At 36.9% G+C, this 67,984-nt stretch overlaps 2 protein-coding genes across 3 annotated transcripts in view; one reads left to right on the top strand and one right to left on the bottom strand.

Annotated features, from left to right (window-relative positions):
- The window catches only part of LOC131167385 (protoporphyrinogen oxidase 2), a 15,992-nt gene extending 11,700 nt beyond the window's left edge, over positions 1-4,292 (bottom strand). Inside the window, exons 1-6 of one of the 2 annotated variants that reach the window (XM_058126189.1) lie at positions 4,019-4,292; positions 3,528-3,567; positions 2,660-2,795; positions 1,470-1,535; positions 768-818; positions 562-618 (exon numbers count right to left, since the gene is read on the bottom strand). In XM_058126189.1, coding sequence (XP_057982172.1) covers positions 562-618; positions 768-818; positions 1,470-1,535; positions 2,660-2,795; positions 3,528-3,567; positions 4,019-4,049 — 381 coding nt within the window. In that variant the 5' untranslated portion in view covers positions 4,050-4,292. The remainder of the gene's footprint in view (positions 1-561; positions 619-767; positions 819-1,469; positions 1,536-2,659; positions 2,796-3,527; positions 3,568-4,018) is intronic. The other variant, XM_058126190.1, reaches the window with a different exon arrangement.
- A 46,891-nt stretch (positions 4,293-51,183) lies between these two features.
- Positions 51,184-57,705, top strand: LOC131167386 (uncharacterized). The gene is made up of 4 exons (XM_058126191.1): positions 51,184-51,678; positions 54,652-54,927; positions 55,460-55,597; positions 55,950-57,705. Exons 1-4 carry the CDS (start codon positions 51,355-51,357, stop codon positions 57,507-57,509), a joined length of 2,298 nt encoding a protein of 765 aa, XP_057982174.1. The 5' UTR covers positions 51,184-51,354; the 3' UTR covers positions 57,510-57,705.
- Positions 57,706-67,984: the final 10,279 nt, after the last annotated feature.

Consider the following 67,984-nt stretch of genomic DNA (forward strand, 5'->3'; position numbering starts at 1 on the left):
ATTGTGGAAAGGAAGGACATATGAAAATTTTCAAGCATGAGTTTGAGTTCCACTCAAAAGTGACAAACAAAATATCAGAAACCAAGTTTTTTTTTTTCCCATACATAAATCAACACGAGATTGAATTCATGGCCACTGATATTGTTATAAAGCTACGAAATATGAAGTTCATATAAGTGCAAAGTGGCCCCTCATTGTGTCCTACTCAATTCTGTTAATCAAGCCGCATCTTTGTGAGGCCTTAATATATTTGTCAGCACAGTAATTGATTTGATTTGTGGTATCTGTGTGCATGTGAAAGATATAATATTGAAGGGTAAACAATAAAGATCTACGCCTAGACAATTTATTACTGTTTTACAACAGTCCCAATAGCATTTTGATGAACATCATTAAAATAGCAGGCATACCCATCTATTACGCTCAAAATGCCAAAATGATTTTATACAAGGAAAGCACAGTATCCATTGTATAGTGATTGATGGGCACAAATACAATGCAAGATAATATACAATTTTTTTTTTTATTCGATATGCCTCAACAAGGACTAAGGAAACAAACCTTTGATTGTAAGGACAGAATGTTGCTTTTGATTAATGCAATGGGATTTGTGGGTACCTGACAATAATATTTGAGCAAACATACACAACCTTCTTCATTTGTGAAAAGGAAAGAGAAAATATACAGTAAAAAAAAAAAAAGAGTCCTTAATCCCTATTTTCTGACTAAGACGAAAAGGAAAATTAAGAATCAAAGATTGAACATACCAGCTCTGGAATTCCATTTCTAACAATATATCGTTTGTTCTGTGAAACAGGCTGTAACAAGAAATTAATAGATTTCATCATGAAAATTCATCCATTACATCAGCTTTACAGCAACAAAAAAGTAAGTTCATACTTGAAAAAGTTACTGGTCAAGAATCAGAACCGCGAATCAGGCAGAACTTCTAAAGTATTGGAATTTCCATATGCATGTTATGTTTCTTTTATGAAGTATGCTACACTCATATCTATCAAAAACTGAGGACTGCAGAGTATGCACGTGCACGATGCACACACTGAGCACCATTTCAGGCATCCATGTCCATTGCTCTTTCAAGAATGACAAACACACCCAAACTAAGGAAAGAGGAATGGACAAACGAGCTACACAGAACTTTCATTCGAAATCGTCTACTTACTATACATCAACTAATCCACAGATAGGTCCATCTCTTTACCAATCCAAACAAAGAAAGCAGCCTTAGAAGGACAAATGGACCAAATGTTCCCCAAATAATTAGTAAAATCTTTAAACCTGCCACAAGGAACTATGTGAAAGAACCACACTTGAGTCATGGAAAAAAGGCATGGTTTAACTAATGAAATCAAAAGAGTCAAATAGCTCCTCACTAGTTCACCTCCCATGAAAGACACAACAAACAGTCATATGCTTCATGGTAGAAAAGCAAATATAACACTCCTTACAATTTGTTGCTTTCCTCGAAGTTCGAGATCATCAAGCAAACTTCTGACCTCCATCTCACCCTCTGTCTGAACAAAGTCAACAAAGACCAATTTCATCAACACAAGTATCATCATTATAGTTGATTCAACTTCAAGTAAAAATATGAATTGTGCAAAACATCTAAATAGATTTTCTAGATAATTTTATAATAAATTTAGGAGTGGCACCATACTATTTCACGGCAGCATGTTCACATCTACCAGAGTTCAGGAAGATGGGGAGCCATAATGACAATCTTTCATTCCTAAAATTCATCACCAAGTCAGCTAAAATCTGACTACTTCCAACCCTCCCCCCCCCCCCCCCAAACACCAACCACGAAAAATAAAAATAAAAATAGAAGTTCAGTATGTTAACAGAATCACACATAAACAAAAAACGTCAAAAAGACAATCTTAATATATACAATTTTGAAAATTGACATCCAAGTGAATTACAATAGAGGAAGTTGAAAGGAAGTAGAATTGATCGTAGAGAGAAAGAGAGGGGAGTTCACATTGGTGGCCAAATTTGAGCCAAGAGTCCAATTAGGTGTTACTGTTCAGGTTCTAGAGAATCACACGACCAAAGCTGAAACACCAATCCACAATTTAAACCTGAGAACTAAGATCCATTTTTTGGGACAATCAGTTGATGGTTTGGGATAGACTGAGAGTAAGAGTGTGAGCGATAAACACTTGTATTGAAAGAGTCATTTCGTTGTCACCTGTTTGGTGGGGTAGACTAAGGCTGGAACAATTGAAATGACAAGCTAGAAAGTTTACATTTAGACCGAAGGAACAAAGAAGACTGAAGGAAAAAAGAAGTGCCTGTAGAGTGGTCCCATTCTGTATCTTGTGAAGTCTTTGGGAAAGAACAAAATAGGACAATTTTTGCAAATTCTTGAACATGTTGCATGTTTTTATATTTTGCCACATCTACTTTGCTCGGATGGAATTCTTCTATGTCGCCCCACCTTTTCTCACTTGTTGATTTTTTTGGAGCATCTTGGCTTTAGCTCCTGACTTGTTTCTCCTTTGCATACCTCGCCTGTACACGGGTTGAGCCCCCATTGGCTCCTCTTTTTGTATTTATATATATTTCACTTTTGAAAAAAAAAATTACATCAAAAAAAAAAAAAAGAATAAGTTATCAGGTTGAAAAAACTTGCCATTGTATTTGCTCCCTCATCCCAAATTAGTCCATCTTGGGAAACACTTTTTAACTTCCCTCCAGCTCTTGCTTCAGCTTCAAATACCATTACATTCAAACCATGTAATTTCAACTTATATGCCGCTGAGAGTCCACTTGAAGATCATTTTTAAAAATTAAAAAGAAAAACAAATTTAAGTTAAGTTTTGCATAGGAAAGTAATCAGTAAGTACACTGGATTTTAAAATAAATACATAAATAAATACCCACTACTCAAATTTCACTGGGGAAAGGAATTTAAAACGCATTCAAAGTGGGAAGATAAGATATTAGATCCAACAGCTAATCGAAATTGGTTCACTTTGGCCAGCTACCAGGTATCAAGAATCAGTCACCTACGCTGGGAATCTCGGCAATCCCCATAATGACCCATAAAGCTCCATGAACACTTTCCTTCAATGAAAAAACTAATTCTCCTCACAAAGAAAGTAAATTTTATAATGAAAACTTCATTGTGAGAAAGATACAAATTTCCACCCGAAAAAAGGGTAAATTTTATGGAAGAAACTTTGTAATTTTATTTTTAAAAAATGATAAAAATTCATAATTAAAGTACTTTCTGATAACGCCTAAATATTATAATCCTAATTTCTGAGTTTCAAAACCTAACCTGAACAATATTCAAACAATGCCTCATGGGATTTCACCCTCAATATAAGAATTACAAGATTAACTACGAAAGACTATCAAGTGAGTCTCTAAATTAAGCTCTGACAATGCAATTCCTACATCATTGAACCCCAATAACAGCTATTCGATAATATTTATCAGAGGCAAATATCAACAGCTATGGTTTTGAAAACAAAAAGCTATATCAACCAACATACCTAACACCAGCACCAACAACAGCAACCTTTTTAGCAGCACCTGAAAACCCACAAAGCCAACTTCGTTTAGCTAACCCAACAACCTGTTTAATTGTGAAAAGAGTTTTTCATTCCCAAATTATTTTCCAGTTCTTCAACATTTACATAGAGAAATTGAAAAATAATAAACAGATGTTTCCAAATTTCTTTTACAAATGGTGAGTAACTGGAAAATAAAGTGGCATTCTATAATTCGTTAAAAAATGAAAATCAAAATTTTAAAATTATTCTGTACAACTAAATAGACCGTGAGTAATTTCAAAGATTGAACTTCATTCTTCTTGGTTTACTAAGGACCAGTATAAATTTAGTAATTCAAATTTGGCTCCAAAACAAAAAAAGCACTAGACATTCCTAGCCAATCGACTCTTTATGTGTCATTTCTGTACATAATTCAACCCTAACCCATTCATTTTCTGCTCATTTTAGCAAGAGAGAGAGAGAGAGAATACGTTGCTTATCTTTCCCTACGGCTGAGCCCATTTTCAGTCACTTGTGCTCTGAAGAAAAGAAACAGAATTCAAGTTCGATGCTTTTCAGTGTTCTCAAGTTTCTCGAATGGCGTCGTTGCGAGCAGAAGGCGAAGAAGACTCAAACAGGACGACATGCTATTTGTGTGCCACGCGGGAATATATCTTTCAGTTAAACCGGTGATCTACACCGTCGATTCTGTTGCTGATGAATTATCGCCCCTTGGATCGCCTGATGCAAGAAGATCAGCGTCTCAGGTGCATTGACGCGCGTTTCCTGTCCGAAAGGAGACAAGCTCATGGTCCTTCCACATGATAAGGACACGCGTCACGCAGATGATTTTTCTCTTTTAAAGCTTTTTTGAATAAAAAATTAAAAATCGTAGAAATTGTTTTCCTTTTCTCAATTTTTAATTTTTTAAATATTATAAATTTTGACATTTTTGAATTTTTTAAGATTCATATTAAAAGTATAAAAATAAAATTTTAATTTTTAAAATTTTTAATAATCACATAAAAGATGACGTATTCTCTTTTTTTTTTTTTATGTACGAATTGCAATAATTTTGAGGGTATGCTAATTATATTTTTGAAAAAAATTATAATAAATAGGATAAATAATTTTCAAAATTTCATGGCTAAGGATTTATTTAGTTAAAAAAATGAATGGCACTGGTAATTTTTACATGCGAATTTTCTAAGAACAAAAATAATTACTAGAAAGAAAGAAAAATGTGCAGAAATTAAAAATTCAAAGTAGATAAAAAAATAAATGAACGCAAGTGAACTAATGCAAAAAATTGTTTTAAAATTTTTTATTATAAAATAAAGATTGAAAGTTATATACAATTTTAATATAATTTTATAATACATCTTATTCAAATCCAATACAACTTCAAATTTAAAATCTTTCCAAATAAAGTATAGATTTTCACTAAATTTTAAAAGGAGTTAGTATCTTTTACACTTTTACCCTTCCTAAAATCAAGAAAAAAAATTCAAAACTTGGAAATGATGCGTGAATAATATACAAAATTCCTATTAATATTTTCTTATGAAGAGAGCAATATAAATTAGTCTAACACCACTTTTTTAAAAGCGAGAGATGATACGATTCTCTAGTCTTAAATTTTTTTTGTTTCTTTTGCTTGTAAATTATATTTTGACTTGAGCATTGAAAAAACTTCCAAGTCCACTAGATTATTTCAATTTAAATCTTCTTTCTTTCTTCTTTATTGCATGTGATCACTGTAAATATGTCATCTTACCTTAATTTCATCGAAAAAATATAGAAGATTAGTTATGGCTTACAATCAAATATTAATTATTTTATTTTCTAATTTCATAATTTTTGCAAGGTTTATATCCTTAACGCTTGCTCGAGATTGATCACAAGACACTTGGTGGGTCCCTTCTGATTAGGAGTGTACAAAAATTATTGGAAAATAAAAAACTAAACTGAAATCACAATAGGTACATTTTTTCTGTTTTCGGTTTCAACTTTAGTTTTAGAAAATAAAAATTTTCAAATTCGATTTCCAAAGTATAACCGAACTGAACAGCTGATTTTAATTTAAATTAGATATATAAATTAATATAATTACTTAATTACGATTGAAACTTTTTGTGGTTAATTGATATGTAATTTGCATTATAATGGTTTGTAGGAGTTACAAAGCTAGCAGGAATTAGGAACAAAAAGAAAAGGTCCAACAAGACCATTCTCAACTGTCTAAACTATTTAACAAGTTTAAGTTTGTTAAAATTATGAAATATTATTAAAAAATCAAAATGGCCAATAAATTCTAAACAACCCTTGTGAAAAATAAGTATTAAATATTTAGAAAATCAGTTAAAAATTGAAAAAATCATAACCGAACCTTCGAATGTTCGGTTCTCCATGGAATTATAAATTTGATTTGGTTTCGATTTCGATTTCGGGAATTCAAAAAATCACAAGATTCAGTTCAATTTTCAATTTGGCCCATAACCGAACCAAGTCAAATCAATCGCACCCTATTCTGATCAATGTTAGATTTTGGAATGTTGTAAAGAGATTTGACTTGATGGACTCAATTTGAATGTTCGGTTCTCCATGGAATAATAAATTTTGTTTGGTTTCGATTTCGTTTTCGGGAATTCAAAAAATCATAAGATTTTGTTCGATTTTCAATTTGGCCCATAACCGAACCAAGTCAAATCGATTGCATCCTACTCTGATCAATGTTAGATTCTGGAATGTTGTAAAGAGATTTGACTTGATGGGCTTAATTGGGGTCCATTAAAAGCAGCCCACTCTCCTTAACCCTTCCATTAGGGGCGTTCACATGGCATTCCCTTATTTTTCTTCTAACACAAGTTCAATTCCCTTTGAGTCATTACGCTGGTGAACTATCAGAGGTGCGTCAATGGGTGGGCAACTTTCACCTCGCCCTACTCTTGAGTTTGGTGCCACACCATAGTGTCTAAAATGGTACGATGGTGGTTGGAGTCTCCGGATTATCAAAATAAAATACAAAATTCAAGAAAAACATTAATTATATGTTTGGTTGAACTTGTACGATTTTTGATAAAACGTGACATAAAATTGTATTGAAATGTGTTCAAACTTACCGAAATTTGAATTCAATTATCCTTATACCATTGAATGAGTCAAAATCCCTTTTCTTTTCATTTTTACACTTAGCCAAAACCATAGACAACTATAATTCTCCCTCATTCGATAATTACGTCACTCTTGGCTAGCACTACAAATATCACTTTTAACAAGTTTTTTGGGAGGACCCATTTGGGCTTTAGGATGTATGGGGCTTGGTCGAGTTCACTATTTTATAGAGACAGATGGAGTGGACTGTGGAGTGACCTGAGCCCGGCCCAGCCCACATTCTGTATTGGTTTTGGAGTAATTTGCAGGATGATGGGCAGCCCAGCCCATGAGGAAAATGAATGGAACCCATTTTTGCTTCTTTCTCCCCACATCGAGGGTAGAAGCCCAAAAACCAACTTAATTAGAAGCCTATAGTGAAGCATATTCATAAATTTTTCATAATGGTTTTATTTTTTTTTAATAGGAATTATGCAAGGTTGGAGGGTCAATTCGGACTCGATTCATTTATTAAACGGGTTAAATAGATTTGGACTGTTGGGTGACTCGTTTATGACCCGTTTAAAAATAAAATGAAGGAGTGTTATATATATATATATATATTATATGAAATATTTAAAAAAAATTAAAATAAATAAATTATATTTTTTTAATGGGTGATCCATTTATTAAATGGGCGGATTTAGGTTTACATAATAGTAACTTGTTAATAAACGGGTCAATCAGAAACTAAATCTGTTTAATTTCGATCTATTTATGACCCGTTCGAACCTAACCCGTTAACCCATTTTGCCGCCCCTATTGATAACCTTCAAGTTATAACATATAAATTTGTCGCATCAATACAAAATGTTATTCATACCAATAACTTACGTTGTTATTAAAAAAGTGTTTCAACATTACTTTAGTCTCATCACAAAGTTCATGGTTAGTATTTTGACCATAAGAGGATTCCAGAATACTTTACTGCATTTCTATTCGAATAAAATAGCTATATATTTATACATTACCCTGCTTGTGCCAATAGAATCAGATCCAAATATCAAAAGAGGAGACAGAATGTAAAATTATATATTTGTTTTATATTAAATTATACATAACTCTAAATCCAAAGATTGAACTTGAATTGATGAGAAATCGTGTCTTTACCTATATGAAATATTTGTTAAAAGGATAAAAATTAAACATTTAATTTAAACAGTTTCTAAAATTATTTAAAATCATTTAAGTTCCGTTTGAAACTTGGAAAATAAGAGGGAACTGAAAGGAAAACATAAAGAAACCCAATTCTCATATTTGGTTATCAAGGAAAACGATAAAAGAATTATATATATGTATATATCAAATCAATAAACAAAATTTTGGTTTTATATAGTTTATATTTAATTTTTAAAATTTTTATTCATATTAGGATAAACTTGTATTTTTAGTAATATTTGATATGGAGAGAAAAATATAATGAAAAAATAGTTTTCTTTTTATTTTCCTTTCATTTCCCCATCAAATTTCTTGATCCAAACGGGCCATAAAATTCAAGAATATAATTAATTGTCTAAAATATGACTTAATTAGACTGTGTAATCTAATAATTTTTCTTAATCACACCATTAACATGATAGCTTAGAAACATCAATATTGTATGGACATTTTTAGTCTTAAACCTCAGTTCATCATATCGAAAATATCTGAAAGGTATTTTTCAGATGGATAGGTGAGATCTCGTTTCTGTTCGTTGTTAGTTCAATTTTAGAGTTTCATTTGATGTATTTCATTTTGATTTTGGTTGTTTTTATGTTTTTATCTCATTTGTTAGTTATGTTTAGTTTTGTTGTCTTAATTTGATGGGTTTGTTTTAACTTGTAACCACGGTATTCTTTCGCAAAAAGTGATAGTATATTAATAAATAAATGGAGGTGTCGTCCTCTTTTTAAAAATAAAATAAAATAAAATAACTGATCACTCGTTCTTGGCTTTTAAACAATCAATTAATCATACTTTGGAGAAGTTTTTTATTCAAAATAAATTGAGTAAAAAAGAAACCCTTCTACATGAGAAGTTGCCCATCTAAGCATGTAATTCTTCTTCTTCATCATCTCATCACTCTTACACCCTTTTCTCCCTAAAAAAAAAAATTAACACTTGGAGACAAAACCCCATTGTCCTACTTGGGGACAGAAGGCAGAATTTAATAGGGAAAGAGGGTAAGAATTAGGTATCCTTCAAAGAAATTGTACACTTTAAGTCTCCTTGAAGTTTGAAATGCATGGAGGGTCAATTATATATGATGGAAAACCCATTCACTCTCATATTCTTTGAGGACCCACCAAGAAATCATTTTCATTTCCATGCATAAGTTTCCCACGGGAGGAATCCTTTTCCCATGATTTTCTTTTTCCCTCCCTCCCCATGTTTGGCCAAATCTTGGTCCATTCAATTCACTCATCATCTCCGGGAATATAAATATATAATCTTTGGTGCGGTCACCACTAGACCAAAAAGAAGGAAGCATGCATATTGCTTTTAAGGTGGGCTACAATATTGAATCCTAACAAGAAGAGAAGATGCCATCCGGTGAGGTTTTGCATGAAAGAAAATCATATTTGCTTGAGTTTGAGATGTTTGAAAAACAAGCAACTCCTTTGAATGGGGTTTGTTAGAGACAACTCTCTCTCTCTCTCTCTCTCTCTCTCTCTCGTGTTTTTTTTTTATTTTTTATTAGAAGCTCATATTCGACCTAACACTATACAGCAAGAGGTAGCCCATCTTTCATCCTTTACTATTTCCTATATCTCGTAAAATTTAGACTTGAAACTCCAAATATGAAAGCCCAACTTTAACTACAGAGATGCTCGTAAGGAGGACTAACACTATTGTTGATGAGAATATAGATTTTCAAAGTCAAGTTTAAATGTAGGTTTGCTACATCTTGCATGTAAATTCTTTGATGCGAAATTTTTTAAGTTTTCAATGAGACAATTCGTGCAAAAAGTCCGAGAAGGGACAAACAATTACCTAATTTATTGTCCCCGAAACAACGCCATGCCCCTTTAATATGAAAACTAAACCCTAGCTTCCTATTTGGGAGTCAAACATTGAACCATTTCATTATGGATGAGTTAAAATAATGGTACTATATTATGTTTGTATATATATTTTTACTTGAAAACAATGCTAATCAAAGAAAATTAATTCATTTTCCAAATTCAAATGAGGCAAATGGATGCCATGGTCTACATGTTATTAAAGAAATTTAATTTTTAGAACTTTTGTTTATTTGGACCTTTCATTATTCTCACCAAAACCCATATTATATATATATATGGCGCCAACCCTACTTAAAACTCTTGTGTACGTATGTTCTTTTTTCCTTTTTGGAGGGAATTTGAATTCCTAGGATTGCCTCATGAGATTCCCGTGGGCATGAAATTTGAATTGAATTCCCTTTCCTGCGCACTTAGCTTGATCCTGATTTGCTCATGTCCTCTTCCACTGTCTCAATTCATGGCTGTTTGGTTGCTGAGAAAGCTACACATGCATGTAGCTTGTGGCAAAGGCAGTCCATTGTCTCGATCATGGAGGACAACTGGGATTAGGTTCACCTAGGGCATTGAGGCAAATTCAATTTGTCAATACCAAGGTTCAAAAAGTCCATTTGGATGACCCATAGAAGAAAATTTTCTCTTTTGTTTTCCACTTTTTTCTCCTTGATTTGTTGTTGAGCAAGATTTTTGCAATTAAAATAGAGCATCATAGCAAAAGCCTTACAAAGTTTTCTTATATTATAATATTTCAAAGTTCACTTTCGATTGTAATTTGAACCACATTTCGAAGATGATTGATGTTCTTAAGTTCAGGTTGTGATTTTATGAGTTTGATTTACAGTATCGATAAATAATTTGTTGGAAAATATTATAGTTTCAAAGAAAAAAATTAAATACATCAGATTTTCTTATTCAATGAAAACACATTAAATAGTGTGTGTTACATCATAGGGACCACATATACTCTAGTCGGACCTACTGTTTGGTATGTTTTCATTAGATGAGAAGGATTGATGGAAGAACCTTTTTTTTTTCATTTTTTTTTTCATGTTTTTTATCGTAGCTTCAAGATTGACGTTGATCTTGGTCAATGATCACGGTCTCCTCCATCAATTGACTATTGACAAATTTGGTGCTATAAATCAAACTCATAAGAACTTTGATGTCATTTGTAAGAATAAGTGTTGCCTATGATACCAAAAACCATAATTAATAGTAATAGCCGATAATAATCAGAACACTATCTAAATTCTTCAGTCGACGATTTGGTTAAGGAATCTTTTAAAAGATTATTGAAAATGTGAATAGTCGACAGTTTAATTCATTACAAAATCTTTTTCCATTTGGAACTTGAGTAATATTATAGAAATAAGAGGAAAAAATGCAAAGGAATTTGCTTATTTTACGATTGATTGTCAAAGAAAATTTTTAAGAATAAAAGTCATGATAAGTTAACAATTTTTTTTTATTTTTAATATTTAATATTTACTTTTTCTTAATTTTATTGATTATAGAAAAAAAAACTCAAAGTTAATTTGTCATGCCCCAAACCTGTAGGGTCTAAGGTATGACTTTCTATAATAATTGCACAAGTGACGTAAGAAATAGAAACAACGGAAATAAATAAAACCTAATAAACTTTTATCCTTGAGTACTAAATAACTGCATTGAGGAGCATCTCCAAGATCAAAATTAATATTTTTAGAAATTCAAATTCATAAAAGCATTTCCAACCGGTACTATACTAGTATTTATTCCAAATTGCTTTCTCAGATCCCACCCGCGTGCTTGCTATGCCTGATTCTCAATATGCTCCTCAAAGCTATTTGAAAGATAGGAGAATAATTGGGTGAGACTACACTCAATAAGTAAGAAAGATTATATTAGTGTGTGGCTATGATGATTTTTGTTGTACCATAATTTTGTAATAATAGTAAACATTTAATACTATAGTTTCAAAACTACATTTGTAAAACTATATCTATTAGTTGTAAACTGTAAATGCTCTTTAAAATAGTGAACTGTAACTGTAATACTTATATATATAATTGTACTTTCTCTAATACTTGTTCTATAAAACTAATGTTTATGGTGTGACTTTTATGCTTGGAGTTTCATAAACAAGGGAAGGAAGAAAAACATGGAAGGGCTGCACAGTAGGCACTTGTCGACGAGTGCCCTGAGCTCGTCGATGAGTAGATACCAAGAGTCTGAATTTCTCAAAATTAAAGACTCATCGACGAGAGTATGGACACGTCGACGAGTGGTCTTCTTTGTATCGTCAATGAATCCTTGTACTCATTGACGAGTGTCGACTGGGCCGCGAAGAGAAATTCAAAATTTGAATTTGGACGTTATGGTAGTTGGGTATTTAGAAGGAAACCTCTGAGAAATTTCTATTTGTGTACTTCTGAATGTATTTTGTTAATAGAGAACTTTGTAAGACTAGTGTATTGTTGTTCTTCACATTATAATGAATATTGAGTGTCGCTTTATTCTTATGTGATAAATTGTTGTTTCTCATCCATATTGGTTGTGTGTTGTTGAGGCTTGGTGATTTGTTGCAAGTTTACATCTTCCGCTGAGTGTGTGTGTATCCTATACTCAATTAACATCACAACAAATTGGTATCAGAGTGATTGTTGTTATGGCATCGGGATCGTCTTTTGCAAGATTTGACATTGCCGAATTTAATGGAATCAGAAACTTTGGTTTGTGGTAGAGGAGAATAAAGGATATTCTTGTGCAATAGGGAATGACTAAGACTCTACTTGGTGTCCAACCGGTTGGAATGGATGAGGCAACGTGGAGAGAATTGGAAGCAAAGGCCGTTTCTATAATACGTTTGTGTTTGGCCAATGAAGTTTTCTATCATATGATGGAGGAGGATTCTCCAGTTGTTGTGTGGTGAAAGCTTGAAAGTCGGTATATGTCTAAATCCTTGTCAAACAAACTTTTTCTTAAGCAAAGATTGCATTGGCTAAAGGTGGTTGAGGGTTTGGATTTGAACCAACATATCAACATTTTTAATCAAATTGTGAGTGATTTGGCACGTGTTGATGTAACATTTGAGGAGGAAGATAAAGCATTGATGCTATTAAATTCCCTTCCTACGTCTCAAACTTGTGAAAATTTGGTTACAACTCTTACATGGGGCAAAGATAATTTGAATTTAGAAGAAGTGACAAGTGCATTGCTTGGTTTTCATCAAAGAATGGTGATTAGCAATGAAGCTTCACATGGTGAAGGACTTGTTGTGAAAGGTAATCAAGAACATGAGAGACGTAAGTCCCAAGGAAAATCTCGATTGTAGTCCGGGAAGAAGAGAATGACGTGAAATGCTTTAAGTGCAGTGAAATCGGGCACATAAGGTCGAAATGTTCGGAGTGGAAGAGAGGGAATTTTGAAAATTAGCAAGGTTCGTCAAAATCTGCGTGTGTAGTGGAAAGAGATTCAGAATGCTGTGATGGAGATATGCAGTATATTTCATCGGGTTCGAAGTGCCTCACAGAAGACTCTTGGATTCTATGTAACGACCTCAAAATTCTTACCATTTTTTTTTTATAAAAATATATCTGTGTATCAACATTCATACCTAAGCAATGAGAACACAAATCATACAATCATTTACGTATATACAAAACAACACCAGAATCCAGTGTCTACAAACCATAGACATACAAAAATGCCCTTCTATCATCATCTGCTCAAAAATATACCCAACTCTGTCAAAAACTCACCTTAAACCAGGGTGATCAAATACTCTCTCTATCCGCGAGCCTGATATGCTCGCCTAATTGGCTCACCTAAAAAATGTTAGAGTAATGGGGTGAGTCGATGCTCAGTAAGTGGAAATATGTTATTACTAGTGTGTGGCAGCTAAGTTAAGAATACTTTTAAAAATAGCAACTAAATTGTAATGCAACAATCTGTAAAATATATCTTTCAAGCATGTCTATCTTTCTCAATTTAAAATATACTATATCGTCTATATTTTCTACTTTTCATACTGATAATATCATACTATACTCATCATATACTGCAAAACTGTATACATATATATAAATGTACTTATTCCCTGGGACTCTGTACGTCATGATTTGACCCCTCATGACAGGGTTGTGCGGCCCGTAGGCGGGACTTCATCTGGTCGGCCCTCTAGATAAGTCAATATACTCAACTCTACCTCAGCCCTGCCAAACTGCATCCTCTCCTAGGCGCGGGACTGGCTGCTACCTCGTCTAACTGACCCCCTCTACCCAGCGTACTGGGGAGTTGCATCCTCTCCGAGCACAGTTAAACGGTACCCACACACTATCTGAGATATGTGGTTGCACTCTATCTGTATATAGCAACGGTACCGTGCTCTGTATTCTATATCTGTACTGTATCTGTCTATAATCTTTCCACAGGGATCTGAAACTATATACATATATACTCATTTACTGTTTTCGCCATGTTTCCAAAATTACCATCATGCTATCTTTCTATATTGTAAATACTATAAACTCTGTATACTATATCTGTAGCATCTTGATGCTACCTCTATATATATCTGTCTGTATCACCGTCTATATTCTCTGTTTGTATACTCTATATGTTATGGTAATAGGAAACATGGCATACTAAACTCTGTATATATTGTTCTGTATAAAGTTGTGATATAAATATTGATCTGAATAACACTATATACATGTATATGTATATATATATATATGTTTCATGAAACTATTCGTATAAAAGTTGTGTTTGCATGTACAATTCTCTGTAAAATTTTCTGTGAATATATATCTGTGTCTGCGTATTCTGTATAACTCCATACATTGGGAAAAACTATGTAAACTATATATACTGTTTACTTTCATACATTCAGTATAGTATGATATATATATTATAAAAGCTATATAAATTGCATTGTCACATAAAAGTCTACTTAGGCCACACAAGTATTTAAACTCATAATTTGTAAATATTGTATAATAAACTGGAATAAACATATGTCGATCAAATCTCTAATAACATTATGAAAACTCCTAGCATAGCATATTTCCCTTACTTTAATTTTGGAAAGCCCCTTAAAAATTCTGGCTCTATACCCATAGGATTCCTAGATCAACATCCTGAAAACACAATTCCCCAAAACAAAACATCAGTATTTATTAGCCTACATCATTTCCTATAACTGTCAGGAAGTCAAAAACTAAATAAAAGACTTTACCCTGAATTTGGGATGAAATCCAATTTCGTTTTCCTGACGATCCACTCCGGCAAACTTGTAGAGAATTTTGCCAAGAGTGTCGTGGTGGCTTTGGATCGTCGATCCGGTGAGTGGGCGGGCCAGAATCAAAGAGAGAAGGGAGAGGGAGACGTAGAGAGAGAGAGAGCTGCGGATAAGTGATAAAAATCCCGGTTCTCCACTATTTATAGGGTCAAATTCGTCGACGAGACACATCACTTCGTCAATGAATCCTTAGTAAATTCGTCGATGAAGTCATGTATTCGTCGACGAAATTCAGACTGCCCCAGACCCTCTCTCGGTATTTTCTCGTCGACGAGGCCCTGTATTCGTCGACGAATTTTCTTATGTACTCGTCGACGAAGCCCTGTATTCATCAATGAAATTCCTTATGTACTCGTCGACAAAGCCTTGGCAATTCCTTGAAATTTATTATTATTATCCCCAAAATGCGATGTCGTCGACGAACGCTCCGCGTTTGTCAACGAAGTCTACTACCTCTTTTTGTTCCTGTTTCCATTTTCCTCCCTCTTTAATATTTAAATATCAGTATTTTCCGGGTCGTTACATTCTAGATATTGGATGCTCTTATCATATGACAGCAAACAGAAAATGGTTTGACACCTACAGGTTAGTCAATACTGGTTGTGTTCTGATGAGAAATAATATTTCATGCAAAATACTTGGTATTGGAGATGTAAAAATAAAAATGTATGATGGTGTTGTAAGATCTATATATGATATAAGGCATGTGGAGGGTCTAGAAAAGAGTGTTATTTCATTGGGTATTTTAGATTGTAATGAGTATAGTTACGAGTCTGAAAAAATGAGAAATGAAGGTGTATGAAGGCAATTCAATAGTGATGAAAGGAGAAAAGATAGAGGGAAATATCTATGTACTGCAGGGTGTTACGGTTGTAAGTGGAGATACAGCCGTTGAATCAGAATCAGTTATTTCGTGGTATATGCAATTGAAGCATGTGGGTGACTACATATATTCATATGTTTGGGAACTGATGATGATAGCATCAAAGAAGAGACATATGTATTTTGTGAATTTATCACGAAGGGTTTTGGTGTACTTCATGCCATGGCTATGGTGGAGAATAAGAATGGGAGAGAAATCCTTATGTTAGACATTGAGGACTGAGTACATTGGTTTGTTCAAGAAGTTTTGTGAGCAGAGCAGGTTATATGCAGAGTTTGCAGGGTACTTCTTGATGAAGTCAATGAGTATGGTGTGTTTCTCGTATAATCGATCGCCAAAAGTATCACTAAATGGGAAAGTTGCAAGTGAATTGTGGGCATGTTTTTGTGGTAGACTACTCGGTTGTAAGTGGATGTCCACTGGTACACTATTCTAGTGATGGAGGATCTAGGCTTGGTGTTTTGTCCGAACAGTACCTCTTTCTTTATTCACTAAGAAAGGAGGGTGCAAGCTGGGTAATCCTATGGCAAACAAAGGGGTGATTAAGGACATGACTTTTTGTTGATGAAGTCATGGGGCAACGTACTCAGGTAAAGGAAGAGAAACAGAAATGCTAGAAAACTGCAGCAAAAACAATCATGTTATTCAGGTGAAGTTAAGGACTCAAGGTAGAAATGCGAGGAGTTCTAACTCAGGTTAATAATATCACTAATTAAATGGGCTTGTGATGCAGGTGGAGCAATAAACTCAGGGTAGAGATGGCATTGATCATATTGCAGGGAATTTTAGCTCTGGAGACCCTCAGAATCATGGTAAGCTTATGTGCACTATCAGACCACCGCTCAAGTGTGTGAGGTGGTGAGGCTTTCAATATGGATGAGAGTGATAAGATGCAGTGGAGTGATATGTCTGTTGTGTATGAATGACATGTTATTGGCTAGAAATGCTTTAACTAAGGCTTTAATCAGTTGGAAATTCTGTTGGAAGGTCTTGACATGAATGTTTTTGGGTACGACCAAGATGGATATTTGTTTGTTGATTCACATGGACAAAGCTGCAGGGATATTGGTATTATCTCGTGGTGGCTTTGTGGACAAAATCATAAGGAGACTTCATTTGCCATCTCAAGGGGGTTATGTGGAGAATCGTTGTGAAATGTCTACCGTTCAATACCCAAGGAAGGGCTGTGATGTTCGGGATATGTCAAAGGTCCTCCATGATTGTGTAAATGGGGTGTTTCAGCAGACAACAAAGTGGACCGTCAGTTATGAGATTTGTTGAAGACTATGCAGGAGGTTTTGGTAACATAAGGCTTGCAGCAGTGTTTGTTTATTGTTGTTGGAAGGCTTTGTTGGAAGCCTAGGGTGAAGTCTTCGGGTGATGAATCTACAACTGCATCGGGATTGATTTTAAAAGTTGAAACTGCCATCGGTAAGTTCAAGCGGTATTGCTTGGACTGGTATTTGTCTCCAAGTGTTAGAAGGGAGAAATAACCCAACCGGGCGATTCAAGTTCAAGGTGGAGCAATTCATTTGTCAAAATTTCTCAAAATTGAAGACTCGTCGATGAGAGTATGGACACGTCAACGAGTGGTCTTCTTTGTATTGTAGACGAATCCTTGTACTTGTCAATGAGTGTCGCCTGGGCCGCGAAGAGAAATTCAAAATTTGAATTTGGACGTTATGGTAGTTGGGTATTTGGAGGGAAACCTTCGAGAAACTTCTATTTATGTACTTCTGAATGTATTTTGTTAATAGAGAACTTTGTAAGACTAGTGTATTGTTGTTCTTCACATTATAGTGAATATTGAGTGTCATTTGCTTTATTCTAATGTCATAAATTGTTGTTTCTCATCCATATTTGTTGTGTGTTGTTGAGGCTTGGTGATTTGTTACAAGTTTACATCATCCGCTGAGTGTGTGTGTTTCCTATACTCAATTAATATCACAACAAAAACACCCCCTAAGCATGTTAACTGTGGCTTATGTTTACCCCAAGGCAGGGTTGTGCAGTTAGACGACTGGACTTAGCCAGCAACCAACCAAACTAAGTCAAATTTTAATTGCAAACTATAAGTGAGATTTTCCCTATTAAGTCCTGGTCCGGAACCAAGTGTGCACTCGGGAGAAATTCATTACTTTGAAAATCACTCTGTAGAACAGTGTGGGTGCACTCTGATTTTTATAATTGTAAGTTGTAAGTTACAATACCGAACATTTGTAACTCTGTAATCTCTTAGCCATAAGGGTTTTTAAAACATGCTAATATATAAATCATGTAATAAAAATAGCATCATAAAAATATCACCATTGCTCATTGTTTCATAAAACATGTAATGCACTTTAATAAAAATAAGCTCATGTCACTTGGTTTTCGCGTTGACAACATTTATTCTTAATAGAACAACATACTGTTGTAAATTACCTAAGAGATTTAAAATATTTTCTTTAAAATTACCTAAGAGATTTAAAATATTTTCTTTAAAAATAAACTCATATATATTTTATAAAAAGCTAACATAATCAAACTCACTTACCTTGATCTCCTCAGGAATTGAAAATTTTCTAGTAAATTGTTAACCTATCACAAGATAACCACAAATCTATGATTTAGAAAATGAATTATAATTTCGCTTTGAACCCCATCAAAGGTCAAATTCTAAATTTGATTGTATTTAATAAACCGCTACTCAGAAAAATATGAGACTTATCTCAAAATGATCTTCTTTTTGTGTTTAGAATTTAGAGACAAATTTTGTATCCATACAATATCATTTGGTCACTAAACTTGATTTTATGAAATTGACTTCCAATTCTGCTAATTGAACTGGGCATCCTCGGATTCAACACTTACTTTGAAAAATCAAAAAATCATTTTCTCAAGTTTCAAAAATCACCAAATTAAATCCATATGTTCCTATATAACAATATATGAGCCTATCAAATTTCGTAATCATATTCAAAGTAAAAGTTATAAAATAAATTCGGAACTTAAGTCTAGTTGTAGCTCTAACAGCATACTGATAGCATACCGACTGTAGTTTCAAAAAATCAAAAATCATATCAAATGACTTTAGAAAATTCCGAAATTTAATCCTCAAGAATATTGATATAGTAACTGGCTGCCCACCAAATTTCAAAATTTGTTTGCATAACCTCGGCTACAGATAAATCCTCATATTTTAAACATTCAATACTCCATTAAGGTTCAAAATATAAATCTTGAAAATTCTAAAGGTCATGTTGAGATACCTCCAAAATTCAGAAGTTGAACAACTAATACAATATTTATACCATAATAAAAATCAAAGTATACAACCAAAATTCAATTTAGAAACATACCTTGATTTAACCCGTCATGCTACAATTTCTCACAACCCAGAATCCTCAAAATTTTAGACTCTCTTATTTTCTCTCTTTCTCCTTCCTCCCCCCCCCCCCCCCCCACCCCTTACTTTCTCTCATTCTCTCCCTCTTGCAATTTTCTACATATGGCACCCCTCCCCCCTTTATATAAAAATGTGCTACGACACATAAATGAGGGGATAAGGCACATTAATACAGGGTAAGACATATTAATGAGGGGATAAGGCACATTGGTAAGAGAATATGATACATTAGTGAGAGGATAAGACGCATTAGTGAGGGGATAAGATACATTGGTAAGAGAATATGGTACATTAGTGAGCGGATAAGGCATATTAGTGATGGGATAATGCACATTGGTAAGAAAATATGGTACATTAGTGAGGGGACAAGACACATTGGTAAGGAAATAGGGTATATTAGTGAGAAAATAAAACACATTAGTGAGGGGATAAGACATATTAGTGAGGGGATAAGATATATTGATAAGGGAATAGGACACATTAGTGAGAGGATAAAACACATTAGTGAGGGGATAAGACACATTGATAAAGGAATATGACACATTAATGAGGGGACATATGTCACTCATTCCTCAACCAAATGACTGAAAAAAGGTGTGCATTTTTTTCTTTTAAAAAATTGTAAAAAAAAGTGAAAATTGCTTTGCACAATGGAATAAGTCCTAATTTTTTTTCGAAAATCCAAAAAATATTATTTGCATCTTATTTTCTAGAATTAAAATTTTCATTGAATAATATTTTATTTCCAAATATTTATAATTCTTAAGCATGTAATTTGTTATTTGTTTGTCAAATCAAAAGACCATGGGAAAAATAAGATGTAGGTAGCTTTGGACGGGGAGATCCAAGTCATACACTAATGTTAATTAAAGGAAGTCACGTAGAATTTCTTTTTTTTTTTTCAAGAAAAAAAAGAACAGTATTTTTTCTTATGTAGCCAACCCTATCATGACATATTATTTTATATGTTTAGTGAAGCACTAAAATTATATATTATAGTAGAAGCAACACAATCATTTAACTCATTTTTTTATGGCACTGAAAAATAGAGCATGTTAATTGGTTATAATGGGGAATTTAAAGGCATGGAGTGAGGTGTTGAGGTTTTGCTTAGCGTCTTAGGAAAAAATGAAAGGAAAATGATTTTGTTCGTGGAAAATTGAGAAAAATATTGAAGATTACGGGCTCATGACATTACAAATTTATGTAATTGGATAAGAGGACTTGCGGGATTTTGTGTCCTACTCAATTTTATTGTCATGTAAACTCGTAATGGTCACGAACTTGTAATGAATAGCATGACTCAAAAACATTTTGTCGAGATAAAGCGAGAGTAAAATGATATTCCAAAATATATATATATATATATATATATTTATTAAGTGATTTATTATTGATCGTTCTAACTAGGGGTTAGCATTCGTTTGGTTCAGTTAAAAAAATCTCATTACCAAACTGAACCGAAAATCCATATTAACCAAACTTAAAATCGAGCGAACTGAATTTCGATTAACCGATTTAAACCAATTTAGTAGTTTAACATATATAAAATATTAATAATATATATAATATATAAAACATAAAAAATATAAAATTTTAGTATATATATAATATATATAATTATTTATTATTAATTCATACTATTTGTTGTTAACCAAATTAATTGAATTCAAAAATCGAACTGAAAATTGAAATTCAATGAAAATGAAAACCGAATCAAACGGAATAAATTTTTAACCGAATCGAACCGACCGAATTTACTCAATTAATTTGGTTTTAACCGAATTATGTTCACCGCTAACTCACTTTTTTTTTTTTAATTACATAGAAACTCCAGCCACCAATATTAAAAATAACTACCAGGTGGACAAATATATACATTTTTCATATATAAAATAACAATATTATTATTAAACTAAACTGTAAGGATGATCCTAATCTAAAATAAATGTTGGAAAACGACAATCCCCTCCCGCCACCCCCACCACAAGATATTGCTTGGAGGTTGAAGGAGTAGTCATTTTCTTGCCCAACTCACTCTATATAATTATGCACAATCTTTGGACCGACTCTCCCTCTTTAACTTCCAACCCACTTGCTGCCCACTTGCTCATAATTTGAAGGCCACACATCAAATGATCTAATGGATCTAATGGAAGTACAGATTATAATGTAGATCAATGGCATCTATGGGATTCTATTTTTTTTCAAATCGTCAATGTACGGAATTCTTGGACACTCAATTGATCTAGTAAGATAATAGACTCGTACTTCTATCATTTTCCACTTAAATATTAAGATTTTATCTCAAAGAAAAACTCGCAACCCCTTAAATTTGAATTCTAGTCATTTAATCAAGAGGGTTTTGAATTTATCACCTGAACTATCCTTGAAGGCTTAATATAATTCATTTCTATTAACATCAAACGTATTTAGAGTCGGATGTAGTCATTACATGCCTTAAATATAATTAAAAACATGAAAAAATCAGTGGCAAAGATTCATATTCTCTAGTTGCATAGGGGACTACGTTGGGGGTAAGATTTTGCATTAGTAAGCCGAAGATTGCTCAAAATTTGGTTCAAATCAATATAATTGATCATTTTAAACAAGTTCGATCTGTTTGGTTTGGTTTTGAAGCTAATTTAATTCGATTTTGTTTAAAACTTGACAATTGGAAAAATATTAGTTCTATTATGTTAAGGGCAAATGTCTAAGGTCTTCCTAAATTTGTAATCAATTTGAGATCATGATATTGAGCAAGTTTTGGTACTTATAATTGAAAATTGAAATATTTTATTACAGTTTTTTTTTTCCTCATATCACTCTTAGTTGAAATAAACTTGTTCACACTCATTTATATTATTTAGAGTTAATAGCCCTTTTAACTTTTGCGTCGATGATTTCGAATTTGAAGTAGTCTTCAATTTGATTTTCATAAGTATTGATTTCAATTTATTTCTAGAGTATGCCCAGGTTCACGAGTCTTATCTTTTTTTTTCTCTTGAAAGAGTCGGAAGTCATCCACATAACGGCATCATCTCAAATTTATTAATAATTCTCACTTATAGCGAAAGAATACTGTGATAACCAATAAAATACTCAATGCATAAAACCAAACAAAAGAAGAAAACAAACCTATATCAAAATCAAAATGAAACCAACTAAACATCCCTCGTATAAGTCGTACTCATCTTATCAAATCTTATCCACTTTATTCACGAGCCTTACTTGATATTGCTACAACTATATATCGTATTATAATTATGGCAGCAAATGGTAATGCTATAAACAAAGTTGTTATCCAAATTGACTAATGTACAAACAAATTCAAAGTAGAAAACATTTGTTCAATACAAAATTTTAGTTATTGGAATAATAAATTAAAGTATTATTTTTTTGAATTATTATTTTATTTTTTAACTAAAGTAAATTATTGTTTAATTTGAGACACATAAGGTTAAGGTTATTATTTTGAATAATTTAATTATATATTAAGTAATTTTAATTACAATGTTACAAAACATTTTATGTCTTAAATCTTTCGTGAAAGTCCATTCAAATTCAACACGTTTAAATTTTACCAGATTGACAACGCGACTTATTGAGAACAATCCATTGACCCGGTTCGCCACCGGCCACTCCGTCCACCACCGCCGATAATTTCCACCCTGGCTTCCGTGTAACGGCGAGTGTCGGCTACCGGCCGGTGGGTTAATCACAGCGGATAATGCCTTCAAGACGTCCTTTTCAGTCGCTATATGGCATTTAATGGTTGGACTAGGGAGGTGACATCCGAGGCAGCGCTGTCACTCTCTCCAAATCGCGTGCAAAGCAAGCAACGCATGCGCCAAGCACGTGTCACTTCACAAACTTAGAGCAAATCAAGGCGTCCCGGATTCTGCTACGTGGAAAATTGCAGCATTTCTCATTAAACTCCACGCGTTCACGGCTCAGCTCGGCTCGGCTGGTAACAATTTCGAGGAGAAAAGTTCCAGCGTACCACTCGTACGTTAATCCAACGTCCTCCGGTGCAGGATCGACCGTTGAACCACCACCGTGGGCCCACGATTCCTCCATCCCCAGGTGATAAAGCATTTATTGTCAGAATCATGTGGCAGGTGCCGTGGGTTATCTGAAACTGTCGGGGCCCCACATGAAGGCTGCAGGTTAGTGGCGGAGAGCCGCACGATGAGATGACCAAGTGTCGGCTGGGGAGAGAGATCGCATGACAGGTGGAACGAAATGATTCGATCTGGCATGGAGGTTAGTATTCAAGGGTCAAAAAGATTGACCGAGAGTCAACGAGTGGTGGAATCGGATGCTCCGCAGGCACTTGATTGACTTTTTGGCAGGTAGAGAGCTAGATGGAAAAGATAAATAAAGTACGAGCACTGACACAGATAGTTTGCAGATTTCAGCTTTGTCCTTTTCCTTAAGCGGACACTGCAAAAGGAGGATAAAATTGTAATTTCACTTGCTATTCCAATTTCTACTTTTGGTATTATTTTTTTGGTATACCCATTAAAAAAAAGGTGACGATTTAGTGAAATTTGGTTAATTAATCAAATTAATAAAAAATTGCGGTTAATCATTTCTATTAATCGAACCGATCGAATAAGGGATATTAATCGAACATCTCCCGATCGAATTACCAATTCGGGTCATTCGGTTAACTTAATTTAACTGAGATTACTTAAAACTAATTATTAAAAATAGAATATAATTATAATTTTTTTTACAAATTTTGCAGCTCATTTATTAATTTTTTTAAAAAAATGATATTTTGCATCTATTCATTTTATTAATAAAAAATATGTTTTACTATTAATCATATTAAACTTGCAAAAACCTTTTGATGATTTTCAACATCACAGTGCCCAAATTTCTTACTTAGGAATAAAAGCAACAGTGGTTATAACAACAAAACCGAAAACATAATTGTTACCCCAAATTTGCCATTCATTTCAGTTTGGAAAAAAAAATAATGTCACATAATCACTGTTTTAACCAAAAAAAAAAAGCCAAATCAGTAATATAATTGTGAACATGATACTATTTTCAGTTCAAACCCAGTTTTAAGTAATGGAAATGGTACAGAACGAAAACAACCGTATCTAACCAAGAGGGAGAACTGAGAGGGATTCAGGATAGGTGAAGCCGCGAAGAGGGAGAATTGAGAGGGATTCGAGAATCAGGACGTCAGGCAAAGCAACGAAGAGGGACGTCAAGTGAGCCGATTAGACGAAGAGGGACGTCAACTGCAGTAACTGCCGAATTGTCGAAGAGGGCCATACTGAAGACTGAACAAGGAGAATTGAGAAGTGGAGAAGCTGAGAACTCGAGAAGGACCAAAGGAGAAGTGGAGGGAGAACCCATACCAAACTCTAAAGCTTGCGGCACTGAGGTAGAGGAGACTGGAGACTAGTGAGTGGAGAGGACAGCCTCCACTCCGCCTTTTTTCCCCATCCCTAACCCTAACAAATAACAAACTAACAAATGTTAATTTATATTTGAAATTTAATTAATTATTAAATCGATTAATCAATTAACCGAATTTATATTTCCTATTCACCGAATCGAAACTCGATTCACCGAATTTTGGTGAAGTTTAACTGAACTGACCGAACCAGTTTTTTTACCCAACCCGAAACAACCAATTTTGGTCGGTTAAATCGGTTAATTTGAGTTTTCCCGAATTATGCTCACCCCTAATTTGTGATGTGCTTTTTAAATTAAAAAAAAATTAATTAATATAATTCTTGCAGATCTTTTTGGAGAAATTTAATAGAGAATAAATCATTTGATGTCGTAGATGTATATATGGGATTTAATATGATTTTATCGTGTATATGCGCTTTAATTAAATTAGGCAATTCTTTTATATGTAATATGATGTGAATTAGGGCCCACATTAGTTTGTAAATTGAAGACCAATATTTGCCACTACAAAATTTTGGTCATGCAGTCCAATTCATGCTTTTGCATATAGCATATAAAAAAAATCATCAAAGAGGAAATGTTAAGATGAATGAGTAGTATAATTCTAAAAGATAAATTAAGAAATTGGCAGTTTTTGGTAAGTTAAGTAGTAGAATGATCTATTGACATATATAGACCAAACAATTTATCATTAATAAGGCAATTTAATTAACATTCATACATTAAAAGTGTAAAAACCCGAATCAAGGAAAATAAGGAAATAAATGAGAAAAGAAGAAAAAGAATTTAAAAAGGGAATAACAATAGGTTTTATCGACGAATTCCCTGTTTTCATCAACGAATGTTTTTTGGTAGTTCGTCGACGAAATTCAGGGCGTTGTCGACGAAGAAATCCCGAACAAATTAAATTTTAGGCTTAGGGTTCGTCGACAAAGCCCCTACTTTCGTCGACGAACGTCCTTCTGTAATTCATTGACAAAGGCGCCATTTCGTCGACGAATGTGACCGGATCAATGACTTATAAATAGGATTTTTGGTTAGTTATTAAGAAAATAATTTTTTTTTCTCTCTTTCTAACCCGTGCCCCACTCTCTCTCTTTGATTTTCTCGTCATTCGTCATCTAATTCGACAATCGGAAGCTGCTACGAGGATCTATGAGAAATTTCTACAAGTCTAGTGGTAAGGGGATAAACTAATTTAGTATTTTATGAAAAATATGTATATTGTTATAGCATTTGGTTTCAGGAAAATAAATATATTTATATATGATTTATATTTGAAAAAATACTGTTAAAAATGATGGTATGTTGAATATGCGAAAAACCTATTAGTGTGGCATGAGTAAAAATTGTTATGAAATACTGTTTTCTGGGAATGTGTTAATGATACAAATTTTTATAATGGAAAACCGGCGTACGAGCCGAGATTTTTATATGTTTTGCTAGCGTACGAGTTGTGATATGATATGATGGTGTACGGGCCGAGCTATAGATGTGATTTGCCAGCGTACGAGCTGTGCTATGATTTGCCGGCGTACGGGCTGATGATTTTCATGATATATGTATATGTGCAAAATGATATGATTGATCTGATAATTAATGATATGAGATATCCATGTATCACAGTTTCAGTATATGTTATATGATATCAGAATCTGGTTGGTTTGGTCTAGGCTAGCACTTGCATGGTACCATTGCTATGTGTTTATGGTCATCATGATCATGATATTTGTGTTAACGCCGTTGTACGGAGTGGTGTGAGATTGGATGGTCGATGTGGTTTTTAAGAAGTGTGTGAGCGCCCTTGGTGTACGGACCAGGTCTGGCTGTAACAACCCGAATAAAATGGTAGTTAAATAATAAAAGAAAATGGATATGGAAACCGGAAACAGAAGGAGGCCGTTGACGACATTGAACTTTGGAAGGACTAAAGGAAAGGGGGTCAACAGGGCTTCGTCGATGAATACAGGGGATTCGTCGACAAAGGCTTTAAAGATTTCGTCGACGAACACAAGGTTTCGTCGACAAGAAAATACCGAGAGGGGTTCTAAGGCAGCCTGAATTTCGTCGACAAATACAGGGTCTCGTCGACGAAATTTGTGAAGGACTCATCGACGAAGAATGGGCTCGTCGACGAAATCCCTTATATTATATATACGAAAATCCGGGAATTATTTCATTTTTAAGAAATTTCTCTCTCCTCTCTCTCTCTCTCTCTCTCTCTCTCTCTCTATGACTCTCTCTCCTTTCTCTCTCCTTTTTCGGCCCCACCAGTCGTCGGATCGACGATCCGAAGCTACCACGACGATCCTAGTGGAGTTCTCTTCAAATCTGCTGGAGCGAATCGTGAGAGAAAGTTAGTTGGAAATCATCCCAGAGTTGAGGTAAGGCTTTTTAAGCCATATTTGGTCTTGTACTAGTTATAAGAAATGTTGTGCGCATGAAAATACTGAAATTTAATATTGGGGGTTTTCAGTTTCAGGGTATTGGTCAGGAAACCCCTCAGGTAATTTGAATGCTTTTAGGTAAAAACTTTTTACTCAATATGTGGGTTTTTAACAGTTGAGGAAAATATTGTATGCTTATAAATACTAAACTTTAATTTTGAGATTTTTCATTTTTAGGGTGTTGAGTTAGAAACCCTGCGGGTGCGGGGCAGTTTTATTAGGGGCTTTTCAGGAATCAGGTAAGGGGATAAACTAAACTAGTACTGTTTTGGAAAATGCTTATATATATATATATATATATATATATATATATATATATTATCATTTGATTTATGAAAATGTATACGTTTATATATATATATGTTTAATATTTGCAAAATACTGTGAAAATGATCGTATGTTGAATATGAGGAAAATCTATGGTGTGGCATGAGTATAAAACTATTGTGAAATACTGGTTTTTTGGGAATGTGGATGATGTGGGTTTTTATAATGGGAAAATCGGCATACGGGCCGTGCTATGTGGATATGGTTGCCGGCGTACGGGCCGTGCTATGTGGATGAGATTTGCCAGCGTACGGGCCGTGCTATGTGATTTGTCGGCGTACGGGCCGAGCTATGTGATTTGCCAGTGTACGGGCTGTGCTATGTGATTTGCCGGCGTACGGGCCGAGCTATGTGATTTGTCAGCGTACGAGCTATGCTATGTGATTTACCGGCGTACGGGCCGATGATTTTCATAATACACGTATATATATATATATATATATATATATATATATATATATATATATATGTTAAATGATATGATTGATGTGAAAATAAATGATATGAGATATTTATGTATCACGGTTCTAGTATATGTATATGATATTAGAACCTGGTTGATTTGGTTTAGGCTAGCACTTGCACGGTACCGTTGCTATGTGTCCATGATCCTTGTGATCATGATATCTGTGTTAACGCCGTTGTACGTAGTGGTGTGAGATTGGATGATCGATGTGATTATTTTCAAAAAGTGTGCTGTTATCGCCCTTGGTGTATGGACCAGTCTGGGTAGACCCATCGGACCTAATGACTAGACTATTGACTTGGCAGTGGTTGGCCAACCATTGTCAGGTCCCACCTTCGGGCCACACAACCCAGTCATGTGGGGGTAATATATGACAACAGCCAACTAACCTACCAGGAATGTTTTATATTATTATTATTATTATGATATGAGATGAGATATGTCATGAAAATGCAGTATGTTCTGCCATGTTGATTTATATATATGTTTTCCTAGATTTTATAAAACAGTACTGAATGTGTTATATATGATATATGTTGAACACGAAATACTCATATTGCCACACACTAGTATTAGTTTATTTCCCTTACTGAGAGGTGTCTCACCCCTAAATTTCATTAACTTTTCAAGAGCCCCAGATAAGAGAGCGGGAAAGGCCTTGCTGATATAAAGCAGTTATCTGCCCTTGTTAGAAGGGTGAGTCTTGGTAGGGACAGTTAGATTTTTGTGGGAATTGTTCCTAGATTTATTTTTGGGATGTATATACTGAGAGATAGTGTTTGTAGTACTCTGAAATGTGTTATGCACATTATGATGAGATGTATATGATTTTATATTTTCTGCTGCGTAGGCTTCTACTGTATGTTCTGTTATATCCCTAGTACCCATGGGTCTAGGTGGATGATGACCTGCTAAGCTGGATTGTGGGATATATAGTATTGATTTTATGATGATATTATTATTGAGAAAAAATAATATGTGGAAAAATGAGTAGGTCGTGACACTGGCAGACCCATCAGACTTACAAACTGTACTTTTGACTTAGCAGTGATTGGCCAACCATTGTCAGGTCCCGCCTTCGGGCCACACAACCCAGTCATGTGGGGGTAATACATGACAACAACTAGGTAACCTACTAGAAATATTTTTGTATTATTATTATATGAGATGAAATATGTTTATGAAAATGGAGTATGTTCTGCTATGTTATGATGATATATATGTTTTCCCAGATATGACATAACAGTTGTTAAATATGTTTCTATATGATATATGTATAACACGGAATACTCATGTTACCACACTCTAATATTAGTTTATTTCCCTTACTAAGAGGTGTCTCACCCCAAATTTCATAAATATTTCAGGAGCCTCTGATAGGAGAGCGGGTAAAGTCCCGCTGATCTTATACGATAGATCTACCATTCCAGAAGGGTAAGTATTTTGATAGGGTCGAATGTATTTTGTGGAAATGGCCTTAAGACATCTTTTTGGGTTGAGTGTTGTGTATATATATATACAGTGATTGTAGTAACTCTGGTATTGTGATGTATGGTACAATGTGATATATATGATTGTATATTTCCTGCTGCTTAGGCTTCTACTATATGTTCTGATATATCCCTATAACCATGGGTCCAGGTGGGCTATGATCTGCTGAGCTTTGTGATAATGATTTTATTATATTTTTTTTAAAATATATGAAAATTAAGCAGGTCGTCACACTATTAGTGCCAGATGAGTCCAGGGATGGGCTTGATATACATGGGTGAACATTAACCTGATCCAAAAGCTTAAGCCCATTAGGTATTCGAACAAACCATGTATATAATTAAGCACCCATCATCAATTCAATTTTTTCAATGTGAAACAAACTAAAAAGTGAAATTCTTAGCAAAGTCATAAGGAGTACTTTTGTTCACTTAAAAGTAGCTGCTATTCGTATGTGGTGGTAAATTTGCAAATTTAAACAACTTATGGCCATGATGATCATGTTATTAATAATAACAATGAAAAATTATCGAAATATTATTAAATCAATAGTATCATACACAAAAATTAATCATAATATTATAGTTAATTAGAAAAATAATGATCATACATTATTTTATTTAATAGAAAATATTAGAGATGTCAATTTAAAATTTTAATTAACATAAATTTTAATTCATTTGTTAATTACAAAGTACTAAAAATGTTAAATATAAATATTAATGAGAAAACAAAAATATTAACATAAAAATAATGATCTCGTGTTGTTTATTTAATATAAAATATTAGAGATGTCAATTTAAAATTTTAATTAACATAAATTTTTATTAATTTGTTAATTATAATATACTAAAAATGTTAAGTATAATTATTAATTTTAAATTTGTAATTAAAGGGATAATTAATTTGTTAATGAGACAATATTTAAAATGTTTATTAAACTTTATAATTAAAAATGATAATTAGATTTTTATAAAATATTAAAAATATCAATTAACATATATATATATATATATATGTTAATTTTTAACTAAAAACATAAAAAATTTTAATTACAAAATATTAATTAAAAATTAACATAATTAATAGTTATACAATATTCAAAATGTTAATTAAAAATGTCAATTACAATTTTAATAAGATAATATTTAAATTTTAAATTAAAAATCTCAATTGCATAAATTTTAATTAATTTTTGAGTTTTAGAATATTTAAAAACGTCAATTATAAACATCAATTACTAAGATCTAACCTTCAACTATTTTCATCGATTAACTAAGTTTTTTACCATTTTAATTTCTTACAAATGTTAATTTTGTAATTTTTACTCACATTTTAAACTAATTTAGTTTTGGTTCGATATGTCTTTGTCCAATGAGGTTCAAAATAATAATTATAACCCATGCATGTATTCGAATCCCTTAAAGGCAACACAAATTTCACTATGCATTGACTAGTAACTATGAGCCTACAACGATATTCTTATCTCTAAATTTGAATTTGAAAATTATATAATTAATTTATATTTAACCTACTCTAATCATATTCCCACATTAAAAAAATCCAACTATTGATCCGTTCCCCTTTTGAAAAATGTAATTCATTACGAGGTCGTGATATTCACGAGTTCATGTAGAGTGCAAAGATTGGAGGAGATCCATAGAGCATAGACCTCTCCTTTCCTTACTTGTCTTATGGCTCATATTGATCGGGAGATTGACGACCCGTGATGTTGAACATTTTATTCTTCTTTTTAAAAAAATAAATCAAAATTTTTTTATTGAAAATTAAAAAGATATAAATTATAACACTTACTTCGTATTTTGAACAATTTATACTATTCAATTGTAGAAATTTCGAAACACAAATTTTTGCAACTTTTTTATATTTGAAAATAAAATTTCCATATTTTTTGCCATGATTTTCAAACAAATAATCCTAAATTAATTAGCCAATTTTACGAAATCCCATTACATAACGTTCCGTCAAACACACCTAATTTCAAATTAAAACATATACGAGTCAAGTTTAATTTACACTCTCACATAGTCAACCTCAAATCAATTCGATCAAATCATGAATATTACTATGAAATTCAAACCTAGCGTATCAAATCGTACAACTAACTCAACTCCAACTAAAAATCAAATAAAGTTGCTCTCACGGACATGACGCGGTAGAAAAACATGAGCACGTAAAAAGGATCATCGAGAGTTCAATTTCAGGTAAACATACTCACGGAACTAGCGGTACCCTTGGATGGTGAGAGTTTACTTTGTGAGCCCGCGGGGATCGTGGATGGTGAGACTTCGCTTTGTGAGCCAATGGAGACCGTGGATGGTGATGGAGATGTGTCCTAAGGGTCAGGTTGGCCGAAAGTCGTGTCCACATCTGAACTTTGTCATGATTAGTGATACCTAGGGGTGGAGGACGCTGATCCATAGGTATGGTGCCGCACCAGGGGATCCGAATAGCCCGTTAGTAGCTAGAGTTCTTATGTAATAAAAAAAAATTAAGACAAAATAAAATTATAAAAAATTAACAACGCTCACGTATTCTCGAATGTCGAAATCAAAACTAAAATTCTATCAAGCACCTTGTTGGATCTATATTTTATTTCATAATTCATAAATAAGGACAAGTAAAAAAATAAATAAAAGAATTCATTTAAGATCCAAAGGACCACAGAGAATCACTTATAACCGTACACCTAAGGGATTGTTAATTGTACAAGCCCAGTTTTTTCTTAAAAAGAGGAATAGGGCAGGATAATAGGTCCATGCCTGCTGGTGCAGACAAGATAGCGTGGGGTAGCGGATCACTTACCCCCTGATTTTCTTATTAATTAATTAATTAATTATTATTATTATTATTATTATTATTATTGCTGCACTGTATACTTTTATCGAACTATATTCACTCATTAACGAATAGAAACAACCCTCCGAGTAGTCTTAATTTGGGAGAAAAAATTCAATCCTTTAGAAAGACTGACATCCTTTCTATCAAATGAAAATATACTAAACAATATATCATAATAGAACATGTGGACTCTACTATATAACATTTAATATTTAATATATTTTTATTGGCTGAAAGAGACGGATGGAAGTAAAGGTGAGCATAATTCGGGTTTAACCAAATTAATTGATAGAGTTCGATCGATTCGGCTCGGTTAATATAGAGGTTTGATTCGGTTCAGTTACAGATTTGGATAATTTGGGGTATTCAATTTTCGATTCAAGTATGAGAAATTTTAATTCGGTTAATCAAATTACCTGAATTACTAATTAATTTAAAATTAAATATAAATTAGTAGTATTAAATATAACTTATTTATATTATATATTATAAAGAAAGGGCAAACATTACATTTATAATTAATTTTAAAATTTGCAATCATATTTTGTTTTTATAATTAATTTTAAATTATTTCGGCCAAATTCGATTAATTGAATTACCTGAAAAGTTTGTTTGGTCGGGTACAGTTTCGTTACAACACCTAATTCAGTTAGTTTGGTTATAGATTATTGTTCGAATTTGACCAAATCAACCGTTTGCACACTTTTAGATGGAAGGACCACGATGGTCCTGTCACGCCCCGAACCCGCAGATGGGTCTCAGGTGTGAATATAATAACCTAACTTGTTTCTGTATCAATTCAAACATACATGATACAATACAATAAGAGGGTCCGACCCCATGGGATACACAGATGCCCTATACACATACACATATACATTCATACTCATTAGTTACGCAGCAAAAAATGTTTCATCTTGTTGCGGGGTAAAAATAGCGGGGATGCTCCTTCGACTCCCATTGACCTGAAAGAGGAAGAGAAGAAAGGCTTGGAGGACCCGGGGTGTACTCCGGGGGATCACTCCGATGCCTAAATAAGAGGAATGCTTTTAGAGAGGCTAAACACAACAGTAGAATAGTGTTTTGTGTCTTACCTTTACCTTTACTCCAAATCCCTTCTTATAGGGGCTTGAGTTGATCGTCGGTTGGCTCGCACTTATTGCACGGGGGCGTGAATCGCTCTCCAGCAATAAGTGTGTGCGCCTATTACTCGGTTATTAAGGGCATTGGCGTGGATCTCTCCTCCTCTTTATCGGGTCGGAGCTAATCACTCATCCGAATGTCAGACCTAGAGAAAGTGCGAGATAGGCGTTGACCTGCCCTCATTAGCTAGATTATTATGGGTATATCAGTTGTCCCCCCCTCAGTTTCAAATTTCTTGATAGAATTTTGAATAATGGTTTTGCCTGCATCTTTTCCTTTAGAGGGTTTGACGCTCCATCTTGTTCCACTTTTTCTTTTTTTTTGGAATAGCTGAGCAGTTCGTACCGAGCCATTTTACCGAGCTGTTAGCCGAGTTCCTTGGGCCGAGCTGTTTTACCGAGTTGCTTCGTCCGAGCTCTTTGAAGAGTTGCTCGGGTCAAGCGGTTCCGTCCGAGCTCTTCGAAGAGTTGCTCGGGCCGAGCTGTTTTGTTCGAGCTCTTTGAAGAGTTGCTTGGGCCTAGTTGTTTTGTCCGAGGTCTTTGAAGAGGTTCGGGCCGAGCTGTTTATGCCGAGCTGCTTCATTCGCGCTATTTGAAGAGTTGCTCGGGCCGAGTAGTTTTACCGAGCTGTTTCGTTCGAGCTCTTCGAAGAGTTGCTCGGGCTGAGTGGTTTTGCCGAGCTGCTTCGTCCGAGCTCTTTACCGAGCTGCTCGTGCCAAGCTGCTCTGTCCGAGCTCTTCGAAGAGTTGCTCGGGCTGAGCTGTCTTGCCGAGCTGTTGCAAGGAGGGAAATTGTCCAAGCTGTCCGACCTTTTCCCTGGAGTGAAGATGTTTATGCTAAGTTGTTTGTACAGAGCTGTTTCGTCCGAGCTCTTCGAAGAGTTGCTCGGGTCGAGTTGTTTTGTCGAGCTGTTTCATCCGAGCTCTTTGAAGAGTTGCTTGGGTCGAGTTGTTCCGTCCGAGCTCTTCGAAGAGTTGCTCGGGCTGAGCTGTTTCGTCCGAGCTCTTTGAAGAGTTGCTCGGGTCGAGCTGTTTCATTCGAGCTCTTCGAAGAGTTGTTCAGGCCGAGCTGTTTTGCCGAGCTGCTTCGTCCAAGCTCTTTAAAGAGTTGCTCGGGTCGAGCTGTTCTATCCGAGCTCTTTGAAGAGTTGCTCGGGCCGAGCTGTTTTGTGGAGCTGTTGCAAGGAGGGAAATTGTTCGAGCTGTCCGACCTTTTCCCTTGAGTGAAGCTTGGACGACCTGCCCTATGAAAGGAATTTGTCCGGCCTGTCCCATGGAGGGAAATTGACCGAGCTATTCGACCTGCTCGGCTATTTTGGCCTTATAAGTCATGCTCGTCATTCGGGCCTTTGCGTCTATTGAGTTGTGCTCCTCTGCTGGGCAGTTCTGGCCTCACAAGCCGTACTCGTCAGTTTAGCCCGTCCGCCTGATGAGTCATGCTTATCTGTTGGGTTGTTCTGGCCTCACGAGTCGTGCTCGTTAGTTTGGCCTCTCCGCCTGATGAGTCGTGCTCATCTGTTGGGATGTTCTGGCCTCACGAGTCGTGCTCTTCAGTTTGGCCTATCCGCCTGATGAGTCGTGCTCATCTGTTGGGTTGTTCTGGCCTGACGAGTCGTGCCCGTCAGTTTGGCCTCTTTGCCTGATGGGTCAGTGCTCATCTGTTGGGATGTTCTGGCATGACGAGTCATGCTCTTCAGTTTGGCCTATCCGCCTGATGAGTCGTGCTCATCTGTTGGGTTGTTTTGGCTTGACAAGTCATGCCCATCAGTTTGGCCTCTCCGCCTGATGAGTCGTGCTCATCTGTTGGGATGTTCTGGCATGACGAGTCATGTTCGTCAAATTGGCCTACTCGCCTGATGAGTCGTGCTCATCTGCTGGGCCGTTTTGGCCATACGAGTCGTGCTCGTCTCTTGGTTGTTTCACCTTTCCGAGGCATCGGTGCACGCTTCTGTCCTGCGAAAGATAAATAAAAGCAATTTTAAATGCGTTCTACCTTGGGAGGTGGGTTGGAGGAAACGTTCTCATTTATGGTCATTCGTCTAACGTTGTGTCCGAGGCGATGTGGTCTTTCCGAGGCACCGTTTGTCCTTGGGAAGCTGCGTCTGTGCATTTGTCAAAGATTTTCTGTGTCCTTTTTCTCCCTCGAGACGCAATCCTTTTTGTAGATAGAAATTCTTGAGATTCCCGCCATAAGGATTCGTGCCCTCCTCTCTTTATAAAGGCCAATGGACTCTTTCATTCTGCACTCATCTTCATTCTGAGAGGACTCCTTCCTTCTCTTCTCTTCTTTATTCCCCGGGTCCCCCATTTGGCGTTAGGTAGGCTTTCCCTCTCTATAGCATTTTTATTTTGTTATTCTTCATGTTCTTCGTTGTTCTTGCGTTAACTTTGTATGTTTGATCTTTTCTTGTAAGATGGCCTTGCTGTTTGTGTGTGAAATTTTACTGTCTTGATCTGTCTTGGCATCTTTTCCTCTTTGTTTTTACTGGTGCTTGCTTCGTTTGATCCTTAGGTATAGGTATTGTTTCATTCACGCTTTGTTCTTCCTATGGAGTCTTCCTCACAGCCTTTGAGGGTTCCTACTACAGTTCGGAGCACTCGTTGTGAACTCACCTCCTCCGACTTGCAGAATGTTCGTTATTTCTTTGCCATACCATCGAATATTACTGTTAGGTTGTCATCTGCTTCCGAGTCAACTCTTGATCAAAGGTCCAAGGAGCTCTGCCTCTATACCAATTATCTAGATTTGGGTCTTAGGCTCCCTTTTCCCCCTTTCGTCACTAGCGTATTACGTTTTTACCGCATAGCACCTTCCCAACTTGTCCCGAACTCTTATCTTTCGCTCACTTGTTTTTTCGTGCTTCTACTCCGCTTGGGCCACCAGCCCACAGTTCCTCTTTTTAGAAGTTGTTTCCAAATGCGATCCCATTCTGCGGAGAAGGAGCTGTATTATTTCAACTCTCTACCAGGCTACAAACTTTTTTCACCAGGTAGTTCTTCCATCCATAACTGGAAGACTCGTTACTTCTTTGCCTCGGGAGAGTTGAATTATACGGGCTCTTTGGTCTGGTCTTCTCCTCTTGATGGTAACGTTGTCTATCCCTTTTCCACCTTCTTTTGCAGGGCTTACGAGTAGGTTATTCGCTGACTCATCTTTTCTCCTTTCTCCCATTTTACCTTTGTAGTTCGGGTGCGCCACCTCCTTCCCAGACTTTCCCCCGAAGAGCAGGTCATCCTGAAAGAACTTCGTGTCCTCGGTAAACAGGGTATTATCCCTCATGAGGAGCTACTCTAAGAGCGTGTCCTCGTGCAGTGGGGGATCAGCCCCATTTCCTCAAGTCTTTCCTCGCCCCCTGATTTCATATATATATGTATGTTCGGATATTGTCTCAACTGTTGGTGTTTTTACTCCTTTTCTCTTTTGTCCTTGCAGATATGGACTTCACCAAGTATGAATCTCTTATGGGAGAAGCCAGGAAGCAAAGGGTGAGTAGGGGTAGGAAGAAGAGAAGGGAGATCGAAGGAGAATCCTCACAAAGGGATGCACCTGCCGTAAGTGATTCCGGCGCCCTTACTGATGAGGTCAATGCTACTCCTCCTCCGACCCCGCAGGCTCATATTGAAGCGATTTTTCACGAGTCGACCCTCTCTGCCTCTGCTCTCTGTCGGGCTGTACACGCTGAGGATTTTGTGCAGGCTCAGTGCACCCTTCCTGATGCTCTCTCAGCGAAGATCCGCCACACCTCATACCACGTATCTACTCTTTAACTGGCTTTATTCTTCTCGACTTATACATAGTCTTGTTAACTGTTCCGTACTTTGTATTCCTGCACAGCTAGTGACGATGGCTCTAGCCCTAGAGGAGAAGGTTGCCAAGATGTATCGGCAGACCCTCGATGCCCGGGAGAAGTATGTTGTTGCTCAGAACGAACTGCGTGAGGCCGAGGTCTGTGAGCGGGCTCTGCAAGTTGAGGTCAAGCGCCTTCGTAGAGAGGAACTACCTGCCAGAGAAGCTGCTGCTGCTGCTACTGCTTCCCGAACTGCAGTAAAGGAGTATAAGGACTCAAACCAGTTCGTTATTGATACCTCCAAAGCTTACCGAGTGGGATTCAGGAGGTGCCGGGACCAAGTCAGGACCAAACATCCTAAGCTTCCTCTGGACAGTGTGAGCTCTCATGGTTATGGCAACGAGAGTCCTGAGTCTGTGGAAGATCTGGAGGAGGATGAGGAAGGGGAGGAGGAGGAAGTTGGAGAGGGGAGTAAAACCAACTAGTTTGTAGGAACCGAACTTGTAATTTTGAATTTTTCAAACTTTATTAATGCAGTGCAACTATTGTAATGGATACTTTTATTACAGCACTGCAAGAAGCAGTTTTTAAGAATAGTATTTTTTTAACATTTTCGAGTTCCATGTGTTCTAAATTTTTTTTCCCCCCTACATCTTCCAACTTGTATATCCCTGGTTTTATCTCTATTGTGACCCTGTATGGGCCCTCCCAGTTGGGCTTTAACTTGTGCCACCCTGACTCGGACGGGTTGTTTCGCCTCTTCCTCAGGACCAAGTCTCCTGATTGGAAATTCCGTACTTTGACACGATTGTTGTAGTACTTTGCTACCCTCTGCTGGTACGTTGCAACTCTTAAACTCGCCTGATCCTGTCTCTCTTCCAGTAGGTCTATTTCTAACCTGAGTTCCTCGTTGTTGGTCTGCTCATTGAAGTATTGCCTTCGCCAAGAGGGTATCCCTACCTCTGCTGGGATGATCGCCTCTGCGCCAAAGACAAGCATGAAAGGGGTTTCCCCTGTTGCTGCTCTCTTGGTGGTGTGGTACGCCCATATAAGGGAAGGGAGTTCCTCTGCCCATCTACCTTGCATGGACTCGAGTCGCGTCCTCAGTCCGTGCAGTATCATTCGATTCATGTTCTCTACCTGTCCATTGCTCTGGGGGTGCGCCACTGACGCGAAGAGGAGCTTAATAGAGAGGTCCGAACAGAACTTTTTGAAGCAGTCGTTGTCGAACTGCTTCCCGTGGTCTGTAACTATCGCCCAAGGGATGCCGTAACGGTAAACCATTGATGTCCACACGAAGCATGTAATGTTCCGCTCTGTTATGGTGGCTAAAGGTTCAGCCTCTACCCACTTAGTGAAATAATCTATTGCTACTAATAAAAACTTTCTTTGACCTGTCGCCTACGGTAGAGGTCCAAGGATGTCTATTCCCCACTATACGAAGGGGCAGGGATTTGTTAAAAGGGAGAGTAGATTAGAGGGTACGTGTGGTACAGCTGCACATCGTTGACATCTATCGCATTTCTTGACGAGTTTAACCGCATCTTTCTTCATTGTAGGCCAGTAAAACCCCTGCCGCATGGCTTTGTGGGCTAGGGCCCTACTGGCAAGATGGTTTCCACACACTCCTTCGTGGATTTCTCTTAGTACATATGTCCCTTCTTCATCGCTTAGACAACGAAGGTAGGGCAGTGTTAGAGATCGTCTGTACAGCTCCCGACCTATCAGCGTATACCTTGCTGCTTTCCTTCTCATTCTCTGAGCTTCCTTGTTGTCTTCTGGTAAAGATCCGTCTGGGAGAAATAGGAACAAAGACGCCCTCCAATCATTCTTGTTGATTTCGGACTTTACTGAGTTAACTTCGTCTTCCTCGTATGAGGGTTTCCCTATTCGCTCCAGATAAATAACATTTTTCCATTCCGCACCGGTTGCTGAGGCCAATTTCGCGAGTGTATCGGCCTTTTTGTTTTCTGCCCTTGGTACGTGTTCTATATCAAACTGAACAAATGCTTTCTCGTATTCTTGGGCCTTAACGAGATATTTCTTTATTCTTAGATCCCTAACTTCAAATTCTCCTTGATCTGTGCCACCCCTAGTACTTCTGCCAAGCGCAGGCCTGCTAGCAAAGCTTCATACTCCACATCGTTGTTGGTTGCTGTGAACTTAAGCTTCAGTGCGAAAAGTGTTTCACTGCCATCTGGGGCAAAAAAGGATGAATCCAGCTCCCCCTCCAGCAACGTTAGATGACTCATCAACATGTAGTGTCCATACGTCTTGCTTAGTAGGCGAGTCGGAGATCCTTTCTACTGTGAAATCAGCGAGCACCTGGGCCTTGACAGCGGGCCATGGTTGATATTGTATGTCGAACTCACTTAACTCGATTGACCATTTCGTCATCCTTCCCAAACTTTCCAGTCGTTGTATAATTTGTCTCATCGGTAGGTTTGTTAATACAATTACCTTTTGGGCCTGAAAGTAGGGCCTCAATTTTCGCGCTGCACATACTATGGAGAACGCAGCTTTTTCCTTCTTGCAGTAGTTCTTTTCAGCTCCGCTAAGCACCTTACTAGTGTAATAAATGGGCTGATGCCTCCTACCTTCTTCCCGAACCAGGACAGAGCTGACGGCACTTTCTGTGGATGCTATATACAGGTAGAGATCTTCCCCATTCTTTGCTTTCGTTAAAAGAGGAGGGGATCCGAGGTATTGCTTGAGCAGTTCGAAGGCTTTGGCCTGATCCTACCCCCATTCAAATCCTCCCTTCTTCCATAGTGCTTTGAAGAATGGTAAGGCTTTGTCCCCTGAGCAGGAAACAAACCTGCTGAGGGAGGCTATCCTCCTTGTCAAAAATTGGATCTCCTTTTTTGTCTGTGGGGCCTCCATCTCCAGCAGCACTCTTATTTTATCTGGGTTTGCTTCTATACCTCTACGAGTCACCATAAAGCCCAGGAATTTTCCTACAGCCACACCGAACACACACTTCGATGGGTTCAGTTTCATGTGGTATCGGCGAAGGAGTTCAAATGTTTCTCTCAAGTCTTTGCAATGTTGTCCTGCTACCAAGCTTTTCACCAGCATGTCATCCACGTATGCCTCCATTGTTTTTCCGAGCTGATCTTTAAAGATCTTGTTCACCAATCTCTAATATGTGGCTCTTACATTTTTTAGCCCGAAGGGCATCACCCGGTAATAGTACAAACCCCTTTCTGTGATGAAAGATGTTTTTTCTTCATCTACTCAATTCATAGGGAATTGGTTGTATCCTGAGTAAGCATCCATGAAGTTGAGGAGCTCGTGCCCAGAGGTTGAATCCATTAGTTGGTCAATTCGGGGAAGAGGGAAGCTGTCTTTTGGGCACGCCTTATTCAAGTCAGTAAAGTCTATGCAAGTGCGCCATTTTCCGTTTGGCTTTCTTACTAGAACCACGTTGCTCAACCACTCCGAGTAGTCTACCTCCCTGACGAAGTTGGCTTGTACTAACTTCATCACTTCCTCATCGATTATTCTGATTCGCTCCATTGTGAAGCTCCTCTTTTTCTGCTTCACAGGACGGTGGTTGGGGTCGACCTGCAACCTGTGCTCTATCACTGCAGGGTCGATGCCGTGCATGTCTGCGGCCGACCATGCGAACAAATCGGCCAATTCGTCCAAGAGTTCACTTAACTCCGCTTTCAAGGTGTCGGGCAAGTGATTCCTGATCTGTATACTTCTCTCCTGGTGGCCCTTCAGTGGTATGTGCTTGATATCTTCATCTACTGTACTGATCTGTGGATACTCTCCTCTTACTTCTAGATCTTCCACCGTTAGAGCTTCTCTAGCCTCCATCTTCCCTTTTAGGGCCATTACATAGCAACTCCGAGCAGCGGCCTGATCTATCTTGGCAAATCTTATCCCATGTGGTGTAGGGAATTTGACTTTGAGATGGTATGTGAACGTTACAGCCCGAACTGCGTTAAGGAAAGGGCGACCCAAGATGACACTGTATACCGAAGGTCGGTCGACCACCAGGAATTCTGTCAACGTTGTTATCTGCTACGGGGTCGTCCCTATTGTTACTAGTAACGTGATTGTACCCAAGGGATGAACAATGTCTCCTCCAAATCCTACCAAGGGGGTCGAGACCGGTTTCAGTCGTTCCTTGCCGATCTTCATTCCAACCAGGACCGACCAGAACATGATGTTGGACGAGCTCCCATTGTCTATCAGTAAACGTCTGACCATGTAATTGGCCACGAGTAGGGAGAGCACTAGTGCGTCATCATGTGGTTGATGCACCCCTTCTTCGTCTCCGCTGTCAAAGATTATGACGTCATCTTTTCTGTTTCATTTGCTACTGGTTTCCCTCTTCTCCATCGTCAGCACCTGTTTAGCATATCTTTTGCGTGCACTCCCGCTATCTCCTCCATTAGCGGATCCTTCGAAGATCACCGCAATTTCCCCTATGACCTGCTCTTCCTTCTCTTTTGCGCCATGCCTTCTCTGCTCGAGTGGTTCCCTTTGTGGATTTTCTTTCTTTATAAACTTGGACAAATGTCCCCTTCTTATTAGGACTTCGATTTTTTTCTTCAACTGAATGCATTCTTCTGTGTCGTGGCTGTGATCCCTATGGAATGCGCAGAACTTGGACATGTTCCGCTTATGTAGGGGCGTTCGCATAGGTTCAGGCCACAAGATGTAGTCCTTCTTTTTTATCTGCATCAGTAACTCTTAGCGCGGTACATTTAGGGGTGTGTAGGTGGAGAACTTGTTGTACTGTCCTCTCATCTTTTGACCCGCGTGCAGCGCACTAGTCTTTTGTCTTTTTGCAGATCTATAGGGATCTCCTGTTTCCCTGCTACTGTTTTTCCTTTTCCGCTCTAGGCGACTTCCTCTTGTATCCATCATCTCCTCCAGATTGATGTACTTCTGCGCTCGGACCATTAGCTCCCCCATGTCTATCAGCGACTTTTTCCCTAGCGAGTATAAGAAGCTCCCAGGCTGGAGAGCCGTTGTCAGGGCTGCTAATGCCACCCCCATGTCTAAGTTGCGGATCTCTAGGGTTGCCGTGTTGAAGCGATGCATAAAATCTTTTAGAGTCTCCTGCTCTCTTTGCGCCATACTCATGAGATGGCCAGTTGTTTTAGCAACTCTCCTGCTGCTAAGGAAGTGACCGGTGAAGAGTTGTTCCATGTCTGAGAAGGAACCGATGGATCCGGGTCGCAATGTGCGGTACCAATCTCTGGCAGTACCCTTAAGGGTGGAGGCAAAAGCTCGACACATGATTGCGTCTGGAGCTCCTTGCAACTGCATCAATATTTTAAAATTATCTAGGTGATCAATTGGGTCAGATAAGCCTTCGTACCTGTCAAAAGTGGGCATCTTGAATCTACTTGGCAATTAAGCCTCCATAATTTCTTTATTGAATGGCGGCTTCGAAGACCTCAAGGATGCTTCCCCATAGTAGAATTTGGTTCTGCCCTCTTTCATCATCTTCTTTATATGATCTATCTTTTTGATTCTTTCTTCAAGCTCCGTGTGTAAAAACCCCAAAAATAGAGATATAAAAAAAAATTAGTGGATTGATTTCCAAAAAAATAATAATAATAAAATAAAATAAAATAAAATAAAAATAAAAAAATAATAAAAAATAAATAAAAATAAAAAAAAATAAAAAAATTAAATTAATTAAAAAATATATATTAATTAATTAATTAATTAAACGAATTTAAAAAGAAAAAGAAAAAAAATTTTAATTAAATTTTTTTTTATTTTATTTATAAAATATATTATTATTAATATTAATTAAATATATTATTATTATTATTATTATTATAATATATATATATATATATTGTTAAACCACCTGAAGCTTCAAAGAAGCTTCAGGTGGATTCCTATTTGAATTCACGCCCCCCCCCTCTGCATTATCTTCTCCTTCTTCTTTTCTATTCTTTTCTTTTCTTTTCTCTTAACTCTCTGCAATCTCTCTCTCTCTCCTCACGTTCTCTCTCCCTCCCTCCTCGATTTCGTGATGGATTTTCGCCTGATCGAAAATCCGAAAATACCACTAGACTCCATTCGTTGCTGCCGTCATTTCTACCGGAGCGGATCGGTGGTAGGAGCGGCGTAGGCATATTCCCTGGGGTAAGCCATTTCCCCCTTTTTCTTTAATTTCTTGCAAAATATAAGCCCAATTGACGAACGGACACCACCACGATAATCTAGGGATGATTCTCTACAAGTCTAGTGGGACGGAATTCTGGTGGGGGTGTCGGGCCAAAACTCCAAATTTGGGGTGCGGCGATTATTAAGGGGCTTATTTTTTATTAATTAACATTAATTTAGAAATGCTAAAATATTAAGCATCTGCGACTGAAATAGGATTTCTGAATTTTAGGGCTCGGGTGAGCGCCGCGGGTGTAATTTTGGGACCCGCAAGCAAAATTTGAAAAAATTAAGTAGGGATATTAAATAATAGTTTAAATATTAATTTGAGGTATATGGAGCCTAAAGAAGGCTAGATGAGTATTATTTTGGAGAAATAGATTAATTAATTTGGGGAAAATGTAAATTGCAGGAATTAAATTTCGGACGCCAAGGGCGTGAAATTTTGGGTCCTAAGGAATTTCTCAATAGTCAGGTAAGGGAATAAACTAAAGCAGTAATTTTTCATACAAATTATTATTGATTATTTCTAAATTTATTTTTAGAAAAGCATATGTTATATTGTGTATTACGAATAAAATGTACGATTGGGAAAATACTGCTATGATGATTAAAATGTATATGTATGTATGAGATGTAAGTAATTCACGATTTTAGAATATGAAGTATGACTTTTAACAGCATATGTGTGGCATGAATATTATTTTGTGTGAAATGTATTATGATGTGAAAGATTTTACGAACAAAGCATGATTTCAGGTATTATGAAAATATGAGTTATGTTGTGATGGTTTTGACGATTATGTGATAAATGTTGTATTTTCAGTATATATATATACCTGAAACGATTTTGGATCGAGGCCATATATTTATGTTATCGGCATGATACCGTATCTATGTTTTTGGCATGAGGCCATATTTACTATGATTTTGGCGCGAGGCCATATGTATGATTTCGGCGCGAGGCCATATTTATGTTTTCGGCACAAGGCCGTAATGATGTTACGTATGATCATGAATTATATGTTTTCACAACCAGGATGTTAGTTTATTTCAGACCAGGAGCTCGGTACCGTAACTATGGGTTCATTTTGGCACGAGGCCTTATTAGTGCTACCGTCCCACGAGGGGATGGGAGATGGATAGTCGATGTGGCTTTCAGTAGAGTGTGGACGTCCACCTGGCAGTCCGGACCAGGGTGTGGCGGGCTCATCGTACTTACAGACATATTTGATTCGGCAGTGGTAGGCCAGCCATTGTCAGGTCTCGCCTTCGGGCTGCATAACCCGTCATGGGGGGTAATACATGACACCAGCTAGCTAGTCATCCTGGGTTTGTTTTCAGTACTACAGTTATAACAGATGATTTTATGTATGATATGATTTGTTAACAGATGTGAAAATATATGTTTACCCAGTACGATATGATTATGTTTATAGAATTATGAAATGTACTGTATACGTACAAATGCATTAAATATTCATGTTGCCACACAGCTGTATTTAGTTTATTTTCCCTTACTGAGAAGTGTCTCACCCCCAAACTTAATTAATTTTTCAGGAGCTCCTGAGAGACTGGCGGGTCAGGGCCGCCGTTGAGCTAGTGAGATTACCCTGTGAGAAGGGTAAAATTTTGTAATAGTGTCAGAGTTATTTTGTGTTTGACCCTAGAAATATTTGGATGTTTGTGAGGATGTATAGAATGCTCTGGTATTATGTTTTATGATTGGATGTTTGAGATTTTTATGTTTACTGCTGTTAGGTTTTCCGCTGTGTTTGACAGGTGTCCCCGCTACCCACGGGTTCGGGTTGACCATTTTTATTTAATATGTGATATTTTATGTTAAGAAATTGAGGGACGTTACACCGTGGATCTTTGTTAGTTGACGTCCATGCTATTTGCATCTTCTACCTTCTTGTTGGGTTGAGTTTTCTCCACTGGTTTGTTAGCTTGCTTGTCTGCGCTGGGATTCTCTTGCGGTTGGGGGAGGATATGCCCTTCCTGACTCTTTTGTTGTAAGAGTTGGTTGAGCATGTCCTTTATTTCCTTCTGGAAAGCAAGGAACTCCTCCCTACTAACACCCGATGACTCTGCGGGCGTGGATTGGATGGATTGAGATGGTTCTTTTGTAGCAGGGAAGGAGGTAGAATTGCATGAGGTCGGCATTATTGGAATGTCGAAAGTCGAGAGCAAGATAATATTGCCTTCTAAAAGCAGGTTCCCACAGATGGCGCCAACTGTTGCGGGGTAAAAATAGCGGGGATGCTCCTTCAACTCCCGTTGACCTACAAGAGGAAGAGAAAAAAGGCTTGGAGGACCCGGGGTGTACTCTGGGGGATCACTTCGATGCCTAAATAAGAGGAATGCTTTTAGAGAGGCTAAACGTAACAGTAGAATAGTATTTTGTGTCTTACCTTTGCCTTTACTCCAAATCCCTTCTTACAGGGGCTTGAGTTGACCGTCGGTTGGCTCGCACTTATTGCACGGGGGCGTGAATCGCTCTCCAGCAATAAGTGCATGCGCCTATTACTCGGTTATTAGGGGCATTGGCGTGGATCTCTCCTCCTCTTTATCGGGTCAGAGCTAATCACTCATCCGAATGTCAGACCCGGAGAAAGTGCGAGATAGGCGTTGACTTGCCCTCATTAGCTAAATTATTATGGGTATATCACATCTATCTATATAACATACCATACAAGAGTTTGTACAAAGCTAGGATACACAAACCCATACAGTACTAAGGTATACAATCCCATAAATACCGTATATACTCCGGGTGTCTACAAAAACCATCACGACAACCTGATTACAAAATTTCGTACCTAATCAAGTACTAACAACAACTAATGGCACCCGCTTCCAGTTGCTAGGATGCTCATTATGGCTACCTGATGGACCTGAAAACATTGTACGTACATTCAGGGTGAGACACCTCTCAATAAGGAAGAAGGCAGGTTATATCAGTGTGTGGTATACTAGTGTTATTTTACGCAAAACATAACACTATACAATATGATACAGTTTGAAAACATTTTCATACAATTCCATACAGTTCCAGTATTTTTACAAATTCATTCAAGTACATACGATACCAAAAACATACGGTTAGTATCGTCACACTAATACGCAACTATGCTATGAAACCCGAAACTTCACAGCGATTACATTGCCAATACGATGTAGCTTACACTAGTACGCAACTACTCCATGAACCCGAAGCTTCACAGCGATTACATTGCCAATACTCAACTACTCCATGAAACCCGAAACTTCACACTAATTACATTGCCGATACAGTGTAGCTCACACCCCTTGGTGACCAGCCGAGATACGTAGTGATATTTCACACCCTCGGATATAGAGTGGGACACTCTCGCCCACGGTTTTCACATCGGTACATGGCGCAGCGTATGGTAATTAGCCACCACATAGCTGTTTCGGTGTACGACAATTAGCCGCCCCTAGCCAATTTCACAAAACCTGGAATCATTTTGGAACTCACGTACCTATACTCATCAGCATACGGTAATTAGCCACCACATAACCGTTTTACAAAATACTTGGAACAATTACATACAACCATACATTCCACACTTATTTGGTTTACGACAATTCATATTGTTTTCCAATTCAAGTATATAGTTTTTACAAATATGGATGACAGTCATCTCAATAATACAGTTTAAACAAAACGAATGGTTTTCCAAACAAAGCAGAGATGATACCCGAAATCACTAATTTGTTCTGAAAACTGTAGCCCGAAAATCCCGTATTTTTACTCAATAGATTTCCCCAAATAAGATACCAAAACATACATACGATCGTAACCTACAAGCTTACCGATCCTGATTTCAAAAAGTAACTAATATTAACTGAATCCCTTTACCTTAACCCGAATTCCAACTACGAACACTATGGTCCCCAAAACTACGAACCGAGACTCCAAAACCTACAAATCACAGTACAATACATGCTTACAATCCGTACTACTATACATATTCTGAATCATAAAGGAAAACTAAGCCTTACCTCAATTTTGGCTTGAAACCCGAAATTGCTCGAAATGAGATTTCGATCCGCTAGAAACATAGAGATTTCTTCCTTGATCCTCGCAGTAACGTTGGATTTAGGAATCAGGTGACAATCGGCGAAGAAATCAAGAGAGAGAGAGATGTACAAGTTCTAGAGAGAGAGGGAGAGGAAATTTGAGATTACTTAACTCCAAAGCAACCCATTTAGATATTTATAGCCCTTTGACTCGACCGTTCTCGTCGAAGAATTGGCGTCCTCATCGACGAGTCCGCCATTACCTTCGTCGACGAGACGGTGGCCTCGTCGAAGAGCCGAGGTTCTAGATTTTTCCAAAATTTCTCGGGATCTCCTCATCGACGAGACACTGAATTTCGTCGCCGAGAAAAGAAAGGACTTCATCGACTAACTTTGGCTTCGTCGACGAAACTTGCCCAAATTACCACTTTACCCCTTTTTTGAATATCAAATCTATGTATCATGGTTGTAAAAACCCAAAAAAAAAAAAAAAAAAAAAAAAGAAGAAAAAAAAAAGAAAAAAAAATTAATTAAAATTAATTTTTATTTTTTTTAATAAAATATATTATTATTAATAATATTAATTAAATATTATTATATATATATATATGTTAACCACCTGAAGCTTCTTGAAGCTTCAGGTGGATTCCTAAAGTTTAATTCATGCGCCAGTATGATTTAATTCATACTATTCTTCTTCTTCTTCTTTATTCATTCATTTATTTATTGTTTACTGCAACTCTCAGAACTCTCTCTCTCTCCTCACATTCTCTCTCCCTCTCTCCTCGATTTCGTGACGGATTTTTGCCCGATCGAAAATCCAAAGATACCACTGGACTCCATTCGCCGCTGCCGTCATTTCTACTGGAGCGGATCGGTGGTAGGAGCTCGTAAGCGTATTCCCTAGGATAAGCCATTTTTCCCTTTTTCTTTAATTTCTTGCAAAATATAAGCCCAATTGAAGACGGACGCCACCACGAGAATCTAGGGATGATTCTCTACAAGTCTAGTGGGACAGAATTCTCGTGGGAGTGTTGGGCCAAAACCCCAAATTTGGAGTGCGGCGATTATTAAGGGGCTTATTTTTAATTAGTTAGCATTAATTTAGAAATGCTAAAATATTAAGCATCTGAAACTGAAGTAGGATTTCTGAAATTTAGGGCTCGGGTGAGCGCCGCGGGTATAATTTTGGGACCCGCAGGCAAAATTTGAAAAATTAAGTAGGGATATTAAATAATAGTTTAAATATTAATTTGAGGTATTTGGAGCCTAAGGAAGGCTAGATGAGTATTATTTTGGAGAAATAGATTAATTAATCTGGGGAAAAGTGTAAATTTCAGGAGTTGAATTTCAGGCGCTAAGGGCATAGGATTTGGGTCCTAAGGAATTTCTCAATAGCCAGGTAAGGGAATAAACTAAAGCAGTAATTTTCCATACAAATTATTATTGATTATGAGTAAATTTATTTTCAGAAAAACATATGTTATATTGTGTATTTCGAATGAAATGTACGATTGGGAAAATACTGCTATGATGATTAAAATGTATATGTATGTATGAGATGTAAGAAATTCACGATTTTAGAATATGAAGTATGACTTTTAACAGCATATGTGTGGCATGAATATTATTTTATGTGAAATGTATTATGATGTGAAAGATTTTACGAACCAAGCATTTATGGAAATATGAGTTATGTTGTGATAAATGATGTATTTTCAGTATATATATACCTGAAACAATTTTGGCGCGAGGCCATATATTTATGTTATCGGCACGAGGCCGTATTTATGTTATTGGCGCGAGGCCATGTATTTATGTTATCTATGTTATCAGCACGAGGCCGTATTTATATTATTGGCGCGAGGCCATATTTACTATGATTTTGGCGCGAGGCCATATGTATGATTTCGGCGCGAGGCCGTATCTATGTTTTCGGCACGAGGCCGTAATGATGTTACGTATGATCATGTATTATATGTTTTCACAACCAGAATGCTAGTTTAGTTCAGACCAGGAGCTCGGTACCGTAGCTATGGGTTCATTTTGAAACGAGGCCTTATTAGTGCTACCGTCCCACGAAGGGATGGGAGATGGATAGTCGATATGGCTTTCAGTAGAGTGTGGACGTCCACCTGGCAGTCCGGACCAGGGTGTGGCGGGCTCATCGTACTTACAGACATATTAAATTCGGCAGTGGTCGGCCAGCCATTGTCGGGTCCCGCCTTCGGGCTGCACAACCCGTCATGGGGGGTAATACATGACACCAGCTAGCTATTCATCCTGTGTTTATTTTCAGTACTACAGTTATAACAAATGATTTTATGTATGATATGAATTATTAACAGATGTGAAAATATATGTTTACCCAGTACGATATGATGATGTTTATGGAATTATGAAATGTACTATATACGTATAAATGCATTAAATATTCATGTTGCCACACAGCTGTATTTAGTTTATTTTCCCTTACTGAGAAGTGTCTTACCCCCAATATTATTACATTTTTCAGGAGTCCCTAAGAGACCGGTGGGTCAAGGCCGCCGTTGAGATTAGTGAGATTACCCCGTGAGGAGGGTAAGATTTTGTACTAGGGTTAGAATTATTTTGTGTTTGACCCTAGAGATATTTTGATGTATTTGAGGATGTATAGTAGTACAGTATCATAATGTTATAGAAAGCTCTGGTATTATGTTTTATGATTGGATGTTTGAGATTTTTATGTTTACTGCTGCTAGGTTTTCCGCTGTATTTGACAGGTGTCCCCGCTACCCACGGGTTCGGGTTGACCATTTTATTTATTATGTGATATTTTATGTTAAGAAATTGAGGGACGTTACAATGGTTTAGGTTCTTATAGGTCCTTCTACAATACCCAATTTTTTTTCTTGATGAGGATGTGGCCCCTAAAAAATGCCTAACCGAGCCCCTGCCGTTAAAATAAATTTGGAACATCTAGAAACATTTATGTATTAGGCATTTACCATCTCACAAAATTTTTAAGCTATAACTCTTTTGTTTGGCTTTGTAGTGAATTTTTTTAAATGGTAAATGCTCAAAAGATAATTTCAATTTATATGCATTTTTTATTTAGAATTTTAATGTTCACAACTATTTTTCAAAAAAATTAATGACTTTTTATTTTTTTAATGCTTGATTTGAGGGAAAAATTAACATATGTAGCAAGTATTTCGGATTAAAAATATTAAATATCGAAATAATAAATTTTATGTTCAAACCCAAAGATTGAGTAGAAAGGGAAAATATTATTTTGAAAATTTTAAATTATTTAATATATATAATTTTGAGTAAAGAAATTGATCAAATTAAGTTAAATCGATATTCGTTCATTAGTCAAATCATTTTTTAGACCAACATACCATTAAATGTAAATAGAATTAGTCATTAAAATACTTTATTAATGACCAATTAATAGTCAATAAAGGTAATAATTTAAATTTAGAGGAAGAATACAATTTTTGAAAGAAAATGCCATTAATACTTGTCGTTATTTTTTACCTTTTTGAATATTTTATGTGCATGATAAAAAATTAATAAAATATAAATAAATATAAGTGCAAACATTAATTTTTAGAGTGTCAATAAAATCTCGCTTTTAAACGTTTAAAAAGAAAAATATCAAAATACAAAAAATCAAGGCCAAAATTTTAAAAATTTGCTCAATAAATAAATGAATAAATAAATAAATAAATAAACCTAACCCTGGTCAAACGGTTTTCAACCGCGGTTAAAGTTAAACCATCCTAATAAATCTCTCTGCTTCCCTCTCTTTGTCCCTGGCGCCTCACGTCTTTCAAGTTTCGAGCTTCGAGTCTAGAGAGAGAAAGAAAGAAACTCTATAGAGAGAGAGAGAGAGAGCTCATGCGTGTTCCCTGGCTCTGCGGTTGAACTGAACACGCTGATACTCCCGAGGCTCGACCTGCACGCCTTCTTCGCCGGAAATGACGGTATTCGGCCACTCCGGCGGCGGTTTCCTCGCCGGTAAACAGGTCTTCCCGGTCGACTACGAAGCAGAGGTCTCGCAGCGTCTCCTCGAAGCCTGCCTCTCCGGCGATCTCAAATCGGCGTCCGAGTGTATGGCCGATCCGTTCGTCGACGTGAACTTCGTCGGCGCCGTGTGCCTGAAGGTCAAGAAGACTGAAGTCATGCTGCGTGATGAGTCCGCGAGCGAGGTTCGGGTGGAGTACGAGGAGTTCAAGACCGATGTCACGCCGTTGTTCCTCGCCGTCCATGCCGGAAATGTGACTCTCGTGAGGAAACTGCTGGTAAGCTTCTAAAACTTTGATTTCTCGACGGTGTTGATCGGATCACCGGTGTTGAAGTTCAAGTTGGAGTTTACCTTTTTAGCTTTTACAACGATTGAAGTGTTAGTGAGAGTGCTACTAGGTTTGAAGCTATAAGCGTTTGTCAGTGAGTGTCGATAAGATCATTTTAGCTATTGCAGTTAGTTTAAGTGTTCCATGAATTCGTCTTCTTCCACGTGTATCTGCATTCTGGAGATTTCTCATTATCTTAGAAGAAATCATGTTAGATTGGAGCTTCACGTTATTCCTCTTTGGTTTCTGTCATTTGAGGCTTGGTTCTTCCTCAGTTCCTCCTTCGCTCCCCTCTCTCTCCTCCATATATCATCTGTTCCGTAAAAAAATTGAAATTAGATATTTCGGTTATATTTAATCGTTCAAGTTGCTTGACATCTTATTTTTGAACTGATCTGCAACTGCAAATCTATAATTATTATGCTTAAATGGCAAGATTTGCTGGAAATAAGGACGTTTTTTTTTCCTCTGTTTGGCCTCGCAATTATTAATTTGTTCTGCAACGACGAAAATTTGTTGATTCTTTAGTAAGCTAAAATTTCGAGTTGCGCTGGTGATCTACTTGGAATTAAATTTTTTATCTCTTCGACTTTTTTATATATTGTTTTGGTTTCCTATAAAACGAGTTACGGTTTTGAAGTCCCCTGTTTATGATTTATTGACGCTTCGTTTCCAAAGGCTAGATTAGAAAGTGATTTGTCATCTTTAGGATCGTTTCCTCTTCAATTGCTGAAAAAGTAAATCATTAATTGTTGTTCTCTTTATATTTAATTGCAGATTTAAGCCTGTCATCATTAATCACTATACAAATGCTAGCAGTCAATTAAGATGTCCAGGGGCTAACGTCTGTGGGGTCATTAAAATTTTACTTTCTTCCACTGAAGAAGATTCGAAGTGGTGCATTGAATTTTTCTCATTCTGTTATTTAATTCTTTGTTATTGTTTAAAATTTCCCAATTTTGTCAGGTTAGTGTGAAGTCAACCGCTTTTCTCTCCAACTGAAAAATTTGAGCGAGTGCATTAAAATTTTCTCAGTGTGTTGTTTAATATTATTTTATTTTATGTTTTTTATTGGGCAGGAGCAGTTTTTTTTCCCCTTTTAATTACGCCATTGTGTTTCATTTTTTCTCCCCTCTGTTTTGTGCCGATATGTCACTCAGTGTTGGCGTCACTTTTTGATTTCTATGGTTCTTTTTGATTCCTCCAGAAGCAGAGGGGTCAAGCTTTGGTTGAGGACAGGACATAACACCGAAAAGGTTGTGCTGTTTAAAACATGTTTTGCTGTTTAAAACAGTCTGGCTGTCTGGGATTTTCAGATTTGGTTAACATGCGCCTTAAAAGACTAATTTTTCCCCACTCCCTAAATTTTGAGGCTATCGTTCTGTGCCATGTTTAATAGGAAAATTTGGTTTCTCAATTTGAAGAAACTATATGACTTCTGATGAACTCTGATCTGCATGTTTGGGAATGACTGAACTTGCTAGTTTTTCAATGGATGTGAGCGTATTTGCTAGTTTAAACTCGGAGATAATCTGATATGGGATGATTCTTTCCTCTGATACCAAGATTTTCTTCAAATTTCAAAGTGTCAGCCTTGTACTGGTAAGGATAGTGTGGCCAATGACATTGCAACAATTTGGGTTTGCAGGCAGATAGAACGATGTGATGAAGAAAGATCTAGGACCAACCTAAGTAGTTGAACTGAGGCATGCATCCATGCTCTTAGGGATCTCCTTATAATTCACTTCTTGTGTTCCTTGTGTATGTTAAGGATTTGCACAAATGGGATGGTCAGCAATATGGTCTTTAATTAAGCTTATTATCTTGTGGAATTGTCAAAATATGTTGTGGGGCTATTGCTGAGTGGTCATCCTTTTTACAAAGGTACATTGTACTATTCCTTCTGATATTGATTATACTAGATGTGACACTAGCTATTGTTAAGGCGTTATATACAGTGTTAGCCTGGAACTTATGACTTTAAATTTCTTAAAGTTTTAGGTTAAGTAGTGATTAAACTTGGCCTTAGTTGTCATGGGCTCTAAGTTAAAATTCTTACTTCTGTTCTTTGTTTCTCATTCCATCTGCAGTTGAATGGCAGGTGTGGGGCTGTGATGAAGCCTTACCTAAGTTGTTAGCTTACCACCTACTGGCTAAATTTTTTAATTGAGTGGTGATTTTAAAAGTTTTTCGCTGTTGTTTTTCAACTGCACTAGAAATAATGTGCATTTAAGGTAAGAAATGGAGAAGCAATGCATGCTGACATTTTATTTGGCATTCAGACCTTTCTGGTTACTTGGTCTTCTACTATACAGAGTTCAACATCAACAGTATAATTATGAAACCAACATCAACTTTTCCTCACCAAGTTATGTTGACAAAAATTTCATATAAAGGACCTATTACTATTGTCTTGTTTATTGTGTGTGCATGTTACACATTTTTTATTTGTATGTTTGAAGCTAATTTACCAGGAAGAAATCAAAGGAAATACCTCAATAGCATAAGATATCTTTTAATGTTTCAGCTGCCAAAGCCCATGTTGAGTTGTCTCTGACCCTTGACCTGTTCCTGAAGTAGTACAGAGTACGCGGACAATCCCCCTCTTATTAATGAGTTTCCATGGATGCCTGATGAAAGGTCCATGCCCCATTGTCTGTCACATCAGAATTGCTCATTTGTTTTGTCTTCTTGTGACCATGTCCTTCTGTATTCAAGGAAGAATCCAAAGTACTCTCTTAGAGTACTAGCTGGTGTTCTTCTCTGGTACCTTCATTGATGTCCTTTTTTAATTTCAAAATAACATCTGGTTGCGCAATTTGCAATGGACCACTGTTTAAATTTTGAGCAAAGAAAAAATTTGGAACTATAAATAAGTTCTGTTTCCTCTTTTGATATGGTTTGTTATTTTTCGAATGACAGAGCGTTGGGGCTGATGTGAACCAGAAACTGTTCAAGGGCTTTGCAATAACAGCAGCAGTTAGAGAGGGCCATGTTGAGATCTTGGAGATCTTACTTAAAGCTGGGGCATCTCAGCCAGGTTGTGAGGAGGCTCTGTTGGAGGCATGCTGTCACGGGCAAGCACAACTTGCCAAGCTGCTTATGGACTCTGATTTAATTCGGCCCCATATTTCTGTGCATGCTCTTGTCATTGCATGTTGTAGAGGGTTCGTGGAGGTGGTGGGTGCTCTCATGAAGGTAAAACATCAGTCACTTGACTCTATAAGCTGCCCATTGCAGTGATAACAGATATCAACATCACGAAATTGCTCTTAGAGTTTGTTAATGTCAATTATGTATTGAAGATCAGAAATTGAACAGTTGCAATCGCTCCATGAGTTGTGTTGGCTCCTTGTCTTTACTTGGAGGATGACACGCAGTTCTAACTGACCTGAGTAACATATGGTTTCTTTTTAAGTTGGATGGGTGGCAGTCTTGATGCACTATTATCGGTGGCCTGTGGGGACTTCAATGCGATCTGGATAAAAACCTTTTTAACAGTTTTTAATGATCCAAAAATTGAGAACGGTTGAACCACCAAAAGAACCATGCTTTGCTGATGAAATAGTGCTTATGCCCTTTTGTAGCCTTTATGGGATGGGGTGCAAGATGATGATCAATTAATGCAGTGTTTTTTTAACATCAAATCTGGTTGTTATATTTTTACCACTTTCTTTTATTTGCTTTTGGTATTTGGCCATCTGACATAATTTTGCATGCTTAATGGCAGTGTGGAGTGGATGTTGGTGCAACTGACAGGGTTCTGCTAAGGTCTTCCAAGCCTTCTTTGCACACAAATGTTGACTGTACTGCTCTTGCTGCTGCTGTTGTTAGTAGACAGGTCTCTGTTGTCCGTCTGCTGTTACAGGTGATCTTCTCATCTCTGCTTCAGCATTAATATTTTTCAGTTTCAACTTTTGCTTTCATTTCTTGATCTATTTTTACCATGTCTTGAATAATTGAATTAGTGTAATGGTTCTGTGGCTGCAAAGAACAAAACCAATGAAAGGGTACAGAAATATGGGATTGGCTTTCTCATATTCTCACTCTTTCACACAAGTTAGGGCCTGACATACTATTTTAGGAGGTCCTATATTTTATTCTTGTCGCCAGTGTTTATTGTTTGTACAAAACTAAATTCTATATCCCTACACCCAGGGCGGCGCATCTTCATGATTTGTGACTTTTTTTCAGTTTTTAATCCAAAAATGGAAAAACAGGCAGGTGCTCGGACTGATGTCGAAGTGAGGCTGGGGGCATGGTCATGGGATGCAGCATCAGGGGAAGAGTTCCGAGTGGGTGCAGGACTAGCAGAACCATATGCCATCACCTGGTGTGCTGTGGAGTATTTTGATGCCACTGGTGCTATTCTGCAGATGCTCCTCCAGCATCATCCCCCCAATACCCCTTACTGTGGAAGAACCCTCCTCCACCATGCAATCCTCTGTGGTAATGAAGGAGCTGTGAAGGTGCTGTTGACCTGTGGTGCACATGTAGAATGTCCTGTTAAAACAAACTGGAAAATTGAATTTCGTCCAATACACTTGGCTGCTCGCTTTGGGTTTTACATGATCCTTCAAACTCTAATTGAGTTCCGATGTGATCTAAATTCTAAGACAGATACTGGTGACACAGCCCTCACAATTTGTGCAAAGCACAGGTGGGAAGAGTGCCTTCGTATATTGGCTGCAGCTGTTGCTGATTTTGGCTTGGTCAATGTTTCTGGGCAATCGGCAAGTTCAATTGCGGGGTCAAATGGGTGGTCCATCGGGTTTCAGAATGCAATACTAGGTGTAATTAGGTCTGGAAAGGTTCCTAGGTCAAGCAATGCCTCTGTGTTCTCTCCTCTCATGTTCGTAGCTCGAGCAGGTGATACTGAGGCTTTGGAGGCTCTAATCGGTAGGGCAGACATCAGTATTGACTATCAAGATGAAAGTGGTTTTTCACCAGTCATGGTTGCTGCCTTGGCAGGTCATGTGGAGGCTTTCAGGGTGCTTGTCTATGCAGGTGCTGATGTAAAGCTGTGTAATAAATCCGGTGATACTGCAATTACCCTGTCCCAATCAAACCAGAATCGGGACCAATTTGAGAAGGTAATGCTAGAGTTTGCTCTTGAAAGAGGCAACCGGAATGCAGGAGGTTTTTATGCTCTGCATTGTGCAGCACGTCGTGGAGACTTAGCTGCGGTTCGGTTGTTGACCAGTAAGGGCTATGATGTAAATGTTTGTGATGGGAATGGATACACGCCACTTATGTTAGCTGCAAGGGAAGGTCATGGACTTGTGTGTGAGCTTCTGATCTCATATGGAGCTCACTGCAACATCAAAAATTCCAAGGGCGAAACAGCACTCTCCCTTGCAAGGATGAACAGTAGCATTAGAAATGATGCAGAAAATGTCATACTTGACGAACTTGCTCGGAGGCTCGTCTTGCAGGGTGGCTATGTGCAGAAGCACACCAAGGGAGGAAAAGGAGCTCCGCATGGGAAAGAAATGAAGATGATTGGGGGAGAGGGTGTTTTGCGATGGGGCAAATCAGGCCAGAGAAACGTGATGTGCCGCGAGGCCAAGGTGGGGCCAAGCCCGGGATTTAGGAGGAATAGGCAGAAGAAGGGGGATGCTGATGAGCCCGGGGTGTTTCGGGTGGTGACGACCAGGAACAAGGAGGTGCATTTTGTGGGCGAGGGAGGGCTGGAAGCAGCGGAGCTGTGGGTGAGGGGAATACTGCTTGTGATGAGGGAGGCATCCAGTGCTAAGAAGAGGGAAGATGAGAAATGGTAGGTGAAATGACAATTGAGGGTTTTGTGTAGGATGTATAGAGTTAGGTGCTAGCAGTGTACTTCACCTTGAAGTACTTGGAGCTTTTCTTCCCCTATGTAAAGATTTTGATCCAGTAGTTGTATAAATGTTTGTTTGTTTTGTTTCTTCCTCTTACATAAAGAAGAAAGAAGAAAAATGAGAAACCAGTTGACGGAAATGCAGGAGCAAACAGGGCTGAGAAGTGGTAAGCTTGAAATTTGGATTTGTGTAAACCAAATAGAAAGTGGAGTTATATTGAACTTTTATTAAATTCATATTAATTTAAATTTAAGACTTAGAAGTTAGAATGTATGGTCTAGACACAACATCAGAAATAAGATCTTTTAGAAAATTTTCGGCAGAAAAGTTTCATAAAATTGCACATGCGTGATCTGGTAAGTGATAATTTTTAAAATTTTACAAAATTTGTCTTAATTTTTTTTTACAAGCTACGGATTCTGTATTTTATGCAAGACTGAAATCTCAGATCACATTGAGAAGCAAGCACAATTTATGCACGCATTATGTTCTATTCACTCCATATTTTCTCACAAGCGCCGGCCACTTCGCATTAACAAATGCTCCCAAGAAAAGCCTGATGGAAAATTTTGCAAGAATCCGAGGGAAAAAAATTTTGGAAGATGACTCGGAAGTATCTTTTTTTGAACTTAAAAATACGACATCCAACATTGAGCACCATAAAGAGAGAACATACTAAGCACCACAAAATTTACAGTGTTCATGACCTCAAACAAATAAAACAAATCCAATTTTATCCCCAAATCTCGCGAATTCCTACTGGACTCAAAATTGAGATTAGAGTATAAAGGGCAAAGGAAAATTAATTAATAATAATATTATTACCTTTTCTTGATCTCTTTCTGCAACCCTGAACGAAGCTGTAAAAGGTAACCTTTCATTTCCCACTAGTGTGCTTGGTGTCTATGTGGAACCTCTGCGAGCTCTCCCTCTGACGAGTTTCCTTGGGCTTCCTTAGAACTTCAACCGTCACACTCTAATATTTGGAATAGAAAGAAAGATTCAAAAGAGAGAGAGAGATCTCTTGAATTGAATAAATTTGTATTAATGCTTTCTGATTTTCCCTCCGCGAACATAAAGGTCGGAACTCCTTTAAATAGGCAAGTAATCGCTAATGGATAAGCACAAACTTGCTTTCTCAAAAGCAGATGCCTGACATAAAGTAAAAGCAACTTTAATAAAAGAGAAGGACAGCACATAGCTTGCTGACTCATCCTTTCAAAACAAAACAAAATACCGACACAACTTTAATAAAGCAAACTACTTTAATAAAGCTACTTTTGACTAAATACACAGGATATGACCCGTCGAATCGTCCTTTCAGCGAGGCCTGGGTTATGACACGTTTCTGGATAGGTGTCTGATACGACCTTCTTAAGTAGTCCGCTCAATCTGGCCTGAGATATGATGAGTGTCTGGACTATCATCTAATATGTACACTTGGCAAAGATCTCGTCCTTCTTCAGAGATCTTTTAGGACACTAATGATTTCTTCATCGTGCTCCTTTTTTGCCAGCTCTGCCAGTACTATCTGAAGATCGCTCTTCATGGCTTGGGTTGAAGGAAGATGCTGCTACCAATCTTTAATCTGATTAATTACATCTCTTGCATTAATCGCAAATTCTGCTAAACTACCTTCCTCAAATTTTTGGAGAAACTTTCCTTCCATGGAAATCAGAATTTCATGGTCTGAGAAGAAAATACAGTTTGATGCCATCCTAACTTCTAACAAATAGATTCCCCACAGATTCTGGACCAAATCATAGAATTTTCTATGCTTCTGAAAATCCTCCCAATCTGATTCCTCTTCATAAAAATCTAAAATGGTTCCTTCTTTCCAATCTTCTGGAAAAAGATTTCAGAACAAGACTTTTCCTGTTTTCAACTCAACTGGTTCAATATAGCTAGTCCACCAAATCCGTCATAGATGGGTAAAATTTAGCACATATTTCACCATTGCTGGTAGAAAGTTGAAAGCCTGCCCTGTTTTACTAAAACCAAAAAACTGGATTTCTCCCGTCCTTAAAGCCATATGTACTGCAATAAGAAGTTCTGGTTTAATACTTCTGGGAATGTATAGCTTCGGAATACACAGTCCGCTCTTCATCCAAAACTGCTTTTATTCAGGATATTCTGAAATACCATCGCTCTGGTAGTAAAATTGTATTTCTTAAGCTGAATGTCCATCTCCATCTTAAGCTTAATCTGCTGGTGAATGAGTTCGGATGTACTTTCCCTGTTAACGACTATGAAATATTCTGAAATAATGGATTCAAATTCTTCCAAAATTTCTACTATTTCCCGAAGATAGTCTGAAAATGGTGTATTTGCTGGTATTGCTGGATTATTAATCATCCCCTCTAGCAAAACCCTTTTTCCTTTTGAGATTTCTGGAGTTCTTAACAGAAAATCTTCAAGAACCAAATTAATATCGACTACTTCAACTTCAGCTGTTTTCTTATCCTTTATGGTTTCTAGAAAACTTCTATTGATTGTGATCTCTTCATTCTTCTGTATTTTTTCTCCTTTCCCTTTCCTGGACCTAGGATTCTGGGTACACTGAGTGCTGTAGTGACCAAACTGGTTACAAAAAAAGCACTAGATATGACTTTTGTCGTTTGGCTTTTCATCACTCCTAGATGAACTCCCTTTTTTCATCTGACTCTGTCCCTGAACTGGAACTAGGCATCCTCTTTTCTGAGAAACGTTTTCGCTACTTTCTTCTTCCTTCCTGGATTTGAAAAGATATTTACCTCTGTCTGTCAACAAATCTGGCAACTGGGTAATCTGCGACCTTATGCCTTTCTTGACAAATTGGGCATTTGATATGGCCGCTACTGCTGCTGCTACTGCTCGCCATCTTTTCTGCAAGAATTTAAGTATCTGGTTAGAGTATCAGCAATAATATTATTTTTTCCCTTAATTTGTTCTACATTAAAGGAGTAATATTATAACTCATTCCTCCACCTAACCAATCTTGCTTGGGTGCATCGTTTTAACTTAATTCCCATGAAATGCTTTACATATGAACTATCTGTTCTAACGATAAATGGTTTACCCAAGAAAAGTTCATTGACCCTAATTCCTTTAAGGACTGCCAATAATTCTTTTTCATTAACTAGGTAATTAAGCTCTGCTCAATTAAAACATCCACTCCAGTATCTGCTGAGATGTTCTGTTATATCGATCTTCCTGATCTTTAAAAGACACCCCCATGCTCTATTTGAAGCATCGGTTTCAAGAATTTTGTCTAATTATGTTCCGTCTGGATATTCTAATTTTAGAAAATTTTTGGCTTCTTTCTTTAAGGTTTTAACAACTTCAGTATCTTCTGAAGTCCAAGTCCAGGGATTCTTTACTGAAACCTTTTTCTGAATTGGTGCTGCTTTTTCTACCAAATCCTTTATGAATTTTCTAATGTAATTCAATACTCCTAGAAAGCATTGATACTGCCTTCTATCTTTGAATTCATTAGGAAATTCATGTAGCCTTTCTACTATGTGTGGTTGAAGCTCCTCTTCATTACCTCGAATTTTTAAACCTAAAAATTCTATCTGAGGTTGCATCCAAATGATTTTTCTTTCTGAAAGAACCATTCCTTCTTTTCTGAACACTTGTGCCACCTGCCTCAAATATTCTAAATAATCCTTAGTATTTTTACTAAATACTAAAACATCATCAATATAAATTGCAACAAATCCAGTCATTCCTCCAAACGCTCTGTCCATTCTTCTCTGTAAAATTTCTGGGGCATTCTTCAGTCCAAATGGCATTACTAGCCATTCGAAAAGCCCAATGGGCGTTGTGAAGGCTGTAAGAGCTACTACTCTTTCTTTGACCTTTATCTGCCAATACCCTGATTTGAGATCGAATTTAGAATAAACTGAGGGTTTCTCCCTTTTTATTCTATTTCTAAGAGATTCCTGATTTGGTAAGTTATACCCATCGTCTCTTGTTTCCTTATTCAGATCTCTATAATCAACAACCATTCTGGCTTTTCCTCATACTTGCTCGGCATTATTTGTTACCATGAATGCTGCACATCTGTGCTCACTCGTACTGTGCCTAATGAGTCCCAAATTTAACAATTCTGGAATTTGCTTCTCAAATTCCTTTATCATTTCATTTGGATAACTAATCCCTTTGCTTCTGATAACTGTATCGGGATTTTTAAGCACAATATCAGCTTCTGGCATGGCTTTCTGCCATAATGCCTGTGGATTTTCCGACCAATTTTCTGAAAGCATATTCTTGATTTCTTCAAGACCACTTTCTTCTTCTTCTGTCGACTGATTTACCTTTACAATACTTCCTAATATCAATTCTTTCGAGTTATCAAGTTTCTCTTGATAATTTGATTTTTCTCCCGATTTTTCTTCCTCTACTAACATGTAATTCTTTACAGTAGTACCTGAGGGCTTTGGAATTAAATGATTATCTAGGATAATTCTTTCTGAAAATATTATAAATGACTGATATTTTCTAAGGAATTTACTTCCCAAAAGAAAATCATCTGGTAAATCTAGAATTAGGCCAAGAATTTGTTCCTCATATTCTTTGCCATTCATTCTGATTTTAACATTTCTAGCAACTTCTCCTATCTGGAGAATAACACTGTTACCAATTATAACTCTAAGACTTTCTGATTCCCAAGTCACTTCTGGAAATCTAATCCTAGTACATGACCATGTACACCCAGTGTCAATAAGGGCTGTGCATTGAAGTATTTCCAGAAGCGACTTGGGAATCAGAAAGTCTTAGAGTTATAATTGGTAACAGCGCTATTCTCCAGATAGGAGAAGTTGCCAAAAATGTTAAAATCAGAATGAATGGCAAAGAATATGAGGAACAAATTCTTGGCCTAATTCCAGATTTACTAGATGATTTTCTTTTGGGAAGTAAATTCCTTAGAAAATATCAGTCATTTACAATATTTTCAGAAAGAATTATCCTAGATAATCATTTAATTCCAAAGCCCTCAGGTACTACTGTAAAGAATTACATGTTAGTAGAGGAAGAAAAATCGGGAGAAAAATCAAATTATCAAGAGAAACTTGATAACTCGAAAGAATTGATATTAAGAAGTATTGTAAAGGTAAATCAGTCGACAGAAGAAGAAGAAAGTGGTCTTGAAGAAATCAAGAATATGCTTTCAGAAAATTGATCGGAAAATCCACAGGCATTATGGCAGAAAGCCATGCCAGAAGCTGATATTGTGCTTAAAAATCCCGATACAGTTATCAGAAGCAAAGAGATTAGTTATCCAAATGTAATGATAAAGGAATTTGAGAAGCAAATTCCAGAATTGTTAAATATGGGACTCATTAGGCACAGTACGAGTGAGCACAGATGTGCAGCATTCATCGTAACAAATAATGTCGAGCAAGTATAAGGAAAAGCCAGAATGGTTGTTGATTATAGAGATCTGAATAAGGAAACAAGAGACGATGGGTATAACTTACTAAATCAGGAATCTCTTAGAAATAGAATAAAAAGGGAGAAACCCTCAGTTTATTCTAAATTCGATCTCAAATCAGGGTATTGGCAGATAAAGGTCAAAGAAAGAGTAGTAGCTCTTATAGCCTTCACAACGCCCATTGGGCTTTTCGAATGGCTAGTAATGTCATTTGGACTGAAGAATGCCCCAGGAATTTTACAGAGAAGAATGGACAGAGCGTTTAGAGGAATGACTGGATTTGTTGCAATTTATATCGATGATGTTTTAGTATTTAGTAAAAATACTAAGGATTATTTAGAATATTTGAGGCAGGTGGCACAAGTGTTCAGAAAAGAAGGAATGGTTCTTTCAGAAAGAAAAATCATTTGGATGCAACCTCAGATAGAATTTTTAGGTTTAAAAATTCGAGGTAATGAAGAGGAGCTTCAACCACACATAGTAGAAAGGCTACATGAATTTCCTAATGAATTCAAAGATAGAAGGCAGTATCAATGCTTTCTAGGAGTATTGAATTACATTAGAAAATTCATAAAGGATTTGGTAGAAAAAGCAGCACCAATTCAGAAAAAGGTTTCAGTAAAGAATCCCTAGAATTGGACTTCAGAAGATACTGAAGTTGTTAAAGCCTTAAAGAAAGAAGCCAAAAATTTTCCAAAATTAGAATATCCAGACGGAACAGAATTAGACAAAATTCTTGAAATCGATGCTTCAAATAGAGCATGGGGGTGTCTTTTAAAGATCAGGAAGATCGATATAACAGAACATCTCAGCAGATACTGGAGTGGATGTTTTAATTGAGCAGAGCTTAATTATCTAGTTCATGAAAAAGAGTTATTGGCAGTCCTTAAAGGAATTAGGGTCAATGAACTTTTCTTGGGTAAACCATTTATCGTTAGAACAGATAGTTCATATGTAAAGCGTTTCATGGGAATTAAGTTAAAACGATGCACCCAAGCAAGATTGGTTAGGTGGAGGAATGAGTTACAATATTACTCCTTTAATGTAGAATATATTAAGTAAAAAAAATAATATTATTGCTGATACTCTAACCAGATACTTAAATTCTTGCAGAAAAGAAGGCGAGCAGTAGCAGCAGCAGTAGCGGCCATATCAGATGCCCAATTTGTCAAGAAAGACATAAGGTCGCAGATTGCCCAGTTGCCAGATTTGTTGACAGACAGAGGTAAATATATTTTCAAATCCAGGAAGGAAGAAGAAAGTAGCAAAAACGTTTCTCAGAAAAGAGGACGCCTAGTTCCAGTTCAGGGACAGAGTCAGATGAAAAAAGGGAGTTCATCTAGGAGAGATGAAAAGCCAAACGAAAAAAGTCATATCTAGTGTTTTTTTTGTAACCAGTTTGGTCACTATAGCACTCAGTGTACCCAGAATCCTAGATCCAGGAAAGGGAGAGGAGAAAAAATATAGAAGAATGAAGAGATCACAATCAATAGAAGTTTTTTAGAAACCATAAAGAATAAGAAAACAGCTGAAGTCGAAGTAGTCAATATTGATTTGGTTCTTGAAAATTTTCTGTTAAGAACTCCAGAAATCTCAAAAGGAAAAAGGGTTTTGCTAGAGGGGATGATTAATAATCCATCAATACTAGCAAATACACCATTTTTAGACTATCTTCGAGAAATAGTAGAAATTTTGGAAGAATTTGAATCCATTATTTCAGAATATTTCATAGTCGTTAACAGGGAAAGTACATCCGAACTCATTCACCAGCAGATTAAACTTAAGGTGGAGATGAACATTCAGCTTAAGAAATACAATTTTACTGCCAAAGCGAATTAAAGCAATTTTGGATGAAGAGCGGACTGTGTATTCCGAAGCTACACATTCACAGAAGCATTAAACCAGAACTTCTTATTGCAGTACATAAGGCTTTAAGGACGGGAGGAATCCAGTTTTTTGGTTTTAGTAAAACAGGGCAAGCTTTCAACTTTCTACCAGCAATGGTGAAATATGTGCTAAATTTTACCCATCTAAGACGGATTTGGTGGACTAGCTATATTGAACCAGTTGAGTTGAAAATAGGAAAAGTCTTGTTCTGGAATCTTTTTCCAGAAGATTGGAAAGAAGGAACCGTTTCATATTTTTATGAAGAGGAACCAGATTGGGAGGATTTCAGAAGTATAGAAAATTATATGATTTGGTCCAGAATCTGTGGGGAATCTATTTGTTAGAAGCTAGGATGGCATCAAACTGTATTTTCTTCTCAGACCATGAAATTCTGATTTCCATTAAAGGAAAGTTTCTCCAAAAATTCGAGGAAGCTAGTTTAGTAGAATTTGCGATTAATGCAAGAGATGTAATTAATCAGATTAAAGATTGGTAGCAGCATCTTCCTTCAACCCAAGCCATGAAGAGCGATCTTCAGATAGTACTGGCAGAGCTGGCAAAATAGGAGCACGATGAAGAAATCATTAGTGCCCTAAAAGATCTCTGAAGAAGGACGAGATCTTTGCCAAGTGTACATATTAGATGATAGTCCAAACACTCATTATATCTCAGGCCAAATTGAGCAGACTACTTAAGAAGGTCGTATCAGACACCTGTCCAGAAACGTGTCATAACCCAGGCCTCGCTGAAAGGACGATTCGACGGCTCATATCCTGTGTATTTAGTCAAAAGTAGCTTTATTAAAGTAGTTTGCTTTATTAAAGTTATGTCGGTATTTTGTTTTGTTTTGAAAGGATGAGTCAGCAAGCTATGTGCTGTCCTTCTCTTTTATTAAAGTTGCTTTTACTTTATGTCAGACATCTGCTTTTGAGAAAGCAAGTTTGTGCTTATCCATTAGCGATTACTTGCCTATTTAAAGGAGCTTCGACCTTTATGTTCGCAAAGGGAAAATTAGAAAGCATTAATACAAATTTATTCAGTTCAAGAGATCTCTCTCTCTTTTGAATCTTTCTTTTTATTCCAAACATTAGAGTGTGACGGTTGAAGTTGTAAGGAAGCCCAAGGAAGCTCGTCGGAGGGAGAGCTCGCAGAGATTCGACATAGACACCAAGCACACTAGTGGGAAACGAAAGGTTACCTGTTACAGCTTCGTTCAGGGTTGCAGAAAGAGATCAGGAAAAGGTAATAAAATTGTTATTAATTAATTTTCCTTTCCCCTTTGTACTAAGTTAAGAAAGGTCTAGAATCACAACTAATAGAGATTGAAAGGCAGATTAGCCTTTATCAATCTAGAATTAGGCAGTGTGAGTGGCAGTTAGAGCAACTCCACAGAACTCTAGGATCAAAATCAAATGGCCAAAATTTCATTCATCTTCAAAAATGAAGGATAGTCAGTCCATCACGAATAAAACTAGAGAAATAATAAAAAGTTATGAGGACAAAATACGATCTCTCAACAGGAAAGAAGACACTCAAACGTGTCAAGTCAAAAGTAGCATGTCAGAAAGATACACTGCTAAAGACTATGAAGATGCATAGGAACAGGAGGTTCAAAGTGCTCTCAGAGACATTGATGAGACAAAGGTTTTGTCAGACATAACTAATGATATCCAGAATGCTCAGGATGAGTTAGATAAGCTTCTTCATCGTGAAAAATAGACAGAGAATGAAGTCTCAGAGATTCAAAAGAGAATCAATAAAAGGCTTAATGAGGTAGAAGACCTCAAGGCTAAGAAATTAGCCAGTGCCGAAAAAATCCTTGCAAGAACCAGTAAGGGTTCAGCAAAAGGTGGAACTGCAAGAGCAGGACCATCAAGTTTCAGGGAAACAGTACCAGTAAGTTTTCCAGAAGTTTCATCTTGGGATGCTAAACTAGTATGGCAGCCCCTAAGAATGGAACCATACCCGTGGGAGCGAAAGAAGTTATCTTTCAAGGAAATGCTCCAAACCATGGCAAAACAGCAGGAGTCTGTTTTAAATTACCCAGGAAGAATTCAGGAGGAATTTAGACCAAGGAAGAGTGTTCCAGAGGGAGTACCCCAGAACGGAACTATCCTTAGGCTTAATTGCGAGAAGGATCCCGCAGTTGCAATTGATGATTGGGCTATGGATTTAGATATCATATCCTTAGCAGAGGAATTAAATCTTGGTCGGTGGAGCAAGCATATAAATTTACAGTAGCCATACTAAGAGGAAATGATGGAGATTTTTGGGAAATACTTCAAAGGAACTCAGATGTGAGTACCATTATTATTAACACCATCAAAACTCCAAATGAAGTAATTGCTATCATAGCTGATTTCCTCAAACAGGAGTTTGTAGGATATTCGCTAGTTGATAGAGAGGACGAGCTAGTTGAGAAGGCTAGGATGGCTCTCATAAAGATTCAGATTTGTGACATGTGTTACTTTGAGGAGTTGGCTAATCTACCTTTCAATCTCTATTAGTTGTGATTCTAGACCTTTCTTAACTCTTTTTAGATCTATCACAATAGGATCGGATTCAAAGTTGGCTTTAGAAGTATCTAGTTTAAAGTATTTTTCTCTCCAAATATCTTCTACTCAATTCTCATAAAATCTTATGTTTGATTTTAATGAAGCCTTCTGATAGAAAAGTGACCCTTGTTCTCTATCTCTTCTGCTGATCATAATACCATATTTCTTCTCCTGAGAAACACTGATATTAGGATACAAGCTCTGATATCAATTTCTCGCGAATCCCTATTGGACTCAAAATTGAGATTAGAGTACAAAGGGGAAAGGAAAATTAATTAATAACAATTTTATTACCTTTTCTTGATCTCTTTCTGCAATCCTGAACGAAGCTGTAACAGGTAACCTTTCGTTGTGACAACTCAGTAAACCAATTAAGATTCTTGAAAAAATAAAACAAATGATAATTTATAATTAATTCACCAGAGAAAAAATAAATCTATAAATATGAAGCTCACAAGTAATACCTTTCAAATATTCTTAACTGAAAATTCAAACAAGAATAGAAAATTGCACTGTGCATATGCCATTTTACACCAATATATTGTCCATAAAAGACGGGG

Source organism: Malania oleifera, chromosome 11, assembly GCF_029873635.1.
Source record: "Malania oleifera isolate guangnan ecotype guangnan chromosome 11, ASM2987363v1, whole genome shotgun sequence".
NCBI classification, from domain to species: Eukaryota; Viridiplantae; Streptophyta; class Magnoliopsida; order Santalales; family Ximeniaceae; genus Malania; species Malania oleifera.

Coding starts and splice junctions, on each gene's coding strand:
- LOC131167386 (XM_058126191.1), top strand. CDS start 51,355: ATGACGGTATTCGGCCACTCCGGCGGCGGTTTCCTCGCCGGTAAACAG. Junction 51,679..54,651: donor CTCTCGTGAGGAAACTGCTG/GTAAGCTTCTAA, acceptor TTCGAATGACAG/AGCGTTGGGGCTGATGTGAA. Junction 54,928..55,459: donor TGGTGGGTGCTCTCATGAAG/GTAAAACATCAG, acceptor GCTTAATGGCAG/TGTGGAGTGGATGTTGGTGC.